This window comes from Syzygium oleosum, unplaced genomic scaffold (assembly GCF_021117445.2).
Source record: "Syzygium oleosum isolate NSW1041296 unplaced genomic scaffold, Sole_v2.1 Sole_v2.56, whole genome shotgun sequence".
Taxonomy (NCBI): Eukaryota; Viridiplantae; Streptophyta; class Magnoliopsida; order Myrtales; family Myrtaceae; genus Syzygium; species Syzygium oleosum.
Window position 1 is genome coordinate 390,162 of NW_026607540.1, and position 72,089 is coordinate 462,250.

The 72,089-nt window shown below is 38.6% G+C and overlaps 2 protein-coding genes and 2 long non-coding RNA genes across 6 annotated transcripts; all 4 read right to left on the reverse strand.

Annotated features, from left to right (window-relative positions):
• Positions 1-2,177: 2,177 nt before the first annotated feature.
• Positions 2,178-16,974, reverse strand: LOC115665876 (disease resistance protein RUN1-like). Of its 3 annotated transcripts, XR_008815634.1 has the most exons (7): positions 15,908-16,974; positions 13,175-14,282; positions 12,812-13,084; positions 5,632-6,480; positions 3,634-4,389; positions 3,176-3,456; positions 2,178-2,413 (listed from the first exon to the last, which is right to left on the reverse strand). XR_008815634.1 is itself a non-coding variant. In XM_056307597.1 (6 exons), exons 1-5 carry the CDS (start codon positions 16,378-16,380, stop codon positions 3,670-3,672), a joined length of 3,423 nt encoding a protein of 1,140 aa, XP_056163572.1. In that variant the 5' UTR covers positions 16,381-16,974; the 3' UTR covers positions 2,797-3,456; positions 3,634-3,669. The 3 variants fall into 3 exon arrangements, 2 of the variants coding, with proteins under 2 accessions (XP_056163572.1, XP_056163573.1); XM_056307597.1 differs by lacking the exon at positions 2,178-2,413 and having other exon boundaries at positions 2,797-3,456; XM_056307598.1 differs by lacking the exons at positions 2,178-2,413; positions 3,634-4,389 and having other exon boundaries at positions 2,805-3,456; positions 15,908-16,922.
• An 18,377-nt stretch (positions 16,975-35,351) lies between these two features.
• LOC130136959 (uncharacterized) lies at positions 35,352-42,906 on the reverse strand. Its single transcript, XR_008815636.1, has 7 exons — positions 42,748-42,906; positions 41,658-41,695; positions 41,449-41,515; positions 40,068-40,156; positions 37,861-37,964; positions 36,408-36,505; positions 35,352-35,583 (listed from the first exon to the last, which is right to left on the reverse strand). It is a non-coding gene; the product is annotated as an uncharacterized LOC130136959 (long non-coding RNA).
• A 1,519-nt stretch (positions 42,907-44,425) lies between these two features.
• Positions 44,426-48,528, reverse strand: LOC115694521 (disease resistance protein RPV1-like). The gene is made up of 5 exons (XM_056307618.1): positions 47,970-48,528; positions 46,308-47,406; positions 45,939-46,217; positions 44,531-45,432; positions 44,426-44,441 (listed from the first exon to the last, which is right to left on the reverse strand). Exons 1-5 carry the CDS (start codon positions 48,440-48,442, stop codon positions 44,426-44,428), a joined length of 2,769 nt encoding a protein of 922 aa, XP_056163593.1. The 5' UTR covers positions 48,443-48,528.
• A 19,593-nt stretch (positions 48,529-68,121) lies between these two features.
• Positions 68,122-71,953, reverse strand: LOC130136960 (uncharacterized). Its single transcript, XR_008815637.1, has 2 exons — positions 69,130-71,953; positions 68,122-68,343 (listed from the first exon to the last, which is right to left on the reverse strand). It is a non-coding gene; the product is annotated as an uncharacterized LOC130136960 (long non-coding RNA).
• Between the last annotated feature and the right edge of the window lie 136 nt (positions 71,954-72,089).

Sequence of the window (72,089 nt, forward strand, 5' to 3'; positions counted from 1 at the left end):
GATTGATTAAGGCATATACTACATGAACTTAACAAGATTGCTCGCTTGAAGTTGCTGAGAAACTCATATCGAAAAAAGAGGCTTCTTACTGGATTGGCCACCTCTACCTTTTCTAGCAATATTTATATGTACTCCTGTAGCAAGGTGCCTTTGTTCTTTCGTATGCTGCACAAGATACTAAAAGAACCAAATATTTTCGTATCAACTATTCATTACTGTCCACAAATCATTTATAGTAGTGTATTGTCACCATAAAACTAAAAATAATTGCAGCAATAGACTATTAGATAGGATATGATCTCTACCACAAACCAGGCTTAAACTATTTGTGTACATGTGGCCATTGTATGAAGAAATGTGCCCAAGGAGTTGTTTCTTACATCTTAAAAGGCAATACTGAGCTCACAATGCATTTTTATACCAAGCAAGAATACCAAAGTCTAGCTAACATACAGCCTAAGAAAACAAAGTTAGGAACTTCACAAAAGTAGATAAAGACCATACTATGGTTCTAGACAGAGCATAATAGAAAAACGCAACACATTGTGCATAATAAAGCAAGAATATCACTATTGTTAGCCTTAGTCATATCTTATGAAATAATAATGGGAACAAAACCCTTTACAGGCTAATAATGCATTGAAAATTCTACTATTAATAGATTTGTTCAGATATACTATTGTATGATCTATTAAAGAAATAATTAAGGGAGAAACATAAAACGAGTAACAATAATCTACAAGTGGATAGTTTGAGGGTATCAATTCAGACCACTAAATACATACTGTTGACCAAAATTTATAGAAGGGGGTGGAGAAGCAATGATAAACATACATTTCGTGGCTCATTAGTCCGGTTTCTTCCTGCCACAATTACGCTCCCATCCTCAACATCACACAGCTGTTCAATCAAAGTACATTATAAATAAATAGAGTACACTGCGAAACCCATTCACTAATTTAGATTAAAACACTAATCATCTTAATTAGAAAATAAAACAACATATCTGAAATGCACCTAGTTACTGAAAATCAGTTTCTTACCCAACTGGAACTTCAAGGCTGTCCAAAGCAAGCTTGCCATATATAAGAAAAGGAAATTGGTCTTGTTACTGGTTAGTAGAAGAAAACATGAGGAAAAGTGTCAAAAATTCTCTCATGCATGCACGCATGCATTCAGGCAATTCAAGAGGAAATCAGCATCAAATTGCTGCCAGTAGAAATATTCAGCACGTCTCATAGCTATGGATGGAACGAATGCATGTCTCATAGCTATATGATCAAGATCTTGCAGGTCCTGTATAATATACTGGTCACAACCTTCCAAGCAATGGTTATTACCACATACTCGTTCTGTAATTCTGATGCAAATCCCATCTAACTCTTAAACTGATATGGCTCTAACACACTAAAGCATTAATACTAGGTTTCACTCAAAGTCTCAACATTCGAGAAGCTTCCAAGAGTTTTAGCTTCTATGTCATTTTCCATCATAAATGCTATGGCATATAAGGATGAAAAGAGAAGGCTAACTGTTGTGAAGGCCTCGGCAATCAGAATTGACAATCAGCTTCTAGGGCTTTTGTCTCTATTCTTCTGAAGAACTTATGTAAACTCCACGTTTCTAGCGATTTTTTCTTTTTAATACCCACAGTCCACAGGGCAAAAGAAAATAACCACCTAACCAGTTATTTATGGGAACTGGTGTTCATATAATTCTCATGCTCCAAGTAAATTTGATTTTCAATTCTCCCTAGTTGCGAAAGTCAACAAGTGGTAAAAGAACTCGACTGTCAAGCAACCTTTCCTGGTGGCTTGCCATCTCACTGCATCTTCTTCTCTATGGTTTTGCCTTTTCAAGGGCCTCATGAAACATAGAGAAGAGCCCCATCCTAGGAATCGAAGTCTCTCACAATATAATAGTCCCGGAAAACCTATCACGCTCTACACATATGTATTGTTGCCGAAGCCAAGCAATTGAACAGTAAAATTGACAGAATAAAGAAAATAAATCGGACACCAGATTTATGTGATTCGGTTGTAGCGACCTACATTCACGGGAAGAACAGCACGAAATTCCACTATAGATCAAGCGATACAATGAAGATTACAACCACACTCGAGTCACTCAAATACTATAAGTATTTTCTAAGCCCCAATTATACCCAATAACTCACACTGTGTTTAGCTCTACAATTTCTCATGAAATAATATCTCAATCTTACGAAGAAATTATACACAAATCTTACCGCAAGAATTTAATCGGCTTCAACACATTAACTTCATGGATGTAATTCACGAAGAAAGACCCACGCCAAGCACTCGGTTGAACACGGCGCTTCACTGCACCCACATCAACGACCGCGCTTCAAGACTTCGCTAAAGCTTTCCCTGACCCATGAGCAATATATATCCTAACACGCGTGGAATGAAGTTCTTGGTCAGTAAAGCAATTTACGTGCGATTCAAACCTTATCCAATGCAGAGTCCAAATTCGGTCAAACCATTGGACATTCCTTTTTATTTCTTTTGCTTGATCGTGACTTCAGCTTCAAGATTCTGACGTCCAGAAGACTAATTTGTGTGCCCCGAAGAAGAGTTTATATTGCTCAATTTCGGACGTCCGTAAAAATATCCAGTTCAGAATATTCATACCTCCACAAATAATAATTAATCTCGGATCGAATTTCGTCTATCGGGCTCAAACTCGAGACATATTTTAACATGTATGAATTGTACATACTACACATCCACATTTCCTAGACACCTCAGAGGCACCAAAGTCTCTCTCTCTCTCTCTCCATCCAAATTGGCTCAGTTCTTCGCCTGAAAAGCGGACTGAACCTACTACCCATTGTTTCACTCTCCCTCAATCGTTTTTCCTTTGAACCTAGACTTCACCTACTTCTTTAAATAAGTCGCCACCTATGAAAAAAGAGACAATACCTTCTAGGGATTGTTGCTGATATTGCAGCGTGTAATGTTGATTACCAATGAATTCACCACCAAGCATCAACAGACTAAACTTACGAAGAAACACTAATTGAACGTCTCTCGAACAAATTCAACCACACATTCTTCAAGTTCCCGCGCAGTTGTAGCACCAAACAAATCGAATTCAAAATCCAGCTCAAGTATCACATCAACTAATACAATTCGGATGTGCCTGCTGTTACCTGATCTATAGCAAGCTGCATGACGACCGGTACCTCAGGAGAGAATCGTTCACCCGAAGCTACGTCATCAGTTTCCATGGCTTTGGTCCGCAGTGGTAATCCGTTGCCCCCCGCTCTGTCGCCATCAGTCCGCTAGGGACTCCGTTACAGGAAGACGAACTTCCTCTTCTTGTCGCTTCCGTTGGCAGGTGGCAATCTTCCATTCGTCAGAGCTCGGTGGTGCCGGATTGAAGGTGAGAAGTCGTGATGCTCAAAGTGGATCGATGGGGTTCGAAGTTTGCCTGTGGCGGAGAAAAGAGTATTTAGCCAAAAATTAAAAAATAAAGAAAAGTGATGAAAGAGAAGAAAGAATTACAGAATTTTATTTAAGATATACAGTCAACTCAGGTAAAATTCTGTAATTCTACGAAAACAAGAAGAAAGAATGCATTCTAATCAAGATCGACGAGTTCACTAACCTACGAATTGCTTCATTGGCAAGTTTCTCGATCATTCTAACAACAAAAGCAGCGAGCAAACACTGCCATACTCGTCTCTGCCAATCGAATTAGAAGTCCACATGGTCTTGGGTCGCATTCCTCGAGGGAGAAAAGCTCGTGATTTCTCTTTAGTGCTATTTGACTATGTTCCTCAATACTCATTTGACAATCTTGCAAGTCTTCTTGAGGATCTGCTTCGCTCGAATTATTTTCGTGTATAAGTGAACTCTCGGATTCTAAATCTATTGAGTCATAACCAATCTCATAGAGGAAAGCTGGATCCATTAACTGGTTGTCCTGGAGCATAATCTTTAAATTGTCATTTAGTTGCTTGCATATTATTCGGAATCCCCACTTTTTCACGAGTCCACCCGATACTCTAAGGCTAAATTGTACCCAACTCCCATCACTTTTACCAAAATCGACTACTCCCCACAGTTTAGACGGTATAAAATACTCAAGCCAGATACGATTTGAATCTGTATACAAGGGATCTTGATATGGTAGATCGTAATCCTGCCTTTTGCCATTAACACGCGGTTCAATCCTAAATTCGAATCTCTCTTGTGCATCATTACCCTGCTCATCATTACTGAGAATAGCACAGAGAGCAAATCCAAGTAACTTGTCATACAAGTCCTTTGAAGCCTGGAAAAATACGGAATCCTCGTCAATAGGGAGGACCCACTCAGGCATCTCTCCTCTGGGGAGACAAATCATGTAACGACGAGGATTCTGTTATAAAGATAGAGCATTAGAAAATACCGAGCTAGTTATTAGTACCCAAATAAATAATTTAATCTGATTTTTAGTACGTAATGCTAGTGAATTCTACTCCGAACTGGAGCTCTATAAATGAGTAGAGATCCATGACCCTCGCTTGCATTAATATACGAGTCTCATGTGATAGAAATCATTCCCATGTAAGTACGGTAGCCACCTCCACTGCAATGCATTTGGCATATTCTGTATATTATATATATATGCAACATTTTCCATGTTCTTGGTTTTAAAAGTATTGTTAGTCTCAACTCAATGCCATATACTGATTATTCACGCCAAGATATTGCCTATATGGTGAGACATTTCGTTTTTGTATTGGTTTTCATTTTACACCATGCACATGATAACTGATTTAAAGACCGCCATTTGAAATTATGTTTTACCATGTGATCTAGCCATATCAATTAATGCCCATCTAAAAACGATAGAAATTACCTTTTACATATAGTAATATGCTATGTAAGTTAATTATGCCGCTATGTTTTCTAACTTTATTTGATTTTTAATTAGTGAATGGTTAATGGCCAAAAAATTAGTAAATGACGAAGTTTCTGCTAACTATAGAAATGAATTTTTTGAGTTCTAGACCTAGAGAACATCTATGTTATCTATTATTTGACACCCCTCGATATTTCCTTTAATGAAACAGATGCTGGGGGAAGAAAATGGAGGCAATGATGGTGCAGCACACGGCATAACCATAGTACCCTATTCTGTCCAACTTTCTATCGAAGAGGATAACAAGTGGTAATCATGGTTATCCTCTTCGATCAAGGCCTAAGTTAAAATCATCACATTGGTATATTTTCTTTGTGTTGCTCCCAGCAGCATAGACCTGTATGTTCCTGGTAATTACCCAGTGCTAGTGGGTCTGCTATATGGGGAACTGCCCCATCTAGTGGTGATTAGTTGGGTACTGAAAAAACTCTGGTATACCACATTGATATAAAAAAAAACACTTACATTCTTTTGATAGTTTCTCTTTTGAGAATGCATATTGATATAAACAGTTTTACCTCACTTTATATTTGTTTGCTTTTCTTAAGCCTCCAATCTTGCATTTTCTGCTATTGCAATATACTCCACATGGATATGTGTGTTGGAGAGAGAGAGAGAGAGAGAGAGAGAGAGAGAGAGAGAGAGAGAGAGAGAGAGAGAGAGAGAGAGAGAGAGAGAGAGAGAGAGAGGTCTAACCTCAAGTGGGGAAATGTTAGCCATGCTCAACCCTCTATGGACAAAATTATGAAATGAAGTTAAATCTCCAATTTTTTGCAAAGATTCGCAACCATCCGCCAGAAGACAATTCAAAAGTGGTGGAAGCTCAGGAATCTCTTGTAACTTATGGCAACTTTCAACATGCAATAAGGACAAACGATCCCGCTTATTGATGGATGTAGGAAGGCTAGTAATATTGTTCCACGCCAGAATTAATGCTTCTAAGCTGGGAAAACATGAAAGATTCTCAAGAAACTCTACTTCGAACAGATTGCATCCCACAAGGTTTAACCAGCGTAAACTTGAAAGTCCAGTCTTCATGGGATCAGCCGAATCCTCGTACTTTGGGAACCGAAATAAATTTGTGCAATCAAAAAGTACCAACTCTTCAAGGTTTTGTAACCCGTAAATGCTAGACGGAAGACTTATCAGGTTCTTGCAACTACATAAATCCATTTTCTTCAAAGAGACAAGATTTTCTATTGATTGAGGAAGTTCTTTAATAGCGGTCCCTTCTAACCAAAGCTCTTTCAAGCCTTCGAGTTTATGTGGAATATCAGGAAACCTTTCAAATTTTGTGCATTTTTGAAGATGGAGAGCTCGAAGGTTTTTTGACTTGAGCATATTTGGAAAAACACTAAGTTCAGAGCAGTTCCTTAAATTCAACACCTGTAACTTGTCATGATATGCAATCGACTCGTGGGCTTCTACCAAGCTTTTGCATCCCCCAAGATCCAATTCCTCGAGATTTGGAGTACATGAGAGGTCGGGCATACTAATAAGCGACTTGCAGTAACTGAAATTAATGTACTTCAATTGTTGGAACTCCTACAAAAACAGCGAAACCACCTTCGATAAACATTCCCATAATTAATATACTTTTAAGGATTCTCATCCTTAGGAAACAACACTCTTCATGGAGAAGGAAGCAAGGAGCATCGTTAGATCAGGCAACTTAGAACCTACTATTCAAGTTTCTGAGTAAATTTCTTAACCTACTAATTAACTTGTAATTCAAAGTTGCTATAAATTGATTTCGTGTAAATTATATATTGTATTGAGAAATTACAAAACACTTAGAAAATTTACCATTAATTTCAAATATATATTATATATAATATTGGATAAATCTTGCACGAGGTGGAGTCATGTGGCGCACTCACAAGCGAGTTTTACCCAGCAATTTAGTTTTAATGATCACTTTAGCAAATCAAAGATAACTCTTATCATTTTATGCTTTAGATATTATTTGAATATATAATGATATATGCATACACAATATAAAAAAAAGTTCACATATAAATCATAATAGACAATCATTAAAAGAATTAGGGTTAATACCATTAAAAATCTCAAATCAATACACAATTTTATCCCCGGTAAATTTTATTCTCATAAATAATCACAAACTAATACCGTCATGACATATTTATCTCAAACTAATTTTCGTTTTATAAAAAATCCCAAACTTGTATCCTTAGCCCAACTTTACCCTCCTTCGTTAGCAGACAAAAATTAATTTTGGATAAAATTATGGCATGTGTTATGCCATGTGGCAATCACAAAATTAAAGTGAAAAGCCATGTGGTGAGCATGTGGATTTACACCACATGACAAAAATATGTGTTTCATGTCACATGGCAACCATAAAAGCAAAGTGAAGTGTCACATGGGCAAAGTGAAGTGTCACATGGCGAGCATGCGAATATGGGCCACGTGACAAAATTATACCCCATGTCATGCCATGTGGCAACTACATAAGCAAAGTAAAGTGTCATGTGGCAAGCACATAAGTGAACACTCTATTAGGTCCGGCTTTAACTATATATAGATGAATGTCAAGAATATAAATTTATCACAATGAAATTTCCTAAATGTTAATAAACTAGCTTTTTTTGAAATCATGCAAAGACAGTGAAACCAACTGTGAAAAACATTTGGAAGAAAAAAAAATTCATATATTCAATTCAAAATCTGAGTTTGACTTGTTATTAAGAAACTAGTGGTATGCCCCTACTGAGTCACTTATATCAAAGTAGTTGTGCGAGCATTACATGCATTACCAGCAAAGTTTCTAAAATATTTTTGGGATAAGTACACTAAAATTCGTAAAATTTGTCACAAAAGTGTAATTGAGTCTTCATACTGACATTGCGTTTTTTTCTCTCTCTCCTACATGGTGCTAACATGGCTAAAACATGAAATATAAGGTTAAAACGTCATTTTGGTCCAAATCCTATTTTGTAACGTAAATTTTAGTTAAATTAAATTAAAAATAAAGGCTAAATTAAAAAAAAACACAAAAGAAAAAAAAAGAAGGCAGGCGAGGGGTTTGTTTAGCCTTCATATTTTAATTAAAAAGTAAGATTTGGACCAAAAAAACGTCGTTTTAGCCTTATATTTTATGTTTCAGTCACATCAGAGCCATGTAGGAGAGAGAAAATAATAAAAAGTTATATCAGCATTTTCCGTTAGCCAAGTTAGACTGTAACAGTTTGAATTTTCGATCCTTTTCCCGGGATTTAAGAAATGAATTTGACCAATGCACTATAGTGAGGTCTCACCCGGAAATGCGCATTCACGGGATGCTAACCTTAGGGGTAGGGCCGTTACGGGATTGAGTTCGCACGACCAAAGAACTCGACCTGGGTTCGACTTCGACCATATCGATTGACGAGGAAATGTTTTGAGCCAACCGAGACCGATCTATTTGATTGATCGTGTCCAAAGGGCACTAGTGACAGACCCTCGCAATTATATGACAACCGAGGTCGTCCGGGTGGAGTAAACTTAAACGTGATTTGACTTAGTGTCGGTCACGGGTCGAGAGCGCGTAATTCTAGAGAGCCACCCGTTAGCCAGAGATAAGCTAAAGTTGCTATTGCTCGATTTTAGTCATTTCTTGGAATTCGGGCCCGGGAATCGAGAATTTTGAAAGTGACAATTTTGGACGGCCGATGACGTTTTTGGCTTGGCCAACCTTGGGGCCACCCATTTCTGCAAAAAAAATGGATTTCGGTCCGGGACCGGAAAAATTACGGTTTTGCCCCTGTGGGCACCGAGGCTGGATTCGAAGGCCGTTTGAGGTTATTTTTCGCGGCCAAGGTCATTTTGGGGTGGCCACGCACATTCAGAGTGGTTTTGGCCAAAAATTGGAATTTCGACAAAAATTGGAAAAATAATATTATTTTATTCCCGAGACTTTGACGTGGATTTTCGAGGGCTTGCGCGATGAATTTCGCGATTCCGACGCCATAATATGTTGGCCACGCACATATGGAACACGTATGTGCGAAAATTGGAATTTCGGTTCGGGATCGGAAAATTCCGAAAATGCCCCTAGGCCATTTTTGATTAATTCCGAAAATTGGATTTAATTTTGGGATTAACCAAGGTGAGTTAAGGCCAAACCAGGTCTGGTCAACCATGGTTAAGAGCAAATGACCATTCTACCCCTAAATTATTGGATTGGATCAAATTTGGGCCCTTGGATTAGGGGCAAAATTGTCCAATGGGCCTAGATTGTGACACTTGGATCCCACTAAGCTATCTTTGACCTATTTGACCAGACCTCTCTCTCTCCTCTCAGCTATTTGGTTATTTTCCCCCGTGCAAGTTCTTCTTCTTCTCCGTTTCTTGTTCTGCAGATTACGTTTCTGCCATTTCCGGTACTGTTCACGCCGGAACAGTACCAGCCGGTGCTGCCCCCACCAAGCCAACATCACCAGCAACCATTTCCACCTCTGTGCAGCCACCACAGCCCCGGTTTTTGTCCAAAACAGCCTTGTTTCTCTCTTTTTCTCTTTCCCGGTCTGCAAACAGTACCGCCGGAGCTTCGCCGGAGCTCCGATCGCCGTTCCGTCGACACCCAGCCGTCCAGCCTCGCCGTACGTCGCCGTCCACCACCGTCCGTACAGCGTTGTCCGTACGGTACTGTTCACACGTCCGTACGGATCACTGTTCACGCCGGACCGTCGGACGCCGCGGCTGTCACCGGCACCTCGCCGGCCACCGTCCCAGCCTGTCCGCACGGTGTCCGTACGAAAGCACTGTTCACGCCGTCCGTACGGGGCGCACTGTTCACGCCGTCCGTACGTCCTCCGGCGACGCTGCTGCCGCTGTCCCGGCCCGTTCCAGCCCCGTTCTGTCTCGCCTTTTTGGGTAAGTGTTTTCCCCAAATGTCATTTAGGACCTCGGGTATTTCTAGACTCGTTTGAAGTTCGGTTTAAGTGATTTTAGGGACTGTTTGCTGGCTGTGATGTGCCGTGTGATATGCTGTGAGTGGCTGTTCGATACGCAGTTAGTACCATTAGGACCGGCTCGTAATTTTATGAAAGTGCCGTGAAGAGCCGGGAGTGAGATATGGTGATTTTGAGGGCGAAAAAGACTGATTGATGGCTGTGGTGTTTGGTTTTAGGTGCTGTGAGGTGCTGTTTGTCGTGTGGTTGGTACTGTTAGGTCCGGCCCGAGATTTTGTGAAATTGTCGTGAAGGGCCTGAACTGATTTGATAACGTTTGGGTGTGGAGAAATGCCAGTTTGTGTGTTGATCGTGTGTGCTGTGATATGACTGTGTGGTTGTGGCTGATTTGGGATTGTGCTTGGGCCGAATGTGATGTGGTGCTATGCCGCGTGTGTGGCCGTGAGGTGTGGCGGCGTGGACATGTGAATGTGCATTGAGTTCGTGTGCCGAGTGTGGGTGATCATGTGGTGTTCGTGTGATGAGAATGCGTGTTTGTGAAGTGTACGTGAGATGTGAATTTGGTGCGTGGCTATGTATGTGTGAGGCGTGTATGTTTGGCCGTGCGTGTACTAGTCGTGCGTAAGTGTGGTTTGAGTGGAACGAGGATATGGAAATGTGGTTTGGTTGGAAAGGTCCGTCCTGAGGCGTGTACGTTTACGCGGGACGATGCCGTCCCTGACGAGGTGACGATGCCCGGCCCGACGGGGTGTCGATGCCTGACGTGGTCAGAAGACCGTTGGCCTGATGCGTTTTACGCGGGCGCGGTAGAAGGAAAGTGTGTGTAGGATTCCGTCCTGAGGCGTGTACGTTTACGCGGGACGATGCCGTCCCTGACGAGGTGACGATGCCCGGCCCGACGGGGTGACGATGCCTGACGAGGTCAGAAGACCGTTGGCCTGATGCGTTTTTACGCGGGCGCGGTAGTGGTGGAAAGGTTGAGAATGAGTGGGATTTGGCAAGACAAGCGAGAGGATTGTGGAAAGTGACGCATGGTGTGAGTAGCGTGCGAGTGTGTTTGTATCGCGTGATGTGATGCTTAATTATGGGGTAGAAACTGCTAGGCACGGTATGGGACGTGCCCAAGTGGTTTTGTCTTATAATTGAGGCACGCGTCTGTGATTCCTTGTTGTGATGTGTTGGCTGTGTTATTGTCTAACGTGCGGGAACGTGCGTGATGGATTCCGGTAGGGTCGCATGTGATTGTTAGTTTGGCCGATCTTTGTGTGTTATGTGTGTTTTCGTGCGGCGGTACGTGAGTGCCTACGTGGGGTTTGGGGTTGTACACTTATTGAGATTCGTCTCACGGTTGTATAACCGCCACTTTCGACCCCGGCCCTAAACCCGGAAGTGCGCCTTTTCTTTTTGGAAGTCCGGGAGCCGCTGTTGGTGCCCAGTGGAGCTGCAGGTGAGTTCCAGAGTTTCAAGCCAGAAATTCAGAAGCAGACTAGACGAGGGCGATCCTTAGGTTTTTCCCTAGGGTTTTAGGGGTTGTGTAAATCGGGTTGACCCATAGGGAAGTTAAGTTAACCAGACCTCGATCTTTTGTTTAAACGGTGACTGAGGATGTTAGTCTGTATTTATGTCTGGAATATGATGTTTGTATATTTGGTGTTGTATGAATATGTGGTTGCTGGATTGTTCTGTTGTTCTACCCCGTTGTCGTCATTATTTGTCCGGGGTTTTATTATTCGCTTCCGCATGTGGCTCTGATGTTTGGGTTGGGTCGGCGACGTTCCTGGGACGTCGCATCATTTCGACCGGAGCAGGGGATGTTGCGAGCTCGATGGGGTTCGGGGCGTGACATAGACGAAATTAACATAAGGATTTGATTGCACTAATTTGATAAGTTTTAGGATTTGAATGCACTTTTAGAAAGTTTTAGAACTAAATTGCACTTTCATGGCAAGTCTTAGAATTTCTAGTGCACTTATCCCAATATTTTATTACGTTTACATAGAAATGCTGCTCCTCAAGTACTGATTTAAGCAATCAATATTGACTTGCTTTACAACATGGTGCATTCAAACCTTGGACTGAGCTAATTCTATTAATGCCGTTCACGTATGTGCATTGGGTAAGGTTCCATCACTTGATGGCTACATGGCCTCTAAGGAACCATTGAGTGAGACATGCTTACCACATCCAAATTAAACGCCTGACCACTCGGCCAGCTACTCCTTGGGTGTTTTTGTTTCAGTTTTTGTTTAATTTTTTGGTCGATCATTATCCAATTTTATATTAAATAAAAAAAAATTATGTAACCAGCCGACATAGTTAGAATTAGGTTACACAACTCACACTAGCAGATTTGAATTTTGAATTTCTTTACTAGCAGATTTGATTTGATTTTGAAATATAACTATGTCGATTGTTAAAGATATTAGGTTCAGAAAGTATTCCAACTTTATTTATTCTATGATATAAAGTAAAGATAACCTTCTTTTTTTAAGGGATTTCAATCTGTTTTTTATTCCTTCCATCAATTATCCTCACTTATTTTATAGATATCATACAAATGGAAAGATGTGTGAAATTGGTTATTCTATTTTGGCTTACATATTTCAACTTTAAAATTTAAATTTTCTTATGATGCAATGACCATTAAAAAAAAATTCAAATCTTGGAATATCTTTCTTTTTCCACATATAATTGCAAAATTTCTTTGTATTGTGCACTTTATCAACAGCATATTTCCATTAAATGTTTCTAACGAAGTTGTTTTGCTTAATTTTTCAAATGCCAATTTTGCTGCACATAAAATATTAAACGCAAGTACTTACGGTCGTTTGAAAGAAAATAAGGAAGTGGTTTCTAAAACATAGGAACACCACTTCCTTCTGTGTTCTGGTACATATAATACGCATATATACATACAAATGAAGTAGATAAGAAAAAGGTCAATGTAAGTAAATGCTCACCTTAAGTTGTTTTGGCACTACTGTGATACTGCTTTCATGCATATCAAATCCCACTAATTTCTTTGGATCAGATGAAAATTCTGGAATCCAGGAAGTACATCCATGCGATCCAAACCATCTTAGCTCATTAGGAAGACACATAGGACCTTGGAAAGAAACATTGCGCACAATGAGCAATCTCAACCTTCTCATTTTAGTAAAAGCATCACCACCGATACATATTTGTTTAAGCTCAGGTGGCTCCAACACTATGGCTTTTACAGCACAATCTCCCTGTATATACAAGACCATATAGGTTATGCCTATTCAGTAATTAGAGTAAAAAATAAGGAGCAAAATTTTGATTTTATTTGTGAGTCTTACAATGTCACGTGAAAGAACATCGAGAACATCGTCATACTGCCATAATCTGCTACGTCTTCCAGGATCATCTCGACATTCTTGGTTCACAATATCTATCCCCATTGCTTGAATCAAGTCATGCATTTTTAGGCCTCCATACTCAATGCTTATTAAGGACCTCTTAATGAGTATATCTAATCCTACAGTTGTATGTAGATCGCAACTGTCGAGGACTTTCTTTGTGTACTCTCTAGCCCGCCCCTTAAAGAAGCAGGCAATATGGAGAAAGATCTCTTTCTCATTTTCGTCTAGTCCATCATAACTTATTTTGAGCACATCATTAATGGTTTTGTCAGGAATCCTAGAAAGTTTCTTTAATGTACTTTCCCATATATCTTCTGTTGTACCATATAATAAGGAACCTAGAACCACAAGTGCTAAAGGAAGGCCTTTAGCATGATTCAGAACACTCTTCACTAGATGTGTCCTAATTTCTAATTTTTTGTGTCTCGGAGAAGCATGATTCCTAAGCAGCTCATGAGCTTCACTGTAACCCAATGGTTTAACTTCATACACATGATCTTGATCTATCCCATGACAAGTTAGCAACTGTCTATCTCTTGTAGTAACAATGATCCTACTTCCATTACCAAACCAGTTGCCTTCTCCTACTAAAGCATCTAATTGGCGCAAGTCATCCACATCATCAATGAGGAGGAGAACTTTTTTGCGACCAAGTCTGTGTTGTATGATATTAATACCTTCATCAACATTGGACACTTCTAATCTTTGTTGCGGTAATAATATATCATTTAGGAACATTTCTTGCAAGGTAACTAAACCCCGGAAACCTTTTGAAGTCTCTCGAACATCTGCTAGAAAACATGAACCCTCAAATTGTCTAAACATAGTATTGTAAAGGGCTTTTGCTAAAGTTGTCTTGCCTATGCCTCCTGGTCCCCATAATCCCACCATGACAACATCATCATCAGAGTCAAGGTTGAACATTGATTTCAACTTAACCACTTGGGACTCTATCCCAACCGGATGCTTAGCAACTTGCAAATGTGTTCGGTTTAGGTGAATGGAGATCTTCTTCACAATGCTTTGTATAAGCTCTGACTCATCTCTGACAAAATCATAAAAAGAAGTTGTAGAATCGTTTTAGCAATTTGAATAAGCAAATAATGAGCAATTGCTAGTTAACGATGACAAAGCAGTGCGTCACAATTTCAGATAATTACAGCCAAAACAATATGTATTTCCACCGAGTCAAATGTGAACTCCGAGAGCTCCACACCAATCAAAACATGTATCTATCTACTTAAGTGATTCATGTTCTTGTGATTTAGACATATGACGATTCACTTATTTTTCTTTTTGACTGTCATACGTAATTTATTTCTAAGTTTAGTCAAAAAGAGCCATTTAGGACTTTGAATGATGGTTAATATTTTGATTCCAAAAGAAAATTCCCCAAAGCACGATGTCATTGCTTTACATGGCCTACACACACTAATTATCCCGTATGAAACATTGCGAACTTCCTTATTCCTTCCAAACAAATGGGGTAAGTGCAACAACACTATTTAACATTTTGTGCATTTGTCAATCAAGTTTTAACATTTTATTTTGATCAAATGAGTTCAGTCAAATTTTCAGCCGATGAAGTGCTAGTGTCAATTTTTTATTATTGAAAAAGTTACGGGTTCGTTCTATGGATAGCCACATGTGATTTTTTGAACTTAAAGTGCCACTTGTGACAAGTTGAGGACTCAGTTGACCAAAATCGAAAATTTAGAGAACTCAATTGACCAAAATGAAACGTGAAGACCTTAAAGCCCAGAGAGAAAATGTTTAGAACTTTTATTACACTTTGAGGAGGGCAACAACGATCCAAAAGAAAGAGCTACATACCTTACCCGAATGAAACAGGGCTTAGCTAAAGCTAAAGGCAGAATTCTATTGTTTTGATGCCCAAAAATAGGTTTATTTTCGTGACGGTGAATTTTAATAAATATTGGTAAGTGTCAAAAAAATGTCGGCGAAAAAAAGATTGGTGACTTTTTCTTTCACATAACTTGTTAGTAACTTACCAACAATTTTTTGAAATCACCAAATTCTTTTTATAATTAGCACATGACCCATTTTGTACTAACTTACCAAATTTGATTTGCATAACTCATGGCCTCAAATTTACTAACTTTTATTTGAAATTACTAACACAAATTAGAGTAACTTACCATCTTTGATCATATTAAATAAACCTACTAGTTTTGGATTACCAACTTTCACTGAAGCTACTTACCAATGTTTACTTGTTCTTTTAATTTGCCAACTTTTCTATTGGGTTACTAGCTCTCATTTGAGTTATTTACTAACTCATTTTTTAAATTGTCAACCTTAATTAGACCGACTTACCAATTTTTGTTCGATTAACAATTCTTGTTTGTGTTACTTGCCAAGTTTTTTTTTTAATTATCAATTTTTCTTATGTTTTGCCAATTTTTATTTATCTTTCTTAACTACACTTAGATTCACCAATTCTTTTATGAAATTACTAACTTAAACTTAAGAGACTTAGGAATTTCCAAGAATCATAAGATGAAGCATCTATATATATACTTACAATCATGTGTGCATCGATTTATTTATTTATCTATTTATTTTTTAAAAATGATCTTTATATTTACTTGTAAAGATTACTTTTCTTACAGATTTTCTTATAGAAAATATGGACTCCACTCTACTTACCCATCAGTCAAATGCCACCCGGACAAGTTACCAACATCGAAAAGAGCTTTCTTCCATCTCTTCACTTTCTCTGAATCCTTCCCAAACTTGGACTCATGCTTAGCCAGAGCTCTCCGATAACTCTTTCTGCCCCCTCTCACTTCTCTTGGGTCCACTTTATAAAACACTGGTAGAACGGTGAGGTTCTTTTGCTCCTTGCATTCCATAATCTTCGCCACCTCTTCCAAGCACCACCATGAGGAAGCATAGTCCTCGGAGAAAATGATGACTGCAATGCACGATTCTTCGATGGCCTTCATAAGCGCTGCCGATATATGGTCTCCCTTTCTCAATTCCTCGCTATCACGAAAAGTGTATATTCCATTCTGGTCTAAAGCTTTGTAGAGATGACCGAGAAAGTTCTTACGCACGTCCGCACCTCTGAAACTCAAGAAGACGTCGTAAATCTTTTTGGGTTTCGATGAAGAAGCCATTGGATGATGGAGTTCTAACAATCGGAAACGACTTTTAGCAGAAGATTTGAAACTGTGTTTTCAGGTAGTTCATCCACCACTTGATCTTCTTGTTGATTTACTCTTATGCTAGAGGTGAGAGATGCATGACTTTCTTCGGGTACGGTGAACAAAGAATAATATTAGAAATTTGTAAAATAAAACCGCGTAAGACCGCGTGACTCAGGCTTCTTTGTGGCCGACAAAAGTAGGGACTAGTAATAGATCACAAACCGACAAACAACTTTGGTGGTCTTCCTCGAAATTTCATCCCTAACCTCCGAGAAGAACCAGCCAAGAGATAAATAATTACACGCACAATCAAGTGTGGACAAATCACAAACTTCGTGATCTTCCTCGAAATTTCGTGCTCTGATGGCCACAAGCTTCTTTGTGACCGACAAAAGTAATGGAGAAACAACTGTGGGGTGGTGGACTCTTGTGATCTGGTCATAGGCTCGCTAATCAGAAAAACTTTGCTGGCTTCCTCGTAATGGAAATGGCATCCGTCTCTTTATTGGATGATTTGCCTTTCATATATTAAAATCTGCGAGGGATTTGCAGTCTTAAAAAAAGAAGCAGTATGTATTCCCATATTGCACGTGATCAAGCAATCAAGTTGATGTTCAAGCCTTGTGAAAATTCAGGCTTCGTGCATATTAAATATATACGACATGGCATCAAGTTTTTTATTCGTTTTAAAAAAAAATCCCATTAGAGTTGTCTCCATATGTGGTGTTTAAATAGTTTACGTTTGCTTTATCACATAATTCAAATCTTTTGGAGATTGAAATTCCAAATAAGAAAAGCACTGTGGACTAGTGTAGAAAATGGTAAAATTAAATGGTTAATCATGCATAATGTCTTATGCTGAATTATGTGGATCAATAATGTTGACAATCTATAGTTTTTACGCCCGATTATATTTAAATTCTCCATTCTCAATCATAGAAAAGTAATGGTTAAGAAGATAAATCAGACTTATATAAAAGTGTCACATATTGATACATTATAAATGGATATGCTGTTTTAATCAGCTTATTAAATAAATGAGCCAGGGGCAGCTCATCCACAATTGTTTGTTTTTTTGTTGAGAAAACGTTAAGATGCTTTCAAAGCATCGTGTCATCAACCACCAAAAACTAATTATTCAATAGCAAGTGTTATGAATTTTTTACTTTCCTCTAAAGCAAATTATTATGAACGAATAATTAATTATGTGGTGGTTTGGGAACACCTAACCTTCTCTCTGTTGGCGCATGCTGCAATTGTTCTATCGCTTCAATATGGCTAAGGAGCTTGGTTGATTGTAATTTATAACCTCTCATCAATAGTGCCACTTGACTTATATGTTGGTGATATATGCCACTGACACAATGTGTCCTTGAGAAGTGGTTTTAGAACCGAAAGCTGGAGTCTACTATATTCAACAGTTCAAGTTCAATTTATCTTCTTTTCTCTTTTAGCACCGAAAGAAAAGAAGAGTGACGACTTTTAAGTCAAGCCTGTGAAATTTTTCCAAAGTGGACGGAAAAAGTCTCCAGCTTTATAGTTAGAGGAACCATGCACCCTTCAAGATAGTCATGAAGAACGCACATTTATTTCTCTTAAAATTCTATCAATTATTATGTGTGCAATTGTCACAGCGTCAATTACTAGTACATTAGTTATTATGCATACGAACTGTCCTTTTTAGAATTCGACGGAAATAATATCACCTATCTAATCTCGATTCGCTAAATCTTCTATGTTGAAAGGATGGACATCGCATAAGACCCACCTTATGTAATGTGTACGATCCAATCATCCTTTGTAAACCAAATTTATTAAATGAATTTGTGAAATAAGGGGAATGATCATAATGTTGCAAGTGGATCAGGTTTTTAGCCATGTTCCTGATCCCTCGATCGCAGTAGATGATATTGTGGCCTAAGAACGAGTTCTAATTCTCATGATCTATTTATAGGTGTAAGAGGAATTTGGTCAGCGAGTAGCACAAAAATTGAACTAAATCGATGGAAGATTATAAATTCTCAACCTCGAATTTCTTGTCGTCAAATCCAAGTCAAGTTTGAACGTTTTGAGGATACGGTCGGTCCTGTTGTGCACCGAGCAAGGCTTCCTCCACCGTGAGACAAGGTATCTTCTTTTTCTCCTAGCACCAAAAGAACAGAAGAGTGACGACTTTAAGTCAAGCCTATGAATTTTTTCTAAAGCGGAGGGGGAAAGCTTTCAGCTTTACTAGTCGGAGGAACGACTCTTCCAGCTTTGTTTCGAGGTGTCTATGAAAGCTTTTATGCGAGAATAAGTTTTTCTTTCCTAATTTGCCATAGTTGAATTGTTCAATATATCCCCATTCGAACGCAGAATAAAAATCTCAAGGCAAAAAGTAGCGGGTCCCAATTCCAGAGGCAATTTTGAAGACGAGCAAAGCGGCAAAAATAGAGTGGCTGTTTTAAGTTTAAGCAGGAGGCAGTGTCTCAACTCTGGATTTGTGTCAGAGGCAACATAATTTATTCGAGATGATTTAGAGAGTTTCCGATTTAGATCAATCAAACAGTTCATCCATCAACTGCGAGATCAGCGATCCCTCTTCCATTTGGGATAGTCATAAATCCACCATTGGTAGCATTTGAGTCGGCATTCAGCCGGTCGAATGGAGATTTCGGAGAAATCTCGACCCCTAACATATTTTCTTTTAATTCTGTTATCCAACATGAAACGAAAGAGATGCGCGACTTCTCTTAGAACTCGGGTAAATGATGGTGCTTAAGGATGGTCCAAGACATCTAAAGTGTGAACACATGGACTAATTTTCACTGAAGACCGCATGTCTGTGGCCGACAAGATTAGGGAGCAGTGTAGATCGGTACTGGTCCTAAGTGGACTCACTTATTGCACGGACCGACAAACAACTTTACGGTGGTGGATTCTCGTGATCTAGGTCATAGGCCCGCTGATAAAAACAACTTTGGTGGTCTTCCTCGAAATTTCATCCCCAACCTCTGAGAAGTTGGTTTTTCCTTGCCATGTAGTAATTTACCACGTAACCCACTCAAGAGATATCAAATTACACGCCCAATCAAGTGTACCAGCAAAAAATAATTTTACATCTATTGATAATATAGAACTTTGGAAAAAAAATGGTTTGGAAGTCTGGACCGAGATATGTAAAGGTATGAACACATGGACTTATTTTCACTGAAGACCGCATATCAGCTTCGAGGAAATGGCTTTGATCTGTTTAGTCTTCATTTTTCTTTCTGTAATTGAAGTATTTCATGTCATTAGGTTAGCTTTTGTCAAAGGCTCTAATAAATAAAATAAAAAAACTTTTCTGGCTTCCTTGAAAGGGCATTCCCAACCTCCAAGGTGTTGTTTTTTCTCGCTAAATAAATAATTTTACACATGACAACTCAAAAGATATAAAATTATATGCACAACTAACTATATATAGGTCTAAGCCTATTTCAATTTTTCTATCCGCATAATTACTAGCAGACCCATGAAAAAAATCTGCAAGTCCTATGAACAAATTAAGTTTTGCCTTGACCTGGAATAGCAATTTTGATATAGAGTAATTTGTACCCAATAGCGCTTTTACGACAATATATAATTAAGAAAAACACGGTGCTTAAGTGTGGACCAAGATATGCCGTAAGTGTGAACACGTGGACTTATTTTCACCACCGTGTTATTTGGAGTACCTGATTGACACAAGCTTCTTTGTGGCTGACAAAAGTAGTGGAGAAACAACCTTGGGGTGGTGGATTCTTGTGCTCTGGTCATAGGATCGCTAATCAGAAAAACTTTGCTGGCTTCCTCGAAATGGCATCCCCGGTCTCTGAGTGGTTTCCTTTTTACTAAGTAATAATTTAACACATGACTACTCAATGACATATAAATCACAAGACAAATATACGTTTTGTATATGGTAAGATAATCACAACATTCCTCGCCAAATGTCTAAAGAGTCGGCTTTTAAAAATTTATACCTCTAACTTTGTATTGACACAAAATTTTTTTCTTGAAGACCTTTCATTCATTTCATGAGAAAACTAATAATCGAGTTTGTCGATAGTGGCGCGATTGGATGCTTAAACAACAACATTTGCTTAGCTTCGTCCCACACTCGAACTTCTTCATTTTAATCGGCCTGTTGAACGGCTCAACATGCGAGATGAATTAGAATTCATAACTCCAAAATCATGGCAGTTAGCGTCAATTTCATGATAGTGCGATTGGACCCAACTCCAGGATTGCGGGAGATGGTCTTAACTCTAAGATAGCGGGACTGGACATGATTCCAAGTTAGTGGAATTGGTCCTAACTCCTTGCTGTGGATTAAGATATGATTCGGCCAATCATGATTATAAGAATTGTAGAGGCTTGGATCAAAAACTACCAAGATGAGGATGAGATCAGTCAAGGCTAGCCAAGAGAGCGGACTTCGATGAAAAAACAACCCGTTTTTCCAGAGGATTTTTTAAGGAGCAAAATACGGTCAAGAGATTTGGATTGCACGAAATAAAACATGGTCAAACACTCATGGAAGACCCTCTGCCCACTGAACAAGACTTTCTTCACCATAAGACACGGCATCGTCTTTTTCTCTTAGCATGAGAATAAAAGAAGAGTGACAACTTTTAAGTCAAGCCTATCAAATTTTTCCAATGTGGTGGGAAAAAGTTGACAGCTTGACGAGTTAGTGGAACGACGCTTCGAGATACTCATGAAGAATGTGAATGACCAGGAGACAACCGGGAGAAGACCGGGAGCCGACGCTTCCAGCTTTGTTACGATGAAAAGGTTAGGCCAACAATGGTAAGGAAAAGCATTGAGAAATAAATGCATCATAGATATCCACTTATACGAGTGAAATAATTCAACTTAGGTCTTATTTGTTGGCTGTGGAATCAGACTACCTAATGAATTGGAGATTCAAAATTTTGGATTTTTCATTTGGAAAGATATTTTTAAACTTCGAATTGAATTACCAAGCAACACTTGTTAATGAAATTTCACTACCACCGTAGTTATACTACATCACCATCAAAATCATGGGACAATTGAGTCACCAAGGACCTCGAGGCTAGCTTAGTGTTAGTATATTTGCTTCTCTTCACCCCAATTGAGATTGACTATAAGGTTTTGTGAGAGAGACGGTAAGAATATTATACTTTGAAACACCTAGGACCCAAGAGTCAGGCTCATAACCTTCACAATCTGGTCCGGGGATGCCTGGTCAGCCTCGTGAACCTGACACTTAAGCCCAAAACCCTAGCGGTTGACCTGGGACCTTGGCACTAGCGGCTAGGACCAATTGGTCAATCGAAGATTCTGTTTAGGTAATGAATGGATTCTTCTACCACTATTGTTGGCATCATCTTGCTCCATCCCTCTATCTATATTATTATATAATTACAATCAAACTAATCTAGTTTATTTTCCTCAAATGGTAGCCATTTGGATTACTAAAAGTTCATGAAATAGCTTCTATTATTGTGGAAGTGACTTTCTAAAATTCTCCTTATTTCTACAATTTTCCTAATTGCCTCAAGGATTACTCTATATTTTAGGTAATAAATTTGTTCATTTTCGTCCTTGCCCCTTTCTCTTCTCATTCATCTATATTATCCATTAATAATTAATATTTCCTAATACTTATCCAAACAACCCCTACAGAGACGCATTAGATATAGGAAGCTAGTCACTTTTTCTTCCTCATCAAGTGTAGTACGAGAGCATATATCTCTTCTTTCAAGGATCTCTTCTCGAAATCGAGAGTGTTAACGCCAAGCCAGATCTATAAAGTTGTACATCCAAAAGTTCATTGCCATAGACTCATGGTGGCCTTCAATAATTTGCTTTGCACGAGTTTTTAGATTTTCTGAATGGATACAAGTACTTCTCACTTTGCAATTATTAGCGTAGGCACCCAATTTTTTTACCAATACTTGATCACACGGACAATTCTTGGATAGCACTCACTCCAGTAGAAAATTTCTCGATTTCAAATGTGTCAAAGCCTTGAGCATTGAAAAAAAAATTTAGTTGAAATAACGATCGATTGGTGTGATTGGGCTATGCTCTGCAAGATCAACAACGCTCAATTTTCCCACTCAGAGAGAACCCTCGGTTGATGGCCAAAAGAGAGAACAAACAAGGCTATCTGGAGTTTGAAAAGATTGATTGGGTCAAGTGAGCTGGCCAGGGATGAGATAAAAGAGGAAAAACAGAAAGCCGGTCATTTGGCGATTGATTAAGGAAAATCTGTTCGTGAGCTTTGGAGACAGAATGAGAAAAGGATTCGGTGGTTCTTTTTTGAAAAAAGAGATAAATACGAGAGATGGGGACTCTTTACAAAAGTAAAACCGATCGTGAGCTTCAAGGGGGGATGGCTTTCGGTGGCTGGGGGATTCAAAAAGGGCGATTTGAGTGACAGTTGGAAAGTAATGGAAAATCAGAATCAGACAAGATTAGAAAGCAGTGAGTGGAAGAAAAAGCTTGAGAGTCGAAAGGTGTAGGATTAGTTTCTCATGTTACTTTGATATGAAATTCGCTGTCTTTAATCCCCTTCGCATGAACTTGTCTAGGGATGAATTATGTTGCCTGGTTGTGTCCTTTCCATGATGGTTTCAGACAGTGTATGTTTCGTCCATGTTCGGTGCCTTGAAGTATCCCGGAGTGACCTCGTTGTTTGTTTGCATGATTTTGCTTCATCTAGCAGTTCCTGTTGCATTAGATTTGCTTTTACGTTAAATTCATTAGATTTTGCTTCATCCAACAGTTTCTCATCGTCGTTTTTACGTAGTGTTGGCCTTTTACCTGCACCTTCAATAACCCAAAAAGTTTGGATCTTTCTACCGTTTCGGTCATGCACATAGCTTTACTTAGTTCACAAGCATTCAATTAACTCTTCTTGTACTCACAAGCACTTAGTTAGATTAAATCGTAAAAGTAATGAAAAGAACTCGTAAGTATATAATACAAAAACCTAGATGGCATATTAGATGACTATTGCATCACAAGATTAGTTAATTCATAATTAATCTGGTTTCATCTAGTGCAGTATTGATCTTTGTCACCTAGATTAGGAAACTCATATTTATTATTTACTTTAACGCACATTAATTTTTATGCATAGCTCATGGAAATCCTATCCCGAACCTTAATAACAAGTCGTTGTTCAATGTTGCCCGATACGGTTTGAGTTATTTCTTTCCTCATCTTTTACTTTCTATGTTATTATTAATTGGATTTGTATTTGTTTGAGTATCCATACATGAATATTTAGATTTCCATTTCTTCCATAAAAAATCAAAAAATAAGAAAGGGAGGATTGCATGGAAAGCCTTTTATTAAAGGAAAAGGTACCCATAACAAGAATTACCTTTCTTTAATATAACAGAGTTCCTGGACTTATGAATCTCTAGTTCGTAAAAGTGAGCAATCTCCCGTGTCTTCCTTGGCTCCTAGCTTAGTGGCGACTCTAGTTATAAGTAATCAAATAATTAATGAGAAACCAATTTGTCATCGGTAGGGTTTGAGAGAGTTTCTACGGAGCGTAAGTGCCATCTTGCAAAAGGGTTATTTGCACCTCCTTAGCAATCCGTTAAACTCCCTCGAGTTCACCTTGGGAGGGTCGCAACACATTAAAACAAAACTAGTTCTTCAAAAAAGACCAGAATGAAGTAATGCTTTGTACACATAATAGCAAGACTTTTCAAAAAAACGGACAAATATTTTGGAAAGCCATGAGGTTTCCACGAACATGAATATCAAGTCAATTGGATGAAAGAGAAACAAGGGGTCATAGTTTGGAAAAATATATAAATAAAATAAATGATTCTTCAAAGAAAGGGAAAAATCGGTGCCAGGTAGTGGCACGCCTAATAAGAGTGTGTCACATTGCGCTTGCAGCCCAAGCCTATGCCCCGCACTGATTCTTTACTGCCTAGAGGCCAGAGTCTGCTAAGGAGTGAGTCGAGGGCCCTGTGTAATATCTCTATGATGCTCTGCAATGGCGCAATAGCCTTGAGTAAGGCCTAGGGTCCCTTGTGCCTTCAATTTTTCCATGTAACTAAGGGGTCAAAATAGTTCTTTCTTCAAGGTAACTTCTGTCAACAAAACTCCCTATGTAGTTTGAAGATGACAAAACATTCCCTGGGAGCTAATCTATGTATTTGAGTGTGCGGATGCAGGTGATGTTTACAACATGAAGGGCTTTCTTGCTCTGCACACGGGAGAAAAAGATACTGAGTGGAAAGTGTTCAATTTGAAAGAACCTTTGGATTTTGGTAAACATGCAAGGGACATGGAATCATCGAGGTGCATAGATGGACCAATAGAAGGAGAGCAACTTGGATAACATGAATATATTAATATGCTTGGAAGGATCTAAGTGTAGAAAGTGAACAAATTGAGATTAGGCAAAACCGCCATGTTTGGACAGACCACGCTGTAGATGAAGTTCATGCCAAGGATGGAATGGACAATACTCAAAGTACCGGGAAACAAAGTCGTAGCTCTAAATCGATTTGATTCAAATTCAAATTGGTGCTTTGTAGCCAACCTTTTGAAGCCTTGGAATCCATAGAAAGACTTTGTGGAAATGTTTTCAGCTAAGAACAACTCTTGAGAAAGGCTAGAAAAGCCTTGACCAAGGCCAGTTGGGCCCTGAGCCGGGCTGGGCGCACTCTCGGCCTTCGCTAGCACCAGCCAGTCACTAGCTAAGGGTTCACTAGCCCTTGTGACCATGCATGTCAGTGGTGTATTTATTTAAGCCATGAATAATACATACACGTCAGCACGTGTCGAGAAACTAGCTAGTTTCACGTCGTATATTGTCAACATGTTTCGCATCAAAATTATTTATTCATCCGAACTTGCATTTTATGCCATTGGATTATGCCTTTGATGTTTGGATGCATACTAGATTATTCCTCGTGATTTGATTTGCATGTCATTTAGCATCTGTTAGAATATGTATGTTCGGTTTGATATTTTAATTAGATTTCCTTTTTTTTTATTAAAACAGTATACATCGGATTCATTCACGCTCTTATGATTGAATTCAGTTTTGTTATTGGAATCATATGCATTGGGCTCATTGCATGCTATTTTGATTGGACTAAATTCTTCTTTGGATGATGTGTCCGTGTTTGTTCGATTTAAATGCATAGGACATATTTATTGCAATTTTTACTTAAAAGAACATGGATCACATGACACGATCAGTCGAGCCCTCAATCGCCTCGCGACGAGGTGATTTTACCTAAGAGCAAGTAGTGAAGTTTTTTTAATTTTCCAAACATAAAAAGAAAACTATACGTGTATTACATTAGGAGATCTCATGACATAAGATTATAGTATCGAAATGGCAATGTGGAAGGTGCTAACCCATTCCGGCACGTAATCAAACCCTCGGCCCTTAAAGTTTTATTCGCTTTTAGTCTAGTTGACTTTTTTTTTTGGAATCGACCTAAAAAATGATTGGTGGCAACTCTTACAACAATTTAAGAATTTGGATCACAGTGGCTTGCCCCGACCTAGGAAGGGAAGAACATAGATACTTAGACTTTTGGGCGGAACTATGCAATTTCTACTCTAAAAATGTTAACTTTTTCTTGAAAATCCACGGGGGACATGCTATGGTGATTATTTCATATGTTTTATCAATATTTTGATTTCGTGTACATTGAATTTGTCAGGTCATTAGACGAGGCATGACTAATTGAATGATTTCAAATACTTTATGCAAAAGACTAATGATATTTACGAAGAGGCCATGATCCAAAATCTGATGCTTATGGTAGTGCAAAAGTATAGCATCAATAATTTTTTTTTTCATAATTAGACGAGTTCCATTATAAAAAAATTGATTGGCAAATTGCAATATTAGTTTCAAACTTGTGATTTCAACAAACTTTTTAATGTATAGATCAAGGCTTTGGTTTAACTTTAATAAGCATTTTTATATTAAAAACTTTCGATAGATGAGATTAAAAATTTTAAGTTGCTTGAAATAACAAGGTGAAGGTGAAGTCTTGGTACATCATTAGATTTTTTTGCTAAAACTCGCAATGTTTGCACGAAAGATTCTTAGTTTGTCGAGGGCCGTTAAAATGGGTCACATATCCATATTTTAATCCATATTTATGAAAACGGGTCGTATAAGGGTTACCATGAAATTAAGATATGGGTAATAAATGGGTTTGAAAAAGAAAAGCTCAAACAAAATGGGTTTTATTCGGGTCTTTTACAAACCCATTTTCAACCCATCATCGACCCAACTCTCTCCTTCCTCTCCTCTACTTCGTCTCCATCTTCCTCGCCCCCCCTTCTCTCTTCCGACGGACCTCCCCGATCTCCACCCGCTCTTACCAAGACCCTCGAAATGAAGCGGAAGTCTCGGCTCGACTTCGCCGCCTCCGGTCAGCCCCGCGATTACTCCATCGGGTCCTGGATCTACGATTGGAGCTTCGAATCGGCAAGGTATGACGGCTCTTGTAAGGAGATATTCAAGGGATGGAATCGCCAAATCTTCGGCTCGCCTTCGTCCCCGCCGAGTCCTCCGATGGAGCACGAGCGCCATGAAATCTTTGCAGACCCCTCCAAGTTTGATTCTGATTTTCTGCACGTTTTCGTTGGAGGTCATTTGCATTGCAGCAATTGCTTTGTGGATGTGTGTCATCGCGAGATTTGAATGACTGCATCAGGATCTTTGACGAAATCGGAAAAATTGAGCCGCTCATGGGACATAGACGAATCGGAGCTCCACCCCGAGTACCGCACTATCTCGTGCGAGCTTTGCGCGCTGACGAAGATGGTCCGTGACGAACTCAACAGCGCCTTTCGTGGCCGTCAACTACGAGAAGTCCGCCGTTGTTGGGGCTACCTCATTGGGGCTGCCGTCGTCGGCGCCATCGGCCACCGTCGGGGTCCAAAACCTACCGCTAGGGTTTTCATTTTATTTTGCAAAATTTATTTAATTTTGAAGAATTGTTGGGCCTTTTTATTTTTTTTTTTATGGGTTATACGGTTGGGTTTGGATAGGGTTGGGTTGGGTATGGATCATTTAAATTGCTCAGTAAGTAAATTGGTCAATATAAGTTAAATGAGTGGATTTGGATCGAACCCATTTATGATCTACCCAAACCCGATCCAACCCACCCATTTGTCACCTCTACCTAGAAATGACTAAAGTCATTCATGAAGAATAGAATCGTCAAAAGATTTAAGATCAAATCGAAAAAATTAAGATCGAAATGGCTGCTGTATAATGAGTTTAGGACTTTTTGGATAATTATCCCGGGAGATCAACTATAGTACCTAGTATTTCCTTACATTTACACAATCAATATTTACTGTCATTTTTTTGTTGCTTGTACTGATAAGTGTATAGTAATCAGAGACGGAATAGAGCAAGTAAGTTGGGCGGCCAAAGATACTCTCTAATATGAAATAAGTAGTAACAATATTTAACGAACTTATTTTTTAAGAAAAGAAATGTAATTATTAACAATATTTAAATATGTTATTATCTCTTTAATTGTTTCAGACTGAGACATATATTAGAATTCTTAACTGATGCTGCAGAGTATAAGTAATCCTTTAAATAAGTTGGTCGCATTTAATAGCCAATAGAGTGTGGTTTACCATGTCAATGTTCAGCAGGGTGCAAGTGCAATTATAATTTAAAGGGATAAGTGCATTTAAAGTCTTAAAACTTGTCACGAAAGTGCAATTAAGTCCTAAAACTTGTTAAGAAAATGCAATTGAGTCCTAAAACTTGTCACGAAAGTACAAACAAGTCTTAAAATTTGTCAAATTGATTCAATCAAATCTTTCTATTAATTGCACTTTTTGAAAGTTTTAGGACTTGATTGCACATTCGTGATAAGTTTTAGGACTTGATTGCACTTTTTGAAAGTTTTAGGACTTGATTGCACTTTCGTGATAAGTTTTAGGACTTGATCGCATTTTTTGAAAGTTTTAGGACTCAATTGCACTTTCCTGATAAGTTTTAGGACTACTAGTGGACTAATCCCTAATTTAAATGAACGTGAGGTTTTTGATGTTTAAGAATGTCTGTCATGTCACATAGAGTATAGATAAAGTGGACCAATATTCATACATTAAAGTTATTCGACAAAAGTTAGTGTACTATAAAACAAAGACTCTTATTGAGTTTCGAAACACGGTCCTTTCGTTTAAATACTTATTTATAGTCTATTAACGAAATCGCTTGCTTTTTTGAGGTTTGCGAAAAGGGGGAATGTTGGGACAATTAGTATAACTATTCCTAGGAACGTTGATACATCAATTATTTAGACAAGTATCATTATAAGTTTTTCCACCGAACCACCCAAAGTCATGTGGGACCACAAAGTGAGCGAGAGGACAAAATAGAATATCACATTCAGGATTCTATTTGTCTTTAAAATAATATTTTGGAAGTTTTTTTAAAAGATGAAAACAATTCAAAATGACTAAACATAAATGGATATGTGCCATGATAATTATTTTTGGAGGACTGACCTTTAGTAGAGCTGACATTTCATATGATAATATAATCATCTTAAAAGTCGAGAGCAAAAGGAATAAATCGTGAATAAACAAGAATATAGTAGTAGTACTAAACGGTAAAAAGACTTGGTAAGAATTTTTGCAGATATTACTCTTACAAATCAAAGGCTTGTTTGTTTAAAATCTAGTTTAAATAAAAAGTATATTTTCCTTTTCTTATCAAAACTCTAAATATTATCCAAATTTCAAAAGAACATATATGAGAATTTATTTGTAACGTATACTGTGAAAGTTTTGTGAGATTACGAATTGAAAAAATTGAAATGAGAGCATCGCAAAATTTAAAATTAATGGGAAAATGAAAAATAAATATTGTCGAGACATGTAATAAATTAAACTGTGAAAAAGCTAAATATTAATGAAAAAGAAAATTGCAAGGAGAAGAGTGGGAGACAAAAGCCAGATATTCTGAAAAATATAGGATCCTCGTCAAACAGACTATGGAGAATAGAGTATAGTGAGGGGTCATTAAACTTTCCTTATTCGATACAAATTAAAATCTAAAAATATTACAATAGATTGTCCTTCCATGTCGGCCATCGACCATTCCATTCATTAATCATTATGCATACATAGTGGACCCACTTTCCACCTTTACTCTATACCCTCCGTCAATCTTTCTCCGTTACTATTTCTCTTTGCGCCTTCTCCTCTTCTGCAATCTCTCTCCCCATCGAGAATCCATGAAGTAAAAAATTTTCAAAAAATCCGAAGAGTTTATGGAAGTGAAGATGAGCCCCCATGAATCGGACTCCAAAGGTCGCACCGTAGAGATATTCAATGGCTTCAAGCTTCTGTACAATCCGCCACTCACTCGCTCGAAGGAGCCCACCTCCACGAGAAGTAAGAGCCTTGTTTAGTTCCTCTTTCTCTCAGTATATATGATGTTTGTGGTTGTTTGCTTCCAATACTATGCGGACGAAGAAGGTTCAGATTTCAATTTTAGCTTTTAGTGTTCTATTTATTTTATTTCTTTTTTTAATTTGCGACATATAAGATTATACACCCCAATTTCTATGTAATAGGATGATACTCAACCGGGAGTGACGTAAAAGAATTTGATATGCACTTCACAAAGTTGTGAGTTATGATCATGTGTGATCTTCACATTCTATATTGATTCTAAAAAAAAGGTTGGAACATCATGGTCAAATAATATATTTGGTGACAATGGTTGGATTCGAATTTGTGGACTTCAAATTCTTAAGTAATCCAGAAAATCATTACCATTTGCGATAACATCGAAATTGATTTCACACCATTATTAGAAAATTTGAAGTTTGCATATTCATAATCAAACCGTCAGTGGATATATTATTTGACACTGACCTTTCAAAAATGCCAAAGCAAGCACAGAAAAATGCAGTCTCTATGGCAAACTCAAAAGCTCAATGGATAGAACAAAACATCCATAGAGATGGTGAAAATCATGACTAACTAGAGTATCGTTTTGTGAACGTGCATATCATCGCTACTTCTACATCACTCCTAGTTGAATACTATACAAATACATAGGAATTGTGGGGTATTATAATCATGTCGCCGATTATAAAAGGAAAAACATAGAGGAATAAAAAGGTAAGTTCCAAAAGCCAACCCCGCTTCGTCCGCACAAAGGAAGCAACCGCAAACATAATATGATCACAATCATTAAAAAAAAAGAAAAGAAATGCATAAATAGGAGAGAAGGGACTGAACAGAGCTCACGCTTCTCGTGGAGGTAGGCGCCAAGCGAACACGCCCCAACTCTTCATGATCTCCTTGCCAAAATAATATTGTTTGGCTTGCTTGAAGTAAGATCACAAAACCCATAACATTATTGTCAATTCTGTACAAAATCCAAGGGAAGATAAATCCACCGCTTAGACTTACTTGACCAAAATTATTGTATTTCTTTTCAAGCTCACCAATATTCTTCAGCCTTGGTCTTCTTCAACTTTATTTCTTCGATATGTGAGACGCCGATGAAGGAAGCTCCAGTGTTTAATATCACGGACGGAAGAGAGCATCGTGAGGGCTTCTCAGGAGTAATGGAGATGTCGGCTTCCCTGGAGGCTTGACTGGTCGCGGAGACAAGATGTTGGACTGTAGGTACGCTGGTGATTTCGTTGCTGGTCGTGGACAAAGGCACCGGTAAACCTGCAAGAAAGCACCGATCGCGGACAAAGGCACTGGTAAACCTGCAAGAAAGCACCGAGAAACTCAAGAGGACTAGCTGGAAGGTTCACCAGACTAGTGGTGGGGCTGGATTCGCGGTGGCTCAACACTCCTCGGGTCGATTTGAGCATGCAAAGATTGCAGGAACTGGCGTCAGTGCATATTGCGTCGGTGTGGTTCGGATGGTGCAGCTGGTGCAGCATGGAGACGGATGTGAGACGCAGTGCAGCAGAGACTGGAGCCATCACAGCGTCATCGGGATGGAGGTCGTGTGGGGAAAGCCTCCGCGGCCTTGGCTACAATGATGCTCTGTTGAAGAAGTGAAGGCGTGGAATTGGAGTGTGAAGCGTGAATATTTCGAGAGAGACACCCTTTGCCCTTCTTTCAAGCTTTGAAAGAGTTTCCACCCTTTGTGAAAGCAAACGCTTTCCACTCTAAATTTTGGCCGTTCCCCTCTTGAGAAGCAATAGTCCTCCTCCCTTCTCTTTACATAATAGAGTTTATATAGGGCTGACAATTAGGGTTTCTTTCAAGAGTAAGAGATGTCCCTCGTTTCCTAATAATTCGAATTCTAAAAGACATACTCTATCTTAACAATAAGAAACTCTTCTCTTCTCTTATTGTGATAATATCAAATCAATTTGCTCAATTATCCTCTAAGATTTGAATTTTGATAATATCAAGATTAATCGCCCCCAAGTTTTCTTTTTCTTTTCATAGATTAATTTTCCAATTTGACATTTAATTATGCAATTTTCGACTCCTTGGCATCGATGGTCTTGGCAAAATTTCATGCTCTTATGGGCTCAATCCAATTAATCCAATTAAGTTCACAACCATTCATGTAAGTCCGTTTGTCGACGATCCAATTTAAATGTAAAGATAAGCGGCCTTATCACTAGTAATTAAAATGCTCATAGTATCTATGCACATATTTAACTAATATTTTTGTCTAGATTTTGGAATAATCCTTAATTGTTTATTCAACGAACAATTAAATATGTTATCAAAATTTAGATGTCGACGGATTCATGTTTCAGAGGAAGCTCCTAGGGTCACCCCGTTTCGGTGACCCCCTGGGCTTCATTAATACCTCCATTTGGATTTTTTGGGCCAACCATTAACTCCTCCTTGAACCACAGAACAAGTGCAAATCTCTCTCTCCCTCTCTTCTGAATATATTGTACACACGACAGCTGGATGCTGGCGAACCAGATGTCTTTCTTTGATGGCTTAGCTCTCTGAAGAGTGATAATGGACAAGATGTAGAATTCCCAAAAGTTCTTTACGGCTGCAGTTTACACAAACTTAGAAAAGAAAAAAGGAACATCTGGTGGGTAGCCAGCCATATTTCGATGCCTAAGATAATCTAGATCTGCAATGTATAACCCTCCTGCTGGATAGAGCATACACACTCCACTTGAATAAAAAATAGAAAACGAAAGAGATGGATCTAATCGGTGAAACTATCGAATCTCATTGCTGTGCTCTCCATCTAGTAGGTTGCTTCAATGGGCTGGAATTACAAAACTGCCCTGCGCTTTTGACCTTTTTTTATTTCTTTGAGACAGAACATTTGACTCCAATGCCAAGTTGTTGACACCCAAACATATACCAAGTCATGATGGGTCGATGTTAGGTTGTCGATGGAACCAGCAGGATCGGTGAATAGCCGATGCCAAATTAATGTCACGAGACCCATGGTCATCTAAGAAGAGTAGTAGGCCAGGATGGTCGTCGACGTGCAATGATAAACGGTCAGTAGTAAGCGAAGACTAGAAAAAAGTCAAGCTCAAGGACATGCCGAATAATATAATTGCTTATGATAAGAACGAGCAGTTAAGGACGATCTACATGAAGCCAGGTTAGTTGTAATTTGTAATTTAACAATAACCGCACGATGACAGTTCTATTTTGTACAAGGCTATATAATGCCAAGAGGCATTAGTTGTAAATGATCTGCAATCCATAACATTTGTGCAATTTTTATCCAATTCCAGTTTCCAGTTTTATCGATTTGCTATTCTTTATTCTTTAAATTCTCTAGATTCGCTTTAGTTACCATTAGTAATCCTTATTACGCAAATTAGTTCCTATCAGAATCGCCACAAAGCCCAATTCATATTAAAAATTAAAGATCAAACTTTTGCTAAAAGGTATTTCATCGTCCGCGATCCTATTTCGGCAAAACGCAAGACTACTAATCAAAACTTTAAACCCAGATCTCCTCTAGACAACTAAAACAGAAGAAAGAAAGTCAGAAAGATTGACAAAGGAAAATCAATCTCCCCCGTCCAATGAACTAGTGACAACCACAGCGATAGTCGTTGGAGTTCCAAGAAGTGAACTTGATCAAACCCCAAGCTCGTCGATCACACTTGATCAAACCACGATGGTTATTCGGGATGCCAGACACCGCTTTGCTTTCAGTCGGCTTGCTACAGGTGAGTTGACGGTGGGATACGCCTTAAGTAACAAAGAAGAATTGCTTGAGACGACATTAATAGAGGGAAATTCTCAAAATGTTGTTATACATGTGTCACTTTGATGGCCAAGCATTTACACAAAACACCTTTTCTATGCATATTTACTCATGACCATTATGAATAAGATATGAAACCTTATGTATTTCGTGATATCAGAAAATTTAAGTTTAACGTTATATTCCTAAATCTCAAATGCCCAAGCCAAATTATGTGCATATTCGCAAAATAGATTAGATGACCCTTGTACCATACTAAAGGGAGTGACTAATGCTACTACATCGCTCATATATTATAGTAATTTTGCAGCACCTCGCTCCTAGAAAATTATGCATGTATACCAATATATCTCGAAAGACCGCATGGTGCGCGACGCAAAAAAAGCTGTCATGCATTCACGCACGTTTCTTCCGCACGTGGCATTTGCCTTGCACACGCGTACAGTCTTCTGCAACTCTGTGCGGGGATGACCAGTTAATGACCTGCTGTGTTTTTTCTTTCGGGTCGAATTTAAAGACACAGAAAATCCGACCCTTTTGGAGCGCAATTAAAGCTCTATTTTTTTATTTTGTTAAATATTAATCATCGAAAATCCTGATTAAATTCTGTAGTAGTCCCTGATTTATTGAGAGATAGACCCAATAACAGAAAAGCTTCTGAATAACTCTATAGCCAGTCAAATGCATTCTCGTGTAAATGCATAATAACTCGAAATTGCACGCAATCAAACTGTCATTAAGATCGGAAATAGAATCACGAAGCTTACCCATGCATCTACTAGCCTAATGATGGTCCAATTATGAGGAATTTTTACCATTAACACTCGATAAAATTACGAGGAGTTTTACCTATGCATGTAGGTGCCCCGAATGGAATTGATTCGAAATTAAAGGCACAAAATGACCGACATCGCTGTGGGTAATATGATAATCAATCCAATATAGACATATGAACAGAAATCGACATCCAATTTGAAGCTTGTCTATTAGGTCTAAAATTTATTCCAAAAATTTCTGAAACTTCTAGATCGCAATTCCCACGACCCAGATCATATCACGACGTGAAATTAATAGAATAGAACTAATATTCAACGTAGAAAAGAACCCCCACAAATTGATAAAAAGTCCTAACGGATTATGGTTCAAAATCACCATTTTCCTATTTATTTTAGACTGTGGTCTTTTGGGCAAATGGTTTGGTATTTTCTACGTTTTACTAGACAATGATAAGAACATAATCATGACTCGCAAAAAGAAAAAACACTCAAATTTCGACATTTTATTACCAGAAGAAAAGAGATCACGTCAGTAAATGAAAGCACACATAGGGAAGAAGCAATTGCAAATTGCCCCTTGACCGAGCAAAATATTGAGTTTTTCATGTACTTTTCGAGCCACCACGTGACTATCTCAACCAATCATGGTCGCCACGTGACCGATCAAATCACTGAGACTTCCTCACAATAATATGCTAGGCAAAGCCAACAAAGATCAAAACATTAATTGACTCATCATTATTACAAATTCAAGTATTTATGAAATAATCGGTATAAGCAGAAACCTTGAATCCAGTCATTGCAATTATTTGCTAGGAAATCTACATGAAACACATGCAAATCATTAACCTCTTTATCATCATTAGGGATGACACATGATATAGTTCAGAACTCTTGAGCTCAGACACATCAATAACACATCAAGAATAACTCAAAGTTCAAAAAGCTAGAACAAAAAATAAGCTCGATTATTGGATATGTTGATGACAAAAATTAGCATCAGAAAAGTGATGCCTACACAGTTTATGCCGTAAATTATCTTAACAATCTGATTATCAAGTTAAAGCATGAAATGGACTTCTGATCACAGCTGCAACCCTCAGTAAGCACATGAACATCCGGGCAAAAATTGATCCGGACAAGTATCACGCTTCCTTTCGTGGGTCCCTTGATGAAATTCTGTGATTGGAAAAGCAGTAAATGGCACATGCATTGTCAGTAAGAGTGCACTGAATTTTGAACACTTTTGGGATGCTAAATGTCTAACTGCATCCTCTTGCCATGAAAAGGAATGTGAATAATCATCAATAATATTGACACGGATCTCTATACTTAAAGGGCTATCTGAACGCACTGTAATTATTAAATTTTGTAAGATCTCGAAACAAAATAATTAGTTGTTTCTGACATCACACACAAACGGGAGAGAATCTTATTATGCTAGAATCAGCACCAATGAGATGTCACATCCAGATTTGCGCTTTACATGTAGAATACAAAGAGTCAGAAAACTATAGTTCAAAAGTAATTTTGCGATGAGTTCACCTCAAGAATGAGAACTACCTTTCAACAGCAAGTTTGACTTGGGTTATAGTCAAGTGAAGAGATTAACTAACAGGAATAAGAACAATGAGCAATATATTCAGAATAAACCAAGAATTAAGAATGAAGAGCAAGGATGTTGTCTTACTTCATCTTGAAGACCTTTATAGCATCCTCGTTGTGATTGACTACTATGATACAAGGAAATCTATAGCTAGAGGTATTATTAATCTTAGCATGAGCATCACTTCCTACTGCCACAGCAAGAAAAATTGCACAGTGCCCTAATCCGTGCCATTCCCTTTTAACAGGCTATACTCTAGAAGGTCACACCATGCAGCCCACTTGTTCTATGCACAAGTAACTGACAATCATTCAATATGCAGCAGAGTTGCATCATAATACCATACATGATGTCCAGGATGTTCAGAGAAGCAATAATCCTAATCCAAAGGTCTTACCTAGTCATGCAAAGCCATGAGAGGATTCAACAGGAAGAATCAATGCATGCAGATCTAATGAGAAGCTTGAGTAACATGAGACTTGTGAGGCTTTGGAGCTGAAATCCAAATATTAGCATTCAGCATATATCTATAATACTTAAACAAATCATAAATTCCACAATGTCATAAACAGCAAATAAATAGAAAAAGATGGAAAAATGGCGAAGAGAAATGATAGTCATGTTACAGGGTTCTATGAAACAGAGAAGAAAACGAAATTCATTTTATCATTGCGTAGACAAATTATTTCAAGGCCATCTTTTCTGTATGTATGAGTCTCCAAAGCTTACTAATTATCTCAGAAGCATGAAAAGGTTATAATCTGATCAGTCTCTTGAAATATTTGCAACTGAAGAGCTCAAATTCGAGAATTTGCTCGACCAAGAACCCTATAGGTTTAGTAATTCACGATAGGGATCAAGGACGAAGATACTTCTCCTAACAGAGTCTAACCAACAGATTATCAACTAACTTCATCTCTAAACAAAGGACAAGATGTTTCATTTCTCAGATGGCAATCCGGCTAAGAATACCCAGTCTAGAGAAAAGCTAGATTTGATAAACAGGGCATCTGAAAATTGGCCAAAAGAAAAGACTGGGTTTCTGAAACTCTACCTTTTTGTTTACTAGGCAAGTTCTATGCCTATTCATAGCAACCATTACATGGCTGAACGCCACTCCACTGAAGCAACTATACTTAGTGTCGGTCTGGACAAGTGTACCCACCATCTCAAGATGTGCACCTTATCCTTGATGTGTCAAACTTCTGAATGGATTCTTATGCAGCCAACGACCCACTAATTCTATGCTACCAATTTTATTATCCTTTATATAATTACAAACAATTCCACTGGGCCAGTTTTATTTACCTGGAATCTGGGTAGATAATTCTCCAGACCAACGGTACAACAACATATTTTACTGAAAAAAACCATTTACATATGGACGCGAGAGAGAGAGAGAGAGAGAGAGTTGTTCAGCAAGATTTCCAAAATTACGGAAAGTCCCAGCTACAGTTCTCTCTAGCTGGTTGAGAGAATTGATTGAAAAGTAGAATTAAAATGAGGCTTCCTGAATTCTTCTCAAGCAATATGAATGGGGATGAGTGCTAGAAAGACCATAGCATTAGATTTTGAAAGAGCTTTATTCGGAGGGGTCCTTCAGGGAGATGTTGCTAGCAGGCATAATGCTCAAGTTCATTGATTGATAAAGTAAACTTTGGTTTGTAAGGTAGAATTGCTCTATTATGCTCATAAAGGCCTCTTAAAGAGTGCATTTAATTAGGGGTCCATTGAAAAAGAACGATCATTTCCCTGAGGTTATCCAATGTAAATAGCTGCTAACTACAAGATTATAGCATTCTTTTGAACAGACAGTTCATCTGGTTAAAATGGTTGATCGTCGTTCATACCATCTGGGTTTCCTCATTCATAAAAATCTTGAAGAAGAGAAATCGCTTCTGATGCCATTATACCTCCACAACATTTGAAACACTTTGATCCAGAATTTCCATTACTGCAAGAGAAACAAGAAAAAAGTTGGAAACATTCATAAATCGGGTAGACACATGAAAGGGGAAACATAGATGAAATTTATGTGAAAACCACCCAATGACAGATTCCATTTGCAAAACATGTCCAAATATCAAGCAAGATATAATTTAGCAGACTAATGAAAGCACTTTGCAAAAGAAGGTGCCATCTAGGCAAAAACAAGTTCACCAATAAAGGAATGTGCTCAACGTAGGAAGTTTACGCTTAGGTCCTAAGAATATCAATTTTAAGAAATGTCTGTACTCCAGGAAATAGGTTTTCAGGCAAGTAAATTATCTCTGAAGTGTACCCTATGACAAACAATAGCTGTAAACAGGGGATACTTCGGGGCTTTTAACATGGATGGCAAGTTCTCTTCAGAGAGATATTGGCATGGGGAATCTGATAGAGAGAAGATTTGCAAATGACTTGTCTACTAATACTGGCTAGGATCGGTTTCAATTAGCTACATCTTCCAAACATTGCATATGAACCATGCTCACCGTTATAACAACTGTCTCATTCTCTCTAACATGAAACTATGCAATGATTAGGGCTAGTTTTTGAGCTCCACACGGTGGAAATTGAGCAAGGTGGTACTTTATCTGAAAGATGCGTCCTCTTGCTTGATGTCCTATTCAGAAAGGCAATGAGCTAGTTCATATTTCCCACAATACTTTTGACTTCTAATCAGACTCTTAAGAGCAGCATAAGTATCAATTTCTTGCTTTAAAAGTTAGAGTTTTCATGGCTTATTTTTTTCCCCCTAAAATTTTTCACTCATACTTACTCTTTCTTCTTCCTTATAACCAGATTATCAAGAGCAGCATATGTATCAATCTCTTGCTCTAAAATTTTCATGGCTTATTTTTTCCCCCCTAAAATTTTTTACTCATACTCTTGCTCCTCCAACACCCCACCCCACCCCCCCTCCCCTCCTCCCCGTACTTGAGTTTCTTCTTTCAAAACTGATAATTCAACAGAAAGACATTGTCTGTAATCTACATTAGCTACTCCATGTACTGCTCAAATCACAATGAAACAGATCTTATTTCATTACGTTTTTAGCTTTTATGTCGACAAAGTCTGAGTAAAAAATTGATGACTTCTGGACAATCTCAGGAAACATGAAATGTTAGATCATGGCAGCGTTAGACAGATGAAAAATCATAATGGAAATACATGCCATACACCACAATTTACCAAGCACATGCCCTCATGTATGCAAGAGGAGACAATTGCAACTAATAAACAAGAAAAAGAGATTTCTTTATTAAGTACATTGCCCATGACATATCAAAAAGCATAATTTCCTCATAGCTCAATCATATTTCTTTGAAGATGCTATATTTCCCGCTTTAAACTTGATAACATTAAAGACATCAAAGAATCTCACTGCAATGGAAAAAAGCGAGGAAAATGAGATGAAGAAACAGGGGGGGAAAGAGAAATGGAAAGAACAAACTAATGTTACCTTAACTTGCAGTACTTCCCAGAACAGTAAATGTTTAGGGCAAAACAAAAAAGGAAATATCTAACAAGTCGCATAGAATTAAAAAAAAAAAAAAGGAAACTCGACTTTCTTCCATTTAGACTTGGAAAAGGACAGAAAAGGTGAAAAATTATTTTCCATAAACCTCCATTTGTTTTCATTGTTATGTGTCCTAATATTCAAAGTGCGACAACAAGCAGAATTACTACGAAACCACATCCATCAGTAATAAACATAAGGAGTCACAAACCTGTGGTAAGCTTTAGTTGTCAAATATCATATGTCACAATTTCAAAGTGGAGCTACGTAGATACCAAATCAGCACAAAAGCAAGTTCAGAAACTGACCTAATGGATAGCTCAGAGCTACTTGAATGCATCGGCAGTATTGAACCATAGCCTCCAAATTTATCATTTGCACAGCCATTTTTATACCTAAAAATGGCTAAGATTCATCTAATCATTTATGACTAATCAAATTTTATGAAAGTTTAGTTTTATTTCAGTATGATCAACAGATGTATCAATGATCGATAATGCTGCTGCACACATTATGCATGGTTCACATGTCACATAAAGAGAGCATGCTGAAAACCTCTCTGCAACTTCTGCAGATGAAAATCTAGTCCTCCGCCACTATTCAAAAAGAACGTCAAGTGCTTCCATTTCTACATGTCTTGTTGCCTAGGAATGCGCAAGGAGAAAAATAAAGAAAGCATATCAAACTTAGGAGCTTTGTAGAGAGAAAGTTGCTCTTATTGTAGTATCAACATAAACTTAGGAAATGCATTTCATGAAAAATGTTTTCTCCTTCACGTTTATTTATTTTTTACTCTTGCTTAACATTTGATTCCAAATCTATTTCATCTTCAAATTGCCTCTTTCGTATCTGCTCCATGTTGACTATACTTTCAAGGCTTGAATTATGTTCAGCCTTTGCTCGGTCTGCAGACTAAGTGGGGAAAATTACAGTGTGTACATTGTATCGTAGGGACAGGATTTTCATCAGAGCCAATTGCATTAGATCATGACTCCAATTGGAAGAACCACTGTCTTTAAGACAGATTCGTCAACACACCTTATCCGGAATTTCAGTTCTTTCTTCAAATACCCACAACACTAAGAGTCTAAGAGAGGATCTTATGCGTGAAGCATGGACAACTCTTGTTGCTCTTCAATGTGAAGGTGTGGACATTGTTTGAAGAGCATTCTCCTTACTATTAGGTGTTCGATCTAATTTCTAGTACTCAAGCGTTATATTCTTTGAAATTTTATGTGAAATTGCAGTTATCCTCCCTATCCCTGAGATTTTGCAAAGTCTCTTAACTCGCTTCCCATACCTTTAGAATTTTGCATCTCTCTCTACATCTTTTTAATCAAGAGAGGTGAAGCCACGATAACAACTCACTCTTCTGTAATGTAAAGAATAAACATGTACTCAGAATAATCTATAAATTTATAATCTGTTTTAGGCAATCAGTACTCATTGACATATTCAAGCATGCAATACAACACAATCCATGAGCAGTCAACATTCTGGTCCAGCAGCTTGCAACGGCTTTATATCTTTCAAAAAAATAAATGTCATTCCCCAATTTTCTCTCTCCTCATTGAACCTTTTTCTTTGACTGTTCTTGGTCCAAAATTCAGACAGAGCACAGTGGCAAATGAGAAACATGAAACATTGTACATAGTAAACCAAGATTCTTGCTATTGTTAGCTTTAGTCATATTTTATGAAAGAATAATGGGAACAAAACCATTTACAGACTAATAATGCACAGAAAATTCCACTTTTTAACAGATTTGTTCAGATATACTATTTTATCATATATTATAGAAATATTTAAGGCAGAAACACAAAAAAGATCAACAATAACTACGAGTGGATAATGTGAGGGTATCAATTCAGAACAACAACAAAGTGCCGCCGGCCAAAATTTATATAAAGGGGTGGAGAAGCAATGATAGACATACATTCTGTGTCTCATTAGTCCTGTTTCTTCCTGCCACAATAAGATGCCCTTCCTCAACAATCACACAGCTGTTCATTCAAAGTATAATTTAAAAAAAGTACAACATGAAATCATTTATTAATTAGGACTAAAAATACTAATCATCTTAATTAGAAAATAAAGTAGTAGCATATCTGAGATGCACCTGGTTACTGAAAATCTGTTTCTTACCCAACTGGAACTTCAAAGCTGTCCAAAGCAAGCTTTGCCTTCTATCAGAAAAGCAAATTGGTCTTGTTACTTGTTCGGAGGAAAAATATGAGTATAAGAGTTTGAATTTCCCTCGTACGTGCATACAGGCAATTCAAGGGGAAATCAGCATCAAGTTGCCAGCAGTAGAAATATCTCAGTATCAGTATGCAGCTACTAATGGAATGAATCCATGTCTCATAGCTATATCATCAAGATCTTGCAGGTCATGTATAATATACTGGTCACAAATTTCCAAGTAATGATTATTAGTACATACTCATCCTGTAATTCAGATGCAAATCCCACCTAACACTTAAACTGACATGGCTGTAAGAACACCAAAGCAAAAACAGCAGCAAATTTGAGAAACTACATGTTGCTCACTCCGGTGCATCTTATTATTGGTACCTCAGAAGTTTATCTTTCATTAATCAGGTTCCACTAAAACATTCAAGAAGCTTCTGGGAGTTTTAGTTTGTAGCTCAATTTCCTTCATAAACGCTGTGGAACATAAGGATAAAAAGAGAACTTTAAACTGTTGCAAAGGCCACAGAAATCAGAATTGACAATCAGCTTCGTGTGCTTTTGTCTCTATTCAACAGAACAATTTATGCAAACACCGTGTTTCTCATGATTCTTTTCTTTTTCATATGAACAGTCCACAGGGCGAGAGTAAATAACCACCTAACCAGTTATCCATGGGCACAAGCCGATGTTCATATTACTGTCGTGCCCTAACTAGAATTGGTTTTATTTCTCCCCAGTTGCCAAAGTCAAAAAGGGGTAAAATGACTCGACTGTCAAGCAATACTTCGTGGTGGCTTGCCATCTCACTGCAACTTCTTCATCCCTCTATAGTTTCGCCTCTTCAAGTGCCTGACAAAACTTAGCCAAAGAGTCCTATCCTAGTGATCGAAGTTTCTCAAAATTCAATTGTCCTGGCAAACCTGTCACCAGCTGCACATCTTTATGATAGGTACATACTACATTTCCCAGACATGTCAAAAGCACCCCCAAAATCTCTCTCTCTCTCTCTCTCTCTCTCTCTCTCTCTCAAGAAAAGCTATACCTTCTAGAGATTGTCACAGATTTTGCAGCGTCTAACGTCGATTACCAATGAATTCACTACCAATCATCCACAGACAAATCTTACAAAGAAACACTAGTTCAACATCTCTCAAACAAATTGAACGACACATTAATCGGGTCCCCACGCAATAGTAGCACCAAACGAATCGAATTCAAAATCCAGCTCAAGTATCACATCAACTAATACAATTCGGATGTGCCAGGCTTTACCTGATCCATAGCATGCTGAACAAAGCCCAAAACCTCAGGAGAGAATGGTTCACCCGAAGCAACGTCATCAGTATCCATTGATTCGGACGGCGGTGGTAGTCCGTCGCCTCCGCTCGCCGGCCTCCGTCGCCGTGGCTTCGATAAAGACTCTGTTTTAGGGAGACGAACTTCTTCTTCTATTCATCGCCTCCATCGGCAGGTGGCGATCTTACATTCGTCAGAGCTCGGTGGTGTCGGATGGAAGAGGAGCAGTCGTGACGTTGAAAGTGGCATCGGTGGAGTCCGAAGTTTGCCCATGGCAGAGAAAAGAGGATCCCCCAAAAGAAGAGAGAAAAACTAAATACAAAGAAAAGTGACAAAAGAGAAGAAAGAACAACAGGATTTTAGTTAGGATGTACAGTTAACTTGGGCAAAAGTAGGTACTAACAGCGTGTTACCGGTTTTTCTGAGAAAGGAAAACAAGAAGGAACAAGAAGAAAGAAGGCATTTTAACCAAGATCAGCTGATTTTACTGACCTACGAATTGCTTCCTTGGCAAGTTTCCATCATTCTGACAACAAAAGCTGTAAGCCAACAACGCCACCGTACTCATCTCCACCAACCGAATTGGAAGTCAACATAGTCTTGGTTCGTATGCCTTGAGTGAGAATAGGATTATGATTTCTCTTTGGCGCTATTTGACTATACTTCTTGGTGCTTATTTGACAGTCTTCCAAGTCTTTCTGCAAATCTATTTCAGTCTGAACTAGTGAACTCTCAGCTTCTGAATCTGTTGAGTCATGACTAACTTCATAGAGGAAAGCTGGATCAATTAGCTGATTGTCTTGAAGCACACCCTCTAAATCGTCATCTAATTGCTTGCATATTATTCGGAATCCCAACTTTTTTATGATTTTGCCGGATATTGCAAGGTGAAATTGTGCATAACTCCCCTCAATTTGATCAAAATCGACTACTCCCCGTGGTTTAGAAGGTATATAGCTAAACCAGATATGATCCGAATCCAACAATCCGAAAATATTTTCGATGGTTAGCCGACGTTTGCCGTTAACACTAAGTGTAATCTTAGCTGAGTGTTGCTTTGTCTCGTTATCAGTTTTAACAACGGCACAGAGAGCAAATCCAAGAAATTTGTCATACAAGTCCTTTGAAGCCATGAAAGATATGAAATCCTCTTTAACAGGGATGACCCACTTTGGCATATCTCCTCCAGGGAGCGAGGCAAAGAAACCACGACTATTCTGTTTTAAGAAAACCGTTAGAATGTACCCAAATTTGTTATTCATAACCAAATAAATGAATTCAATTGGAGTTTAGTAAGCAATCCATTTCGAACTAGAGCTCTAAAATGAGTAGAGATTCACTGATCCATGCTTGCATTAATGTACAGGTCTCATGCGATAGAAATCATTCCCATAAAAGTACGGTAGCTGCCCTTTTCTTAAGCCTCAAATCTTGCGTTTTCTGATTTTGCAATATACAAGCACACACTACAGCACGCACATACTCCACATGAATGAGCGCATGAGAGAGAGAGAGAGAGAGAGACATACTCCACATGAATGAGCGCATGAGAGAGAGAGAGAGAGAGAGAGAATCTAACCTGGTTACGTGAGAAAATATGATCCATGGTAAACACTCTTCGGACAAAATCATGAGATGAAGTAAATTTTCCAATCTTTTGCAGAGATTCGCAATTAACCGCCCTAAAAAAATCCAAAAATGGTGGAAGCTCAAGAATCTCTTGTAATTGATGGCAATCTTGAACTTCCAAAAAGGTCAAACTATCACGCTTATTGATGGATGTGGGAAGGCTAGTAATTTTGTTCTCCGACAGAACTAAACAATCCAACAAGGGAAAACATGAAAGATTCTCAAGAAATTTTACTTCGGACAGATTACATCCCCTAAGGTTCAAGTAGAGTAACTTTGGAAGTCCAGTCTTCATGTGTGGATCAGCTAAATCCTCGTACTTTGGAAACCCGAATAATTTTGTGCAACCCTCAAGAATCAACTTTTCAATGTTTTGTAACTTGTAAATGCTAGACGGAAGACTTACGAGGTTCTTGCAATCACCTACATTCATTCTCTCCAAAGAGACTAGATTTTCTATTGATGTAGGAAGTTCTCTAATAGCGGTCCCTTGTAAAGCAAGCTCTTTTAGGCCTAATTTTTGTGGAATATCAGGGAACCTTCCAAGTTTTGTGCAATTTGCAAGATGGAGAGCTCGAAGATTTCTCGACTTGAGCTCATTTGGGAAAACGCTAAGTTCAGAGCACCCCTTTAAAGTCAAAACCTGTAAATTGTCATGATATGCAATAGACTCGTGTGCTTCTACCAAATTTTTGCAATTCTCGAGATTCAATTCCTCGAGATTTGGAGCACATGAGAGGTCGGGCATACTAATCAGCATCTCACATTCACTTAAATTCATGTACTTCATATTTGGGAAGTCCTGCAAAAACAGCAAAACCAACTTTGGTAAACATTTTAAAGTGATTTTAATATTTTGTTATTCCTTTCATCAATTATCCTCAATAACTTATATCACAGATATTATACCCATGGACAAATACATGAAGTTGGTTATTCTATTTAATCTCTCACGTGATTAAAATTAAAATTTGAATTTTCTTATGATCCAATGACCTTCATAAAAACTTTCAAATTTTGAAATATTTTTCTCTTTCGACAAGTTCCTTCGTTCCGTCTATTTTAACAACAAATGTTTCCATTACATATTTCTAATAAAGTTATTTAGCTTAATTTTTCAAATGCCAATTTTGATGCATGTAAAAATATTTCAAACAGCAAGTTATTAGGGTCATTTTGAAAGAAAATAGAGAAGTGATTTCTAAAACATAGGAATACCACTTCCTTTTGTGTACAAGTACACGTAACAAGCATATACACATACAAATGAAATAAATAATAAAAAGGTCTATGTAGGTAAATCCTCACCGTAAATTGTTTTAGCACTACTGTGATGCTGCTTTTGCTCACATCAAATCCCACTAATTTATTTCGACCAGAGGAAAATTCTGGAACGGAGGGAGCACATCCAGGCCATTCAAACCATCTAAGCTCATGAGAAAGACATAAAGGACCTTGGAAAGCATTATGCACATTGTGCATGATGAGTAATCTCAATTTTCTCATTTTTGTAAAAGCATCAGGACCGATATACATGTCTGTCGGCTCAGGTAGCTCCAACACTATGGCTTTTACAGCACAATCTCCCTGTACATACAAGATTATTTAGGTTATGCATTTTTAGTAATTAAAGTCAAAGATAAGAAGCACAATTTTGATCGTGTTCGCAGGTCTTACCATGTCACGTGACAAAACATCAACAACATCATCATATAGCCATAGCCTAGTGCGTCTTCCGGGATCATCGCGACATTCTTGTTTCACAATATCCATACCCATCAATTGAATTAAGTCATGCATTTCTAGGATTTTGGTCTCAATTCTTATCAAGGACCTCTTAATAAGAATTTCGAATCCTACAGCTGTCTGGAGATCGCAACTGTTGAGAACCTTGTTTGTATACTCTCTTTCCTGCCCCTTAAAGAAGCAAGCAATGTGGAGAAAGATCTCTTTCTCATTTTCATCTAGTCCATCGTAACTCATTTTGAGCACATTATTAATGGTTTTGTTAGGAATCCTAGAAAGTTTCATTAGTGTACTTTCCCATATGTCTTCCGATGTACCACATAATAAGGAACCCAACACCTCAAGCGCTAAAGGGAGGCCTTTACAATAATTCAGAGCACTATCCACTAGATCTGTTTTGATTTGGTGCTTCTGAAAAGCATGCTTACAAAGCAGCTCATGAGCTTGATTGTCATCTAGTGCTTCAACTTCATACACATGATCTTGATTTATCCCGTGACAAGTTAGCAAATGTTTATCTCTTGTGGTAATAATGATCCTACTCTCATTACCAAACCACTTGCCTTCTCCTGCTAAAGCATTTAATTGACGCAAGTCATCGACGTCATCAAGGATGAGGAGAACTTTCTTGCAACCAAGTCTGTGTTGTATTATATTAATACCTTCATCGACGTTGGACACTTGTAATTTTTTTTTTAGTAATAATATATCTTTTAGTAATATTTCTTGCAAATTAACTAGACCCGTGCTACCTTTTGAAGTTTCTCGAACATTTGCCAGAAAACATGAACCCTCAAATTGTCTAAATATAGCATTGTAAAGAGCTTTTGCTAAACTTGTCTTCCCTATACCTCCCTGTCCCCATAATCCCGCCATGAGAATACCATCATCAGACTCCAGATTTAACGTCGATTTCAACTTAATCACTTGGGAATCTATCCCAACCGGGTGCTTAGCAACATGCAAAGGTTTTCGGTCTAGGTGATTAGAGATCTCCTTCACAATTTTTTGTATAAGCTTTGATTCATCTCTGTCAAAAACAGAAAAAGAAGTTGGAGCATCATATGAGCAATCATAAGCTAATAATGATAAAGCAATGCATCACATTTTCAGATTATAGATATATATATCCACCTAGTTGAATTAGAACTCCAAGAGCTCCACACCAATCAAAACAACCATTCCGGGGTTCAACTTTTAGTCATCCAAGTGATTCATGCTCTTTTGATTTATATATGACGATTTACTTAGTTTTGCTTTTGACTTTTATATGTGATATATCTATACACTTCATCAAAAAGAGCTATTTAGGACTTTGAAAACTATTAAATACCCTAAAGCACTGTGTCATTGCCTTACATGGCCTATACACACTAATTATCTTGTAACTGACCTTGCGAGCTTTCTTACTCCTTCCAAAGAAATGGGGTAGGTGCAATAACACTACTTAACATTTTATCCATTGGTAGATCAAGTATTAACATATTATAGTTGACATCATGTGTGTCGATTCATTTATTCTTTTTTACAAACAGTCTTTATACTTTGTAAAGATTGGTTTCTTGCGCAAAATATGAACTCCACTCAACTTACCCATCGTTCAAATGCCATCCGGATAAGCTACCCACGTTGAAAAGAGCTTTCTTCCATCTCTTCACTTCCTCCGAATCCTTTCCGAACTTGGACTCATGCTTAGCTAGAGCTCTCCCATAACTCTCTCTCCCCCTTCTCACTTCTCTTGGATCCACTTTATAAAAAACTGGTAGAACAGTGAGGTCCTTTTGTTCCTTGCACTCCATAATCTTTGCCACCTCTTCCAAGCACCATCGCGAGGAAGCATAATCCTCCGAGAAAACGATGATTGCAATGCATGATTGCTCGATGGCCTTCATAAGCACTGGCGATATTTGGTCTCCCTTCCTCAGCTCCTCGCTATCAACAAAAGTGTATATTCCATTTTGCTCTAAAGATTTGTAGAGATGACTGAGAAAGTTGTTGCGCAAGTCTGCACCTCTGAAACTCAAGAAGACGTCGTAAATCCTTTTGGGTTTCGATGAAGAAGCCATTGGATGATGGAGTTCGCCAATCAGCAACGACTATTAGCTTAAGATCCGATACAGTGATTTTAGGTAGTTTGTTCATTACCACTTGATCTTCTTCTTGATTTATTCTTATACTAAGAGGATAGAGATGCATGACTTTTTTTTAGTACTATGACCGAGACATCTAAAGGTGTGAACACATGGACTTATTTTCACCGAATACCGCGTACCACCGCTTTATTCGGATGGTCAGAGGGACACAAGCTTCTCTATGGCCGACGAAAGCAGTGAATATTATAGATCAGTGCTCGTCCTAGTGGACTCGATCATTGCACAAACCGACAAGCAACTTTGGAAAAACATGAGCTCGGTGATAAAAACAACTTTGCTGGCTTCCTCGAAATTTTCATTCCCAACCTCTGAGAAGTTGTGTTTTCCTTGCTATATAATAATCTACCTCATGGCCCACTCAAGAGATATATAATTACACGCAGAATCAAGTGTACCAGCAAAAAAATATTAGACTTATTAATAATAGTAGAACTTTGGAAAAATATGGTGCTTAAGTATGGACCAAGATACTTAATAGGTATGAACATATGGACTTATTTTGACTGAAGACCGCGTACCAGCTTCGTGGACTGGACACTAATTAATTAGTTAATTGATTTCTTGTCATTATAAAAAAAAGGCGCTATGAAATCTGTGGTGATAGCATGTGCAAAGTTATTGGGTTTTGAAACCAAGAATCTTTCTTTAATCAAGAGCCACCTGTTTGTACTCATCTAGTCTTTATTGCGAAGCATTTTTAACATTCGTGCGTACATGTGATTTGGTTTGGATTTACTCCACCTCGAATAACGTGATCGTCAACAAGCCGTTGGACTGACAAACTTGTGAGAAATGGTGGATCTAGAAGCTCATGTATGTATAGACAAACGCAATATTAGCCTACTGGAAATTTAGGATATGTGAACATTCATGAGAAAATAATTGAATAGTATTTGAACCGTGTTATAATAGCATTTGAACTACCTTATGAAAAACCAAAATATATATTTCATGCTGAGGATTGTCACACAAAATTTTTTCTAGTTTCTTTTTTGTGAACTCAAATGGTTTTACGCCCAAAAAAGTCAAAACTTTTTTTCAAAGCACTCCTAATGGAAAATATGGCTCGGTGACACGGACAAGTTACCGGAATAAAAAATATTATATATATATTAGTGCCTTCATTTAATAGTAAAATGTTATTCTTAACCAAAACAAAGCATGAACCGATGTCGGAATAGACCATAGTTACTGCATCCACGACTCAAAGTTGTGTTGTGTCGTAGCTACAAGGGAAAGATATAGACTGTAGTTAGGTCTAACCCTTTTTCACTTTTTTATCGTAATCATAGCTACCTTGGAGGCTTATAAAACACCATATAAGCCCATGAACAATTTAAATTAGGTTTTTTGAGAATATCCGTTGGTATGACTTTCATGATGCATATTGGCAGTACATAGTTATAAGGCTGCATTACTTGTTACTTAACGTCATAGAAATGACGCTGAATATTACTTGCTATGCTGCGATTGTGCGTTCCCCTTTTATTTCCATTCTAGGTCACAAGAACGAAAAGAGTAAACGGGAGCACGTGGAGAGTGATATGAGGTGACTTTGAATGACATTTACCAAATGAATTTTAGTAAATTGAGAGTGCAAGTGAATTCCTTTTGAAAATGGTTTAAATATTTTTACGTTAAAGGCTTAGTACTTTATGGGAAGGCCTATCATTCCCTATAATGTCGGTATGAATTTGAGGTATGATACATATACTAAACATATTTCTCGAAATATAAATTAAAATGCATAAGATTTTCACTAACTAAACGGGTGCCTAGCTGCCAGCCTTCCAAGACGGGGGGAAAAAAGAAACTAACATCTTCATGCTTACCGGCAGAGGTTTTAGATTTTGGTGTCCATTGAAGAACCCTGCCTTTTAGTTTATTTCTCCGTCTTTTATCTATATGGCCCACATGACTCTGTGACATTACCTATACCCACTTTGTTCCCAACGAAGAAGGTTTTACATAAACTTGGTCTGCGCACATCAGCATCATTTGATATTAGCTACAAAACCAATGCTATTCACGGAAATCGAATGATTTTTCGGTTATTTCTCAAAACGTAATGAAAATTATTAACATCTCACTGATATTTTGCAAGTCATTTTAGTAATTATTTAGATAAGAAAATATATGAAGGATAACTTTGGTTAATTTATGTGTTAATTTTTTAGTAATAAATATTTTATTGCATCATTTCAAAATTATCTAGATTATATATTAAAAATTAAAATATGGAAGTCGTGTGAACTTAAAATTACACTAAATTCTTTTTATTATAATATAGAAGATTTACAATCATATCAAATTTCTCAAAGATCTTTTAAATATCTTCCTTACGTATTATAGTTGTCATATTCTTTGTTTAAGGATTTTTTCGTTCCTGTGATTGATTTGCATTCTCCTGAAAAGAAGCATTGTAGATTCCCATATTGTATATTATCAAGCAAACAAACTATTGTTCAAATCTTGTGAAGTTTTAGGCTTTGTGCATAATAAAAAATACAATATGAGAAAATTTCGCTATTGGTAAAAAAGAAAATCCCACTAGAGTTGTCTCTATATGTGGCTTCCAAATAGTTTATATTTTGTTTATCACATAGCCCAAGTCTTTCGGAGATTGAAATTACAAATAAGAAAAGTTATATAGACACATAGTGAATGGTATAATTAAAATTTTAATCGCACATAATGTCCTATGTTGAATTATGTGGACCAACATTGTTGATAATTTATAGTTTCTACTACCATTTATATATAAATTCGTCATCCTCAATCATAAAAAAATTAATGGTTAAAAAAATGAATCGGACTTACATAAAGTGACATATATTGATACTCCAAAAATGGATATGCTGCTTTAACCAATCTATTAGATAAATGAGCCAGCAACAGCTCATCCACAATAGTTTGTTTTGTGAGAAAAAGTTAGATGCTTTCAAAGCATCATGTGATCAACCACCCAAGCGAGTATTCAATATCAAGTGCTATGAACTTTTGACTTTCCTCCAATTTTTATGAAAATGATTGGTAGAAAGGATTGTCGTGTGGTGTTTAGGGATCGCCTTTCAATCTCTCTTTTTGCGCATGCATTTCCCTACTGCAATTATTCCGTCGCTTCAACATGGCTTAGGAGTTGGGACAATTTTAAGCTCTCATATAAGAGTGCCATATGACACAACCAAAAGTCCAACGTTGAGGCAATTATTAGGTTCTGATGAGTAACATATTATTAAATGAAAATATATGTAGTAAACTAATCTGAATCGTCAATTTTGTTTATGCACTAAGTTCACTCAATTATTCTATTCAATAGATAACTGTACCACTAATAATATCACATGTCTAAGCTCGATCCATTAAATCTCAATTGTTCAAGCGGTGTATCTTGCATGAAACTCATCGTATCTAATGTTTATGATCCAATAATCAATGGTAGACCAGCTTCATAGAAAAAAAATTTGAAACGAGGGGGATGATCGAAGTTGTGCAAGCGTGTCAGATTTTAAACCGTGTCCCAATCCATCGTTTATAATAGATGATTAAAAGATGATAATCAGTTTTTGGATTGTGGGCTAAGAGTGAGTTCCGATTCGTATCCTATGTTCTAATAATAGGTGTAAGAGGAATTTGTCCAGCGATTACCGCAAAAATTATTGCTTGAACCGACAAACAACTCTAGTGCGGTGGATTCTCGTGATCTAGGTTATATAGGCTCGCTTATAAAACAACTTTGGTGGCCTTCCTCGAAATTTCATCCCCAGCCTCCGAGAAGTTGTTTTGCCGCATGACTACTCAAGAGATATATAATTACATGCACGATCAAGTGTAACGGCAAAAAATAATATCAAATCTATTAATAGTATTAGAACTTTATAAAAGCATTGTTAATAGGTGTGGACACATGGACTTTATTTTCGCCACTGCGTTATTCCAGTTCTCTGATTGACACAAGCTTCTTTGTGGCCGACAAAAGTAGTGGAGAAACAACTTTGGGGTGGTGGATTCTTGTGCTCTGGCCATAGGCTCGCTAATAAAGAAAAACTTTGCTGGCTTCCTCGAAATGGCATCCCCAGTCTCTGAGTGGTTTCCTTTTTACTAAGTAATAATTTAACACATGACTACTTAAACGATCTTATGTACATATGACAACAATGCTTACTAATAGTCAGATAATCACAACATTCCTCCCCAAATGTCAAAAGAGTCCGTTTTTGAGAGTTTATACCTCTAACCTTGCGTTGATACATAAATTTTTGCTGGGACACTTTTCATTCACTTTATGAGAAAACTAAGAATCGAGTACGTCAATAGCAGTGCGATTGGATCCTCAAACAAAAACATATGTTTAGCTTAGTCTTGCACTTGCATCTTTTATTACATTTCTATGCATTCAAACAATAGACACATTCGTGTTTATGCACAATGAATTTGAATTAAACAAAGCATGTTTGCGTCGAATAGAACAGGGGCTCGACCACGAACTTCTTCATTTTAATCAGCCCGATGAACGGCTCGACATGTGAGATGAGCAAGAATTCACAACTCCATATTCGTAGTAGTTAGGTTCAATTTCATGATAGCGCAATTGGACCCAACTCCACGATCGCGGGAGATTGATTGGGTCAAGTGAGCTGGCTAGGGATGAGATAAGAGGGGTAAAATAGAAAGCGGGTCATTTGGTGATTGATTAGGGACAATCTGTCGGTGAGCTTTGGAGACAGAATGAGAAAAGAATTCGGTGGTTCTCTTTTGAAAAGTAAAACCGATCGTAAGCTTCAAGGGGGGGATGCCTTTCGGTGGCTGGGGAATCTAAAAGGAAGATTTGAGTGAGTTGGAAAGTAATGGAAAATCAGAATCAGACAAGATTAAAGAACGGTGAGTGGAAGAAAAAGCTTGAGAGTCAAAAAGGTGTAGGATTCGTTTCTCATACTACTTTGACACGCAATTCGCTATGTCTAGGGATGAATTATGATGCCTAGTTGTTCCCTTCGCATGATGGTATTGGACCGAGTATGTTCCGTCCATGTTCGGCCCCTTGAAGTATCCCGGAGTGGCCTCGTTGTTTGTCTGCATGATTTTGCTATATCCAGCATGTTTTCGTTGCATTAGAATTGCATTTACATCAAATTTAGTATGTGTGTAGCTTATTATTTGCAGTTTTTGAAAGTATTCTCATTGTGGTTTTTACGTAGTGTTGGCCTTTACCCGCGCCTTCATCCCACCCAAAAAGATTGGATCTTTTTACCGTTTTGCTCATGCGTATAGCTTTACTTAGTTCATAAGCATTCGATTAGCTCTTGTTTTATTCACAAGCACTTAGATTAAATCATATTAGTAATGAAAGGAAATCATAAATACACAATAAAAAATCTAGATTGATATTAGATGATTATTGCATCGCAAGATTAGTTAATTCATTATTAATCTGGTTTCATCTAGTGTAGTATGATCTTTGTCACCAGGAAACTCATATTTATTATTTACTTTAGTGCACGTTAATTTTTATGCATAGCTCACGGAAATCCTATCCCGAAACTTAATAACGAGATGTTGTACAGTGTTGCCCGTTATGGTTTGGGTTATTTCTTTCCTCACCTTGTACTTTCTTTGTCACGCCCCGAACCCCAACGAGCTCGCGGCATCCCCTGCTCCGGTCGAAATGATGCGACGTCCCAGGAACGTCGCCGACCCAACCCAAACATCAGAGCCACATGCGGAAGCGAATAACAAAACCCCGGACAAATAATGACGACAACGGGGTAGAACAACAGAACAATCCAGCAACCACATATTCATACAACACCAAATATACAAACATCATATTCCAGACATAAATACAGACTAACATCCTCAGTCACCGTTTAAACAAAAGATCGAGGTCTGGTTAACTTAACTTCCCTATGGGTCAACCCGATTTACACAACCCCTAAAACCCTAGGGAAAAACCTAAGGATCGCCCTCGTCCACCGCTCGTCAATTTCCGGCTTGAAACTCGGAACTCTCCTGCAGCCTCCACTGGGCACCAACACAGCTCCCGGACTTCCAAAAGAAAAGGCGCACTTCCCTGGGTTTAGGGGCCGGGGTCAAAGTGGCGGTTATACAACCGTGAGACGAATCTCAATAAGTGTACAACCCCAAACCCCACGTAGGCACTCACGTACCGCCAGACGAAAACACACATAACACACAACGATCGGCCAAACTAACAATCACATGCGACCCTACCTGGAATCCATCACGCACGTTCCTGCACGTTAGACAATAACACAGCCAACACATCACAGCAAGGAATCACAGACGCGCGCGTGCCTCAATTATAAGACAGAAACCACTTGGGCACGTCCCATACCGTGCCTAGCAGTTTCTACCCCATAATTAAGCATCACATCACGCGATACAAACACACTCGCACGCTACTCACACCATGCGTCACTTTCCACAATCCTCTCGCTTGTCTTGCCAAATCCCACTCATTCTCAACCTTTCCACCACTACCGCGCCCGCGTAAAACGCATCAGGCCAACGGTCTTCTGACCTCGTCAGGCATCGTCACCCCGTCGGGCCGGGCATCGTCACCTCGTCAGGGACGGCATCGTCCCGCGTAAACGTACACGCCTCGGACGGAATCCTACACACACTTTCCTTCTACCGTGCCGCGTAAAACGCATCGGGCCAACGGTCTTCGACCACGTCGGGCATCGACACCCCGTCGGGCCGGCATCGTCACCTCGTCGGGGACGGCATCGTCCCGCGTAAACGTACACGCCTCGGGACGGATCCTTTCCAACCAATCTCACATTTCCATATCCTCGTTCCACTCAAACCACACTTACACACAACCAGCACACGCACGGCCAAACATACACGCCTCACACATTTATAGCCACACACCAAATTCACATCTCACGTACACTTCACAAACACGCATTCTCATCACACGGACACCACATGATCACCCACACTCGGCACACGAACTCAATGCACATTCACATGTCCACGCCACCACACCTCACGGCCACACACACGGCATAGCGCCACATCACATTCGGCCCAATCACAAACTAGAACAAGCCAATGACAGCAAACTACACAATTAATCCGATAAACCCAATCAAACCAATACATTTCCAATTAATCACCCATTTAATTCCCGATCGATCCTCGACATCACCGCCCTAACTCAGCATTCCTAAACCACGAATTTCGTCACCCAATCAGCCCACAACCTCCAAACATTCAGCCCCTAATTTAGTCCCGAAGACAGCCACGAAATAACCACTAACAGTCCCTAAAATCACTTAAACCGAATACTAAACGAGTCTAGAAATACCCGAGGTCCTAAATGACATTTGGGGAAAACACTTACTCAAAAAGGCGACACAGAACGGGTCGGGACAACGGCAGCAACGGGAGCGGCGTTGCCGGCGACGTACGGACGGCGTGAACAGTGCACCGTACGGACGGCGTGAACAGTGCTTTCGTACGGACACCGTACGGACAGGGCTGGGACGGTGGCCGGCGAGGTGCCGGTGACAGCCGCGGCGTCCGACGGTCCGGCGTGAACAGTGATCCGTACGGGGCGTGTGAACAGTGACCGTACGGACACTGTACGGACTGTGCTGGACGGAGACGTACGGCGAGGCTGGACGGCTGGGTGTCGACGGAACGGCGATCGGAGCTCCGGCGAAGCTCCGGCGGTACTGTTTGCAGACCGGGAAAGAGAAAAACAGAGAAACAAGGCTGTTTTGGACAAAAACTGGGGCTGTGGTGGCTGCACAGAGGTGGAAATGGTTGCTGGTGATGTTGGCTTGGTGGGGGCAGCACCGGCTGGTACTGTTCCGGCGTGAACAGTACCGAAAATGGCAGAAACGGGACTGCAGAACCAGAAACGTGAAGAAGAAGAGGAAAATTCTGGGGAAAATATGGCTGAATGGGTCTGCACGAGAGAGAGAGAGAGAAGACTATCTGGTCAAATGGGTCAAAGATAGCTTAGTGGAGTCCAAGTGTCACAATCTAGGCCCATTGGACAATTTTGCCCCTAATCCAAGGGCCCAAATTTGATCCAATCCAATAATTTAGGGGTAGAATGGTCATTTGCTCTTAACCATGGTTGACCAGACCTGAGTTAAGCCTAACTCACCTTGGTTAATCCCAAAATTAAATCCAATTTTCGGAATTAATCAAAAATGGCCTAGGGGCATTTTCGTAATTTTCCGATCCCGAACCGAAATTCCAATTTTTGCACATACGCGTTCCATATATGCGTGGCCAACATAATATGGCGTCGGAATCGCGAAATTCATCGCGCAAGCCCTCGAAAATCCACGTCAAAGTCTCGGGAATAAAATAATATTATTTTTCCAATTTTTGTCGAAATTCCAATTTTTGGCCAAAACCACTCTAAATGTGCGTGGCCACCCCAAAATGACCTTGGCCGCGAAAAATAACCTCAAACGGCCTCCGAATCCAGCCTCGGTGCCCACAGGGGCAAAACCGTAATTTTTCCGGCCCCGGACCGAAATCCATTTTTTTGCAGAAATGGGTGGCCCCAAGGTTGGCCAAGCCAAAAACGTCATCGGCCATCCAAAATTGTCACTTTCAAAATTCTCGATTCCCGGGCCCGAATTCCAAGAAATGACTAAAATCGAGCAATAGCAACTTTAGCTTATCTCTGGCTAACGGGTGGCTCATTGGGATTACGCGCTCTCGACCCATGACCGACACTAAGTCAAATCACGTTTAAGTTTGCTCGAACCAAGACGACCTCGATTGTCATATAATTGCGAGGGTCTGTCGCTAGTGCCCTTTGGACACGATCAATCAAGTAGATCGGTCTCGGTTGGCTCAAAACATTCCCTCGTCAATCCATATGGTCGAAGATCGAACCCAGGTCGAGTTCTTTGGTTGTGCGAACTCAATCCCGTAATAGCCTTACCCCTAAGGTTAGCATCCCGTGAATGCGCATTTCCGGGTGAGATTTCACTACAAGTGCATTGGCCAAAATATTCATTTCATAGATCCCGGGAAAAGGATCGAAAATTCAGACTGTTACATTCTTTGTTATTATTAAATTGGATTTGTATTTGTTTGAGTATCCGTACATGATTATTTAGATTTCCATTTCTTCTGAAAAGAATTAAAAAATAAGAAAGGGAAGATTGCATGCAAAGCCTTTTATAAAAGGAAAAGGTACCCATAACGAGAATTGCATTTCTTAAGCATAACTGAGTCCACAGAAGTAAGCAATCTCGCGTGTCTTGCTTGGCTCCTAACCTTAGTGACAACTCTAGTTATAAGCAATCAAATAATTAACGAGAAACCAATTCGTCATCGGTAGGGTTTGAGAGAGTTTCTGCGAAGCGTAAGTGCCATCTTGCAAGAGAGTTATTTACGCCTCTTAAGCAATCCGTTAAACTCCCTCAAGTTCACCTTGGGAGGGTCACAACACATTTAAACAAAACTAGTTCTTCAAATAAGACCAGGATGAAGTAATGCTTTGTACATATAATAGCAAGACTTTTCTAGAAAGCGGACAATTTTTTTGGAACACGTCACGAGCTTTCCGCAAACATGAATATCGAGTCAATTGGATGAAAGAGAACTGAGGGATCATAGTTTGGACAAATATAAAAATAAATAAATGACTCTTCAAAGAAAGGGGCAAATCGGTGCCAGGTGGTGGCACGCCTAATAAGGAACGTGTCACATGGCACATGCAGCCCAAGCCTATGCTCCACGCTGGTTCTTTACTGCCTAGAGGCCCAAGTTTGCTAAGGAGTGAGTTGGGGTCCTGTGCAATATCTCTATGATGCTCTACAATGGCCCAATGGCCTTGAGTAAGCCCTGAAGTCCCTGGCGCTTTCGATTTTTCTTTAATTCTTTCATATTGAGACATAAATTAGAATTCCATGACCTAATAGAGTGATGAGCTTGTAATGGGCAACAGTCATCGCCTATAACAGAAGGTTTCCAAGTACATTACTTGGACACCCCCTCAATTTGGATAAAAAATACTCGGATACCCCTTCCATTTTCAAATTGCACTCTGCCCCTTTGTCAATTCTTCGGTAAAACAAATTAATCCAAATTTAGCAATCTGAATTAGCTTTTTCGAATTGTTGTTGGATCAATAAATTTGACTTTGGAATTAATAAAACTCCACATATCCTTCAGACATGAAAACAGGGTCGGACTTAAATGACCCTACCTTCTTGATTAGAATTACACAAATTTCTCGTGCTCAAAAAATGATTTTTCATTTTTGGTTTTTAGAATATCATCGTTCATCGTTCAATGCCAAATGCATAAGCCCTAACTTAAAATCTTCTTCCACACCCAACTCCCAGTTGAGCATGATTCATCTCGCGAGTATGTCTAAATCGGTCTAGAAGTACTTCCCCACGAAGAAGCTGATGAAGGAGAAATCTAACGTGGTTTTAGAAGCATGAGAAGCATGAATCGTAAAATCCTCTTAAGTAGTTGCTTATAATTTAACGTGGTTTTAGAGCATCATGGACAAAAAATAAGCTGCTTCCTCTCCCTCTCTAAAGCTCCTTTTATAAGTCAGACTACAACGTGACTAGTTTACAATACACGGATGCTAGATAATTTTACTTTTGCAAAAGAAATCGGTGTATTAAGTGATGCGGCAGAGTATAAGCAATCCTTTAAATAAGTTGGTCGTATTTAATGGCCAATAAAGTGTGGTTTACCATATCAATATACTGAGGGGGGTGCTAGTGCAATTTTAATTTAAATGAATGTGAGATTTTCGATGTTTAAGAATGTCTTTTATGTCACATAAAGTATAAATAGAGTGGACCAATATTCATACATTAAAGTTATTCGACAAAAGTTAGTGTATTATAAAACGAGGACTCTTATTGAGTTTCAAAACATGGTCCTTTCGTTTAAATACTAATTTATAGTCTATTAATGAAATTGCTTGTTTTTTTAAGGTTTGGGAAAAAGGGGAATGTTGGGACAACTAGTATAACTATTCCCAGGAACATTGATACATCAATAGTTTAGACAAGTATTATTATCAGTTTTTCCACCGAACCACCCAAAGTTACGTGGGACTGCAGAGTGAGTGAGAGGACAAAATAGAAGATCACATTCGGGATTCCATTTGTCTTTAAAATAATATTTTCGAAGTTTATTTAAAAGATGAAAACAATTCAAAATGACTAAACGTAAATGGATATGTGCCGTGATAATTATTTTTGGACGATTGACCTTTAATAGAGCTGAGATTTCATATAATATAAATATAATCGTCATAAAAGTCAGGACAAAAGCAATAAATTGTGAACAAAAGAATATAGTAGCAGTAGTAAACGGTAAAAAGAATTGGTAAGAATTTTCGCGGACATTGCTCTTACAAATCAAAGGCTTGTTTGTTTAAAATCTAGTTTAAAGAAATAGTATATTTTCCTTTTCTTATCAAAACTCATAATATTATCCACATTTCAAAAGAACATATATGCGAATTTATTTGTGAACATATACCGTGAAAGTTTTGTGAGATTACGAATTGAAAAAATTGAAATGAGAGCATCGCAAAATTTAAAATCAATTGGAAAATGAAAAATAAATATTCGTCGAGACATGTAATAAATTAAACTGTGAAAAGGCTAAATATTAACGAAAAAGAAAATAGCAAGGGACCTTGTGGGAGACGAAAGGCAGATATTCTGAAAAATATAGGATCCTCGTCATATAGAATATGGAGAATAGAGTATAGTGAGGGGTCATTAAATTTTCCTTATTCGACACAAACAAAAATCTAAAAATATTGCATAAGATTGTCCTTCCATGTTGGCCATCTACCACTCCATTCATTAATCGTTACGTATACATAGTGGACCCACTTTCCACCTTTACTCTATACCCTCCGTCAATCTTTCTCCGTTACTATTTCTCTTTGCGCCTTCTCCTCTTCTGCAATCTCTCTCCCATCGAGAATCCATGAAGTAAAAAATTTTCAGAAAATCCGAAGAGTTTATGGAAGTGAAGATGAGCCCCCATGAATCGGACTCCAAAGGTCGCACCGTAGAGATATTCAATGGCTTCAAGCTTCTGTACAATCCACCACTCACTCGCTCGAAGGAACCTACCTCCACGAGAAGTAAGAGCCTTGTTTAGTTCCTCTTTCTCTCGGGAAAAGTGCCAAAAAAGTCCTAAACCTTTTGCATTGGTGCCAATTTAGTCCTAAACCTTTTTTTGGTGCCAATTCAGTCCTAAACCTTTTACATTGGTGCCAGTTTAGTCCTAAACCTTTTTTTGGTGCCAATTAAGTCCTAAACCTTTTAAATTGATGCCAATTCGGTCCTAAACCTTTTGTTTTTGTGCCAATTTAGTCCTTTCGGTCAATTTTGACCGGAATTTGCTGACGTGGACGCCTGCCGGCCGGCGGCCGGTCACCGGCGCCGACGTGGCGCTGACGTAGACAAATTTAACAATATTTTAATATTTTTTTGAATTTTTATTTTTTTTCCTTTTTTTCTTTTTTTTCACTTTTTTTTTTGGCCCGCCCCTTCCTTCCTTTGGCCGGTCGCCGGTCCGGCGACCAGCCAGAGGCCAGTGGCTGACGAGCTTGACCTCGCCGGCCACTGGCGAGGGCGAGGCCTCGACCTCGCCATGGCGAGGCTCGTGCCCTCGCCGGAGGCCGCGGCGAGGGCGAGCCTCGCCATGGTCGGGCGAGGGCGAGGCCCGACCTCACCGGATCCGGCGAGGTCGAGCCTCGCCCGACCAGCCCTTGCCGCGGCCTCCGGCGAGGGCACGAGCCTCGCCCGACCATGGCGAGGCTCGCCCTCGCCGCGGCCTCCGGCGAGGGCTCGAGCCTCGCCTTGGTCGGGCGAGGCTCGCCCGGCCGGCGAGGCTCGCCCGGCCGGGCGAGGCCGCCGCCCTCGCCAGTGGCCGGCGAGGTCGAGCTCACCGGCCACTGGCCTCTGGCCGGTTGTCGGACCGGCGACCGGCCAGAGGAAGGAGGGGGGCCAAAAAAAAAAGAAAAAAAAAGGAAAAAAAAATAAAAATTCAAAAAAATATTAAAATATTGTTAAATTTGTCCATGTCGGTGCCGGTGACCGGCCGCCGGCCGGCAGGCATCCACGTCAGCAAATTCTGGTCAAAATTGACCGGAAGGACTAAATTGGCACAAAAACAAAAGGTTTAGGACTGAATTGACACCAATTTAAAAGGTTTAGGACTGAATTGGCACCAAAAAAAGGTTTAGGACTAAATTGGCACCAATGCAAAAGGTTTAGGACTGAATTGGCAATAACAAAAGGTTTAGGACTAAATTGGCACCAATGCAAAAGGTTTAGGACTTTTTTGGCACTTATCCCTCTTTCTCTCGGTATATATGATGTTTGTGGCTGTTTGCTTCCACTACTATTCGGACGAAGAAGGTTCAGATTTCAAGTTTAGCTTTTAGTGTTCTATTTATTTTATTTCTCTTTTTTAATTTGCGACATATAAGAATATACACCCCAATTTCTATGTAATAGGATGATACTCAACTGGGAGTGACGTAAAAGAATTTGATATGCACTTCACAAAGTTGTAAGTTCTGATCATGTGTGATCTTCACATTATATATTGATTCTAAAAAAGGTTGAAACATCATGGTCAAAGAATATTTGGTGACGAAGGTTTGATTTGAATTTGTGGACTTCAAATTCTTAAGTAATCCAAAAAATCATTACCATTTGCGATAACATCGAAATGTATTTCACACCATTACTAGAAAATTTGAAGTTTGCATATTCATAATGAAACCGTCAGTGGATATATTATTTGACACCGACCTTCCAAAAATGCCGAAGCAAGCACAAAAAAAAATGCAGTCTCTACGGCAAACTCAAAAGCTCAATGGATGGAACAAAACATCCATAGAGATGGCGAAGATCATGACTAACTAAAGTATCATTTTGTGAACGTGCATATCATGGCTGCTTCTACATCACTTCTAGCTGAATACTATCCAAATACATAGGAATTGTGGGGTATTATAATCATGTCGCTGATTAAAAAAGGAAAAACATAGAGGAATAAAAAGGTAACTTCCAAAAGCCAAGCCCGCTTCGTCCGCACAAAGGAAGCAACCGCAAACATAATATGATCACAATCATTAAAAAAAAAGAAAAGAAATGCATAAATAGGAGAGAAGGGACTGAACAGAGCTCATGCTTCTCGTGGAGGTAGGCGCCAAGCGAACACGCCCAAACTCTTCACGATCTCTTTGCCAAAATAATATTGTTTAGCTTGCATAAAGTAAGATCACAAAACCCATAACATTATTGTCAATTCTGTACAAAATCCAAAGGAAGATAAATCCACCGCTTGGACTTACTTGACCAAAATTATTGTATTTCTTTTCAAGCTCACCAATCTTCTTCAGCCTTGGTCTTCTTCAACTTTATTTCTTCGATATGTGAGACGCCAGTGAAGGAAGCTCCAGTGTTGAATATCACGGACGAGAGAGAGCATCGCCAGGGCTTCTCAGGAGTAATGGAGACGTCGGCTTCCCTGGAGGCTTGACTGGTCGCGGCAACAAGATGTTGGACTGTAGGTACGCTGGTGATTTCGTTGCTGGTCGTGGACAAAGGCACCGGTAAACCTGCAAGAAAGCACCGAGAAACTCAAGAGGACTAGCTGGAAGGTTCACCAGACTAGTGGTGGGGCTGAATTCACGGTGGCTCAACACTCCTCGGGGATCGATTTGAGCATGCAAAGATTGCAGGAACTGGCGTCAGTGCATATTACGTCGGTGTGGTTCAGATGGTGCAGCTGGTGCAGCATGGAGACGGATGTGAGACGCAGTGCAGCAGAGACTGGAGCCACCTCAGCGTCGTTGGGATGGAGGTCGTGCGGGGAAAGCCTCCGTGGCCTTGGCTTCAATGATGCTCTGTTGAAGAAGTGAAGGCGTGGAATTGGAGTGTGAAGCGTGAATATTTCGAGACAGACACCCTTTGCCCTTCTTTCAAGGTTTGAAAGAGTTTCCACCCTTTGTGAAAGCAAACGCTTTCCCCTCTAAATTGTGGCCGTCCCCGTCTTGAGAAACGATAGTCGTCCTCCCTTCTCTTTACGTAACAGAGTTTATATAGGGCTGACAGTTGGGGTTTCTTTCAAGAGTAAAAGATGTCCCTCGTTTCCTAATAATTCGAATTCTAAAAGACGTACTCTATCTTAACAATAAGAAACTCTTCTCTTCTCTTATTGTGATAATATCAAATCAATTTGCTCAATTATCCTCAAAGATTTGAATTTTGATAATATCAAGATTAATCGCCCCCTAGTTTTCTTTTCATAGATTAATTTTCTAATTTGACATTTTAATTATACAATTTTCGACTCCTAGGCATCCATGGTCTTGGCAAAATTTCATACTCTTATGGGCTCAATCCAATTAATCCAATTAAGTTCAAAACCATTCATGTAAGTCCATTTGTCGCCAATCCAATTTAAATGTAAAGATAAGCGGCCTTATCACTATTAATTAAAATGCTCATAGTATCTATACACATATTTAACTAATATTTTTGTCTAGATTTCGGAATGATCCTTAATTGTTTGTGCAACGAACAACTAAATAGGTTATCAAAATTTAGGTGCCGATGGATTCATGTTTCAGAGGAAGCTCCAAGGGTCACCCCGTTTCGGTGACCCCCTGGGCTTCATTAATACCTCCATTTGTATTTTTTGGGCCAACCATTAACTCCCCCTTGAACCACAGAACAAATGCAAATCTCTCTCTCTCTCTTTTGAATAGATTGTACACACAAAAGCTGGATGCTGGCGAACTAGATGTCTTTCTTTGATGGCTCGGCACTTTGAAGAGTGATAATGGACTAGATGCAGAGTTCCCAAAAGTTCTTTACGGCTGCAATTTACACAAACTTAGAAAAGAAAGGAAAAAGGAACATCTGGCGGGGAGCCAGCCATATTTCAATGCCTAAGATAATCTAGATCTGCAATGTACAACCCTCCTGCTAGATAGAGCATACACACTCCACTTGAATAACAAATAGAAAACGAAAGAGGTGGATCTAATTGGTGAAACTATCGGATCGCATTGCTATGCTCTCCATCTAGTAGGCTGCTTCAATGGGTTGGAATTACAAAATTGCCCCGCGCTTTTGACCTTTGTTTATTTCCTTGAGACAAAACATTTGACTCCAATGACTCCAATATTGTTGGCACCCAAAAATATACCAAGTCATGATGGGTCCACGTTAGGTTGTCGATGGAGCCAGCAAGCAACACGATCACAAATCGGTGAATAGCCGATGCCAAATTAATGTCACGAGACCCACAGTCATCTAAGAAGAGTAGTAGTCTGGGATGGTCGTTGACGTGCGACGACAAACGGTCAGTAGTAAGCAAAGACTAGAGAAAAGTCAAGCCCTAGGACATGCAGAAGATCATAATCGCTTATGATAAGAACAAGTAGTTAAGGATGATCGACGTGAAGCCAAGTCAGTTGAAATTTGTAATTGAACAATAACCGCACAATGACGGTTATATTTTGTACAAGGCTATATAATGCCAAGAGGCATTAGTTGTAAATGATCGGCAATCCATAACACTTGTGCAATTTTTATCCAATTCCAGTTTCCAGTTTTATCTATTTGTTATTCTTTATTCTTTAAATTCTCTAGATTCACTTTAGTTATCATCCATAATCCTTATTACGCAAATTAGTTCCTATCAGAATCGCCCAAGAACCCAATTCATATTAACAATTAAAGATCAAACTTTTGCTAAAAGGTATTTCGCCGTCCACGATGCTATTTCGTCAAAACACAAGACTACTAGTCAAAACTTTAAACCCAGATCTTCTCTGGACAACTAAAACAGAAGAAAGAAAGCCAGAAAGATTGACAAAGGAAAATCAATCACCCCCGTCCAATGAGCAAGCGACCACCACGATGATAGCCATTGGAGTTCCAAAAAGTGAACTTTGGGTGAGTTATTTTGGATGCCAGAGACCGCTTTGCTTTCGGTCGGCTTGTTACGAGGTGAGTTGACGGTGGGATAGACATTAAGTAACAAAGAAGATTCGCTTGAGACGACATTAATAGAGGAAAATTCTCAAAATGTTGCTGTACACGTGTCACTTTGCTGGCCAAGCATTTACAGCAAAATGTGAGTATTTTCTCGATTATACAATGTGATTGTGCACCAAACACATTTTCTATGCATATTCACTCATGACTGCTTTGGATAAGATACGAAACCTTATGCATCTCGTGATATCAAAAAATTTAAGTTTAACATTGTATTCTTGAATCTCAAATACCCCAAGCAAAATTACGTGCATATTCGCAAAATAGATTATATAACCCTTGTACCATACTAAGGGGAGTGCCTAATGCTATTACATTTACATCCCTCATATATTATAGTAATTTGCAGCACCTCGCTCCTAGAAAATTATGCATGTATACCAATAAATCTAGAAAGACCGCATGGTGCACAACGCAAAACAAGCTGTCATGCACCCACGCACGCTTCTTCCGCAAGTGGCATTTGCCTTGCCCAGGCGTACAGTCTTCTCCAACCTCTGTCCAAGTCGCTCGACCCAATTTGCTACCCAAAAATGACCAGCTGTTATCTCCCCACTTCATCTCCCATAAAACTCTTCCATCTTTTGAAGCTATCATGGGATAGACTCTCAACTTCAATTTCTGAAGCTAAGAACCTACTTCGCCTTTTAATTTTATTTTTCTTTGCTTTGACTGTCTTTTTTTTTTTCTCCCGATCTGTTTTGAGAGATCGTGTGTGAATAAATTTCTGCAGTTGATCTTGGGTGAACGTGGAGTTTAGTTCGGTCATTTGTCTAGTCGATAGACATCGAGAAAGATGTCCGTGATGTGGCTCCATAATCTCTCTGAGATTAAGACTCTTTTCTCCTGATTTAGATGGTCTAGATTTTGGGATTTTACTCTCCTGATTTAGATTTAGGTTCAGATTTGGGAGTTCCTTTTAGGTATTTGATCTGCATTCTTTCAACAAATTGATGTTGGTATCTCTGCACGACAATGATTATGAAGACGTTGAATCTAGACGCGCACCGCAAGCCGTTGCATATGGAGTGGGGTATGTCAGTGTGTGCTCATCACTGAATCTGATAATTGGCCGCCAAACGTTTACCATGGCAAATCTATTTTTAAGGAATGAGAGTGCTTTTAGTTATAAACTGTGCTTTGTGATTTGTTATTTGCGTTCTAGTATTTGCTTTGTTTCGCAGTGATTTGTGATTTGCTAGGCTTGTATGCCTTCTATGTACCTCTCACAGATATTATTCTATGAATGGAATCTTTTTTTTGACCAAAAAAAATGACCTGCTGTTTTTTTTTGGATCAAATTTAAAGACAAGGCAAATTCGACACTTTTGGAGCGCAATCAAAGCTCAATTTTTGATTTTGTAAAATATTAATCATTGAAAATCCTGATTAAATTCTTTAGTAGTCTCTGATTTATCGAGAGATAGACCCCATAACGGAAAAGCTTCTGAATAGCTCCATAGCCAGTCAATTGCATTCTCGTGTAAATGCATAACTCGAAATTGCACGCAATTAAACCATCATTAAGATCGGAGCTAGAATCGCGAAGCTTAACCATGCATTTACTAGCCTAATGACGGTCCAATTATGAGGAATTTCTACCATTAACACTCGGTAAAATTACGAGGAATTTTACCCATGCATGCAGGTGCCCCGAATGGAATTGATTCGAAATTAAAGGTGCGAAATGACCAGCATTGCTGTGGGTAATATGATAATGAATCCAATTTGGACACATGAACAGAAATTGACGTCCAATTTGAAGCTTGTCTATTAGGTCTAAAATTTATTCCAAAAATTTCTGAATCTTCTAGATCGCAAATCCCATAACCCAGATCATATCACGACATGAAATTAACATATTAGAACTGATACTCAACGTAGAAAAGAACCCCCTCGTTCATAAAAGGTTCTAATGGATTAAGGGTTCAAAATCACCATCTTCCTGTTCATTTTAGACTATGGTCTTTCGGACAAATGGTTTGGTATTTTCTATGTTTTACTAGACATGATAATAACACATTCATTACTAGCTTAAAAAAACACAAATTTTGACATTTTATTACCAGAAGAAAAGAGGTCACTTCAGGATTGAACAATAATGAAAGCACACTCAGGGAAGAAGCATTTGCCAATTGCCCCTTGACAGAGGAAAACATCAAGATTTTCATGTACTTTTGGAGCCACCGCGTGACTATCTCAACCAATCATGGTCGACACGCGACCAATCAAATCACCGAGATTTTCTCACAATAATATGCTAGGCAAAGTCAACAATGATCAAGACACTAAATGACTCATCATTATTATAAATTCAAAGTATTTATGACATAATCGATATAACCGCGAACCTTAATCTGGTCATTGCAATTCTTTGCCAGGTAATCCACACGAAACACATGTAAATCATTGACCTCTTTATCATCATTAGGGATGACACGTGATATAGTCCAGAACAAGAGCTCACACACATCAATAGCCCAACCAAAATAACTCAGAAGTTCAAAAAACTCGTAAAGAAAAAAAGCTAGATTACAGAATACGTTGATGACAAATATTAGCATCAGAATGCCTACACAGTTTATGCCTTAAATTATCTTAACAATATGATACTCAAGTTAAAGCAAGAAATGGACTTCCAATCACAACTGTAACCCTCTGCAAACACATGAACATCCAGGCAAATACTGATATGGACAAGCATCATGCTTCGTTTCACAGTTCCTTGATGAAATTCTGTGATTGGAAAAGCAGTAAATGGCACATGCATTGTCAGTCAGATTGCATTGAATTTTGAAGACACTTCTGGGATGCCAGATGTCTAACTACATCCTCTTACCATGAAAAAGAATGCGAATCATCATCAACAATATTCACACGGATTATTAAATTTTGTAAGATCTTGAGACAAAATAATTAATTGTTTCTGACATCACACAAACAGGAGAGAATCTTATTGTGCTAGAATCGGCACCAATGATGTCACATCCAGATTTGCGCTTTACATATAGAATACAAAGAGTAAGAAAGCTATAGTTCAATAGGAATTTTGCAATGAGTTCACCTCAAGAATGGGAACTACCTTGAACTGCAAGTTTGACTTAGGTTATAGTCGAATGAAGAGATTAACTTACAGGAATAAGAACAATGAACAATATAATTAGAATAATCCAAGAATCAGGAATGAAGAGCAAGGATGTTGTCTAATTTCATCTTGAAGACCTTTATAGCATCCTCGTTGTGATTGACTACTATCATACAAGGAAATCTATAGCTATAGGTATACTCAATCTTAGCATGTGCATCTTTTTCTACTGCCACAGCAAGAAACATTGCCACAGTGCCCTAATCCGTGCCATTCCCTTTTAACAGGCTATACTAAAGAAGGTCATACCATGCAGCCCACTTTTTCTATGCACAAGTTATTGACAATCATTCAGTATGCAGCAGAGTTGCATCATAATACCATACATGATATCCAGGATGTTCAGAGAAACGAGAATCATAATCCAAGGGTCTTACCTAGTCATGCAAAGCCATGAGAGTATTCAACAGGAAGAATCAATGTACGCAGATCTAGTGAGAAGCCTGAGTAACCCGTGCCATGTGAGGCTTTGGAGCTGAAATGCAAATATTAGCATTCAGCATATATCTATAATACTCAAGACAAATCATATATTCCACACTGTCATAAACAGCAAATGAATGGAAAAGGAGGGGAAAATGGCGAAGAGAAATGATATTCATGTTACAGGGTTCTATGAAACAGAGAAGAAAACACAGTTCATTTTATCATAGCATAGACAAATTATTTCAATTCCATCTTTTCTGTATGTAATGAGTTTACAAAGCGTACTAATTATCTCAGAAGCATGAAAAGGTTATGGTCTGATCAGTCTCTTAAAATATTTACAACTGAAGAGCTCAAATTGGAGAATTGCTCAACCAAGAACCATATATGTTTAGTAATTCACGATAGGGATCAAGGGAGAAGATACTTCTCCCAATGAGTCTAACCAACAGATTATCAACTAACTTCATCTTTTTCCATAACAAAAGAAAAGACTGGGTATCTGAAACTCTACCTTTTTGTTTACTGGCAAATTCTACGCCTATTCATAGCAACCATTATATGGCTGAACACCATTGCACTGAAGCAACTATACCTATTGTCGGTAAGGATAAGTGTACCCACCATCTCAAGATGTGCACCTTATCCTTGATGCATCAAACTTCTGAATGGGTTCTTATGCAGACAACGACCCACTAGTTCTATGCTTCCAATTTCATTATCCTTTATAATTAAAAAAAATTCCACTCGGCCAGCTTTATTTACCTGGGACATGAGTAGATAATTCTCCAGACCAAGGGTACAACATCTTTTACTGAAAAAAACCATTTACATATGGACTAGAGAGAGAGAGAGAGAGAGAGAGAGAGAGAGAACGAGAGTTGTTCAGCAAGATCTACAAAATTACCAAAAGCCCCAGCTACAATTCTCTCTAGCTGGTTGAGAGAATTGATTGAAAAGTAGAAATAGAACGAGGCTTCCTCAATTCTTCTCAATCAATATGAATGGCTATGAGTGCTAGGAAGACCACAGCATTAGATTTTGAAAGAGCTTTATTCGGAAGGGTCCTTAAGGGAGATGTTGCTAGCAGGCATAATGCTCAAGTCCATTGATTGATAAAGTAAACTTTGGTTCAAAAGGTAGAATTGCTCTATTATGCTCATAAAAGCCTCTTAAAGAGTGCATTTAACTATGGGTCCATTGAAAAAGAACGATCATTTCCCTTAAGTTATCTAATGTAAATAGATGCTAACTACAGTATTATAACATTCTTTTGAACAGACAGTTCAGCTGGTTAAAATGGTTGATCGCCGTTAATACCATCAGGGTTTCCTCATTCATAAAAATCTCAAAGAAGAGAAATTGCTTCTGATGCCATTATACCTCCACAACATTTGAAACACTTTGATCCAGAATTTCCATTACTGCAAGAGAAACAAGAAAAAAGTTGGAAACATTCATAAATCAGGTAGACACTTGAAAGAGGAAACATAGATGAAATTTCTGTGAAAACCACCCAATATTTCTGATAATTATGCATTTTTACCTAGCTCGTCAGCTTGAAACCCGAGATAGATTCCATTTGCAAAACATGTCCAAATATCAAGCAAGATATAATTTAGCAGACTAATTGACAAAGCACTTTGCAAAAGAAGGTACCATCTAAGCAAAAACAAGTTCGCCGATAAAGGAATATGCTCAACGTAGGAAGTTTACGCTTAGGTCCTAAGAATATCAAGGAAACAGGTTTTCAGGCAAGTAAATTATCTCTGAAGTGTACCATTCACTTCAATTGACAGTAACTAGGCTCTATACCTTGGCAAACTTCTTGCATCAGATTTAAAAGAGGTGTGTTTGGGGTAGCAATGACTTAAACCTAATGTCCTTGGAGAACAAACAATAGCTGTAAACAGGGGATACTTCGAGGCTTTTAACACGGATGGGCAAGTTCTCTTCAGAGAGATATTGGCACAGGGAATCTGATAGAGAGAAGATTTGCAAATGACTTGTATACTAATACTGGCTACGATGGGTTTCAATTAGCTACATCTTCCAAACATTGCATATGAACCATGCTCACCATTATAACAACGGTCTCATTCTCTCTAATGAAACTATGCAATAATTAGGGCTAGTTTTTTAGCTCCCCAAGGTAGAAATTGTGCAAGGCGGTACTTTATCTGCAAGATGTGTCCTCTTGCTTGATGTCATATTCAGAAAGGCAATGAGCTAGTTCATGCTTCCCACAATACTTTTGACTTCTAATCAAATTCTTAAGAGTAGCATAAGTATCAAATTCTAGCTCTAAAAGTCAGATTTCATGGCTTATTATTTTTCCCCCTAAAATTTTTCACTCAAACTCTTGCTTCTTCCTTATAATCAGATTATTAAGAGCAGCATAAGTATCAATTTCTAACTCTAAAAGTCAGTTTTCATCGCTTATTTTTTTCCCCCCCCTAAAATTTTTTACTTGTTAGAATAATTAAATATTAAACCACACCTTCATCTAATAGTTTAACTTTTAGAACAGTTGGCAGTGGTCCCACCAAATTTCACATGGTATCAAAGCTGGAGGTCCTGAGTTCGAATCTTTCCAGGCCCCATTTACCTCTCCAATTAAATATGTTCACGCTTAATACTAGGCAAGAAGACCAGACTAAGCATGAAGGGGAGTGTTAGAATAATTAAATATTAAATTACGCCTTCATCTAACAGCTTAAGCTTTTAGAACAGTTAGCAGTGGTCCCACCAAATCTCACATTACTCATTCTCTTGCTTCCCCCTCCCTCCCCCCAGCCCTTCTCCCTCTACTTGAGCTTCTTCTTTCAAAACTAATAATTCAACAGAAAGACATTGTCCATAATCTATATTAGCTACTTTATGTTCTACTCAAATCACAATGAAATGTTAA

Coding starts and splice junctions, on each gene's coding strand:
- LOC115665876 (XM_056307597.1), bottom strand. CDS start 16,380: ATGGCTTCTTCATCGAAACCCAAAAAGATTTACGACGTCTTCTTGAGT. Junction 14,283..15,907: donor GGGTGGCATTTGACTGATGG/GTAAGTAGAGTG, acceptor TGATTTTGTCAG/AGATGAGTCAGAGCTTATAC. Junction 13,085..13,174: donor ATGTTCTTTCACGTGACATT/GTAAGACTCACA, acceptor TTGTATATACAG/GGAGATTGTGCTGTAAAAGC.
- LOC115694521 (XM_056307618.1), bottom strand. CDS start 48,442: ATGGCTTCTTCATCGAAACCCAAAAGGATTTACGACGTCTTCTTGAGT. Junction 47,407..47,969: donor GGATGGCATTTGAACGATGG/GTAAGTTGAGTG, acceptor TGTTTTTGACAG/AGATGAATCAAAGCTTATAC. Junction 46,218..46,307: donor ATGTTTTGTCACGTGACATG/GTAAGACCTGCG, acceptor TTGTATGTACAG/GGAGATTGTGCTGTAAAAGC.